The sequence below is a fragment of the Peromyscus maniculatus genome, chromosome 11 (assembly GCF_049852395.1).
Source record: "Peromyscus maniculatus bairdii isolate BWxNUB_F1_BW_parent chromosome 11, HU_Pman_BW_mat_3.1, whole genome shotgun sequence".
NCBI classification, from domain to species: Eukaryota; Metazoa; Chordata; class Mammalia; order Rodentia; family Cricetidae; genus Peromyscus; species Peromyscus maniculatus.
In genome coordinates, this window is record NC_134862.1 from 60,296,110 (window position 1) to 60,367,243 (window position 71,134).

A 71,134-nucleotide genomic window follows, 5' to 3' on the forward strand; every position below is an offset into this window, starting at 1 on the left:
AGAAAGCTGGGGCCAGGCCACCGGGGAACATTTTTTTTTTTTTTTTATTACACTGGAGAGTTTGGACTTTATCCCAAGGGCAAGCAGGTGCTGGTGGAGGTGCTAGATGGTGATGGAATGTGCTAGAGATGGGAGCATTTTATAACGTGACCAGGTAAAAGTAGACACAGAACTATGGCCAGGTGTCGAAGTGCACACCTATAATCCCAGTACTCAAGAGACAGGAGAAGGATTCTGAGTCTAAAGTGAGACCTTCTCTCAAAATCTCTCCCCATAAAAGGCAAAAGGCATAGTTAAGGAGAATTGGAAGAAGAGAGTAGAGAAATGCTTACCTGTACTGATTTATTCGTTTTGCAAGACTTGGATTCTATGGGAACATGTAAGATCCAGTCAGAAAACACTGATATCACCCATAGCCTTAAAAGGGGTCCGAGAAGGATCAAATGTCAAAAGTAAAAAACAGCAGTAAGGTGGGGGTTTTTGTTAGAAAGCTTCCCATTCTACAGCAAGGAGTCTGTAGACTTTGCTCAGGGTTGACAAACCAGTAAGAAACCTATGTCCTTTTTTTTTTTTCTTTTCTTTTCTTTTTTTTATCAGCTTAATACAGTACAAATTCTTATCCTAATAGTGAAATGTTTCACTGAAGCTTGCCCAGTGGTTGAGTAAAACCAAAACTTATTCTAAGCCACAGTCATCCCAGGGTCCCCCCTGCTATGTAGCCTCCCTGGTTCTGTGGGTTGCAGTCTGATTGTCCTTTGCTTTACATCTAGTATCCACTTATGAGTGAGTACATACCGTGTTTGTCCTTCTGGGTTTGGGTTACCTCACTCAGGATGATATTAAGAAGTCTATTTCTATGTTATCCCAAAGCTTAAAGTACTTTAATGAGGAAAAAACAATGGCTAGAAGGATGATTTAGTCTGTAAAGTTTACAAAAGGAACTTGAGGACCTAAGTTTAGATCTCCAGCTCCCATGCAAAAAACCAGGCATGGCAGCATGCACCTGCCTCTCAGTGCTGAGGATGCAGAGAGAGAAGTTCCCCAGGGGCTTTCTGGCCAGCTAGCCTAGGCAAATCAGCAAGTTCCTTATTCGGTGAAAGAGCCTGTCTTTGAAAAAACATGGTAGGACTGGACTCTGTCCAGTCTGCATTTTGATTTTTTTTTTTCTGTAATGGTCTCCTTCTGCTAAGAAGAGAAGTGTCTTTGATGAGGGCTGAGGACTGCATTTGCCTGTGGATATAAGGACAAATATTTAGAATGCAATAAGGTATTATTCTGCTGGTGTAATAAAATGGGTAGTCTGTAGGTTTTCCTCCAAGATCCATGGCTTCACCAGCCCTGGACAGTCGGCTAGATCTCCAGTACCAGGCATGAGTCCCCTCTTGTGGAGTGGATCTTAAGTCCAATCAGAGAGCGGCTGGTTACCGCCAAGGTGTACGGAACAACGCCAGTACCTGAAGTTCCGGGAACATTGCTGAGGAGGGGTGGAGAGCCTGTAAACGCCAGAGGATCCGGGAGTTTGCTGAGAGACTGTGTCTCCTAGGAATGTCAGAAGCGACACCCATAAAGTCTCCCCAACAGGAAGGACTGCCTAACCCTGAGCTGAGCTGGGACACTGATAAACATGCCCACGTGGACGGAGGAAGCCTCAATCCTATACAGAGAACGACAGGCAGCTAAACAATACTGAGAGTAGGGGAAGAGGCTTTCCCAGGCAAGCGCACCAATGAGTTACAAACTGGCAAGCCCTGAAAGCGTGCCTGCAGGTGGCGTTATATAGACTGAGCGGGCTGTATCTAGAAACACATAGACATACGTGCATGCAGCAATAATTAGTGAAAAAAGGCCAGGAATCTGAAAGAGACTAAGGAGCAGGAGTTAGGAGGGTGGGAGGGAGGGAAAGATGAAATGTAATTATATTATATTATAATCTCAAAATAAAATTTAAAAAATATTTTTAAAAAAATAGAGTGGAAAATGATTGTGGAAGACATCTGAAGTCAATCTCAGGCCTCCACTGCACTTACACACACATGCATGTGTACACACCCACCCTCCCACCCCCCCCACACACACCACCCACACACACACAGACACACACATATTCAAACATGCACAAAGGGTAAAGTAACAGAGTGGAAATACATGTAAACATTAACAGTCATTATCTGCAGATAATGGAATTGTGGGTAATAAGATAATTTTTTTTATATTTTCATAAATGCTCAGTTGCAAACCAATATTACTATTGCAGTTCTTGGAAATTTTATTTAAAACAAGATAGCTCTCTTATCACTTTGGCAGTAAATATGTGCCTAAGAGGGGGGAGGAGGAGAGAGAGAGAGAGAGAGAGAGAGAGAGAGAGAGAGAGAGAGAGAGAGAGAGAGAGAGAGAGAGAGGAGCTGAACTTGTGGTTGCCTGTGCAAACGGAGATGTAGTTAGGAAGGAGGGCTGAGGAAGCGTCCATGTTTTCACTGACGATGCTTTCATACTGTGTAAGATTTGTGTTTCTTCTATTCCTTTTTAAACTTGGTGCTTGAGGGAGGAAGGAAGGGAGACTGCGCTGGACACAAATCTATTTGGTAGTAGTCAGTCCAGGTAAGGCTGTGGATACTGATCACCCTCTTCCCGAAACAGTCCCATCAAGGACTTACAAAGACCTTTTATTTGCAGTAATTACCCATAATTTAATTAATTTTTAAAATAAAAGCAAATGGCCACTAGCCTGTGATGACTGTTCTCGTCAACTTGATCAGAGCTAGACTCGCCATGGAAACACACCTGTGGCTGTCTCTCACTCCAGGAGCCCGTACCATCACTTGGGTATGCCTTACTATCTTCTGGGTGCTTCTCTTTCTCCTAATCGTCTTGTTTGAGCCTATGTTAAAATATCTGTATAAAATCTTGAACGCTGCTCCATAAAAACAAAGTCCCGTGAACCTGCCTTAAGTCATTTTGGTGGGGGCTTTCTTGTAACACCAACAAGAAAGGCCATAAATACCTCACTAAGAGAGAATACATGTAGAAGGTGACCTGTATTTGAGATGTCAGAAATACTAAGTGGTAACAACCATTTCTTAGACTTACTCTTTAGTTCCTGGCTTCACAAACAGAATTCCCTAATGTGTCAGGGAAAGTACATAAGCACTGCATTTCACAACCAAAATGGAGATGTGACATAAGAAGTTACAGAATTTTCTGTTGGAGAGCTAGATCCACGTGATGGAAAGTATCTTTTTAAAGTATGTTTTTTTCAAAAAAAAAAAAAAAAAGCCAACTGTTAAAAAAAAAATTAGTTCTTGATTGGAAAGAAACATTAAGAGGCCACCCCCAAATAGCCTACCAAAAATGCTGTTGGTTGGACACCCGAAATGCCCGAACTGGTGCGGAGGAGCGCTGTGGCTCTTTCTCCGGCTTGCGTCAGTTTCTCCACCTGGGTACTTGTTACTGTGTATACTTTCCACTGCAGCCTCTGCCCGGCTCTCAGGAGCGAGTCTCCAAAGGGATGTTTATTACTGTTCCACGTTCAGTTAGCCTTTGCTGCTATAATGAGAAAAATAGTCTTTAAGGCAAACACTAATGACACAATACCCACTCCCGGGGACTTCTAAGGGCTTAAGATAATTAATACACATGTCGCTTCTCTACTTTAGATACAGAAAAGCCGAGGAATAAGAAATTGAAATGCTTTAATCACAAGCTAATTGAGAAGAAGTGATGAGCCGTGCTCTAAGTGCTAAATTAACAGCCTAATTGTTTTTCCCCCTCTGTTGTTTTTTTAATGTATATTAAGGAAGGTATAAACCCTATTAAATCTGTCTTAATATTTGGAATGGGAAAATGTCATGGGAGCTTTAAACTCCCTTGGACATAGCATCTTTGTGTTGTGATTTAAGGGGGAAAAAAAAGAATGACGTCAACAACACTAAATGCAAAACAAAAATGCAAAACAAGTTTTGAATATTTCTCGAGGTAGGGTCCATTACACCGAGCACCGGACCTTCATTTACAAGCCTTTCCTCTTCCCATGCAAATGCCCAAGAAGGGCTGGGCACGGAGCTTGGGCCCAGGCACTTGCCTACAGGCACTGGGTCTTAAACCTTAGGATTTCCCTTTGGCATTTCTTACTGTTTGTTTTGTTTGGCTTTTTTCTTTTGAAATAGTCTCACTCTGCAGCTCAAAGTCGACTCCAACTTGAGATGTCCCTGCCTCCTCGGTACTTAATACGGGATGACTGGGTATGCCACCGTGCATACCCTTCCTCTGACACGACTGTGTTAACATGTTCACAGTTCCCGCAGCGATCTTCTACGAGAGTGGTAGACTGAGGGTGGCTGAGTGGAAAAGATGGTGAAATTGCATACAGAGCACATACAGAGCGAATACATGGCCCACCAATCCTAAAATGCCACCTGCCATTCACTTAAAAAGCTGACTGATCCTGCTTTGGAGTACAGACTCTAATGTTAAGTGATCAGATCAAGTCGACATGACCAAGGTCTTCAGATAGTGCGTCCAGATGTTAAATAAACAGAAGAACATTTTGTTTGTTTCCCTTCTTTGTTTTTGTTGTTGTTGTTTGTTTGTCTTTTTGAGACAGATTTTCCTCTGTGTAGTTTTGGTGCCTGTCCTGGATCTCGCTCTGTAGCCAGGCTGGTCTCGAACTCACAGAGATCCGTCTGCCTCTGCCTCCCAAGTGCTGAGATTAAAGGTGTGCGCCGCCGCCACCGCCCAGCATTTTCCTACTGGAGCAGATTACTACAGGTGAAAATATTGGTTTGTGGCAGAATTCATTCACAACCAGGCGTTGTTAACTGAAGCAGAGGACTCGAACAGAGAGCAGGAACAGAACAAACGTTCCCAACACCATCAGGCCCCTGTCTCACACAGCTCAGAGCTCCGTCACCCTGAGACAACAGCCCAGCCCCAAAACAAAACAAAACAAAACCAAAAGACCTGAAACTGAGTTTACACCAAAGTTCCTTTTAAAGAGAGTTTTCGGTGACTTACATTTGTATTTACTTATTTTTCGTGCATGCCCACATGCCTATGTGTGCCACACTGTGCGTATGGAGAGCAGTGGACAACTTTCAGGAGTCAGTTCTCTCCTTCCAGGTGGTAGATCCTTGGGATGACCCCAGAGCTCCCCAAAGAAGTGCTTTTCAGGGGTGAAGAACCTGGTAATGATGTGGGGAATGAGCTCTAAGAGAAAAGGAGGAGTGTGCGTCAGATCAGGCCAGAGCAGACAGAGCACCAGCCGACAGAACCAAGAATGAGGATGGAGGGAGGCTTTGAAAGCCGCTGTCCACACTTGGACCTTACCTTCCGAGTGGAGTGAGGGGGATATCACCGGAGAACTTTAAGCAAGAGAATGGCATGATCTACTCACGCTTTTATAAAAACTACTCTTGCTCGCTTCTTGTTTTTTATTGGCATCCCCCCACCTATTTATGTGCGCACGCGCACACACACACACACACAAACACACACACACATACATGCGTATGTGTGGCCAGGTGTGTGCTACAGCGCAACATGGGGGTCAAAGGTTCTCTTTGCTCACTGTGTGGATTTTGCAGATCTAACTTAGCTCGTCACCTTTGCCTGCTAAGCCATCTCCCCAGGCCTTTGGGTTGTTTCTGTGAGGGGTTTTCTGTGTAGCCTTGGCTGACCTGGAACTCGCTGTGTAAATAAGCTAGCCTCCAACTCAGGCAACATCGCCAAGCGCTGGGCTTCTAAGATGTGAGGCACCACACTCAGCTTCATTTTTCACTTTTATTTGTTTCTGACACGAGTCTCTCTATTTCCCAGACTGGCTGGTCTCACAATCACGGGCTCACGTGATCCTCCAGAGTGCCGAGGACTGTCACCAAGATGAAGGTCTCTCCTCTGTTCTGGGATTCTCAGAGGAAAGATTCTGGTGAAGAGACAGAGACAGCCCGTGCCCAGGTTTAGATAGGAAAGCAAAGCATACACTCTAGAGAGACAATGGAGCAGGCTGACCCAAAGTGAGAAGAGCAGCCCATTGAATTCTGCTTCGTGGATTTTTAATATTGTATTTGTGTGAGTGTTCGCCGGAATGTATGTCTGGGCATCACCTGCATGCATGGTGCCATCAGAGGCTAGAGGAGTGCGTGGGATCCCCTGGAACCGGAGCCACCATGTGGGTGCTGGGAACCTAACCTGGGTCCTCTGAAAGGACAGCAAATGTTCTCAACTGCTGAGCCATCTCTCCAATCCCTACTTTGTCTATTTTTAAAAGTCTTATGGATATTTATGAATGGGTGGAATATTCATAGGTAATGTGACCCTTTTCCCCACCTGAATCACAGTGAACCCGTTTTCCCACTTAGGGCGCTCCTCCCAACCCCCACCCCATGATCCTCTTGAATAGCTCAAGGAGGAGGGTTAAAGCCACAAGGTAAATGATAATACACTGAAAGCAGAATTTCTGAGGAAACAGACATTTTGTTAGTGTACGTGTATGTTGTTGCAAAGGTTCCAGGGAAACCTATTTTCCAATTTAGAATTTAGCAAGAAGAGCACAATTGAAGCTCCCAGGGAAGATAAACCATACAGGGGCACACTAACCATCAGGAGACATGGCTACCAAGATCAGCAGCAATTTCCTTGCTACATATTGAGACTCTGTCTACACACACACACACACACACACACACACACACACCAGCAACAAAACAACAGCACAGAATAATGTCACTTATTTGAAATTCATTCCTCTTTCCTTTTGAGACAGCCTTACTAAGGAAACTAAGACTGTTCCTGAACTCAGTTTACACAGCTCAGACTGTCCTCGGACTCACAATCGTCCTGCGGAGGGACATGTATGTGCCGCCGGTGTCTGTGAGGTTCGAGGGACGTCCAAGGACAAGGAGAAGGAGTTGGTCTGTCCTTTCACCCTGTGGATTCCAGGGACTGGACTCAGGTAGCCAGACTTGGTGGCAAGAGCTTTTACCCACAGAGCCATCTCCATGGCTCTTATGTGGCAATCTTAATTAGAGTTCAAGTCACTTGAGAACGGAGACAGACATGCCAGTTATGACATAATGATAATAATCCAGGCGAGAGGGAAGAAAACGCTAAAAGTAGCAATTTCATGAGGATCTTTAAAAACCTCAAATGTAAATTTGAATCATCAACCCTTGAATTAATTATAAGCATGATGGCATCCTGCAGAGTACTCCTTCATCTGGACCAGGCTTGTACCTGGAGTCCTGGAGTGTGTGGCTGACCCTTCTTCTTTGTGACTCATACAGTGATGGCCACCATCTACCAGTGCTAGAGGGTTGACTGAAGTATCTCCCAGAACACACAGCCTGGTGAGGGAATTGAGTGGTAACACCTAGTTGGGCAGCCCTAAAGGGACTTTTCTGAAAAGAAGAGTTTCTTTCCTCCTTCTTCTCCTTCTTCTTCTCCTCCTCCTCCTCTTCCTTCTTCTCCTCCTTCTTCTTCTTTCTTTTTAACTCCAATACAACTTGCTCTCAGCATTGAACTTGACATGAAAACAAGTACTGAGTGGTTCTATTATTGATATAACTTCTGGAAAAGCTTAAGTCACACACCCAAACCACACACATTTTCAGTATATAGATCCATGATCTGAGTAATGTGTGTAGGGCCCGCCCCCACCTTTCTCCCCAGGGTACTCTTGAAGAGTGAGGAATAAGAGATTTATATAGAAATGTAGAGGGGAAAGAAACAGATAGAAACACAGGAGAGCCTCAGGAGGGCCTGGATCCTTATCCATAGGCCCCTTCTGTCTCTTCTAAGGGGCTTTTTAAAGGAATGCCAAGGGGTGGAGCAAAAGACCTCCTCCTAGCACAGCCAAGTGCAGACCCTTCCAAACACCTGGTAACCACACACATGGTTAATTCATCCCCTTATGCAGCCCTGCTGGGTGAAGCAAGCTCAGATCTCACTAGGAAACCTCTGTGGACTCCCACAGTAATGTGGCTTTAAAAAAAAAAAAGGCACTGAAAAACTAAAATAAACGTAACACATCAACAGTATTTCAAAACACATAATATTTTCTTCTTTCAGGGCAGCTGTGTCCCCACTGTCCTGAAGTCTCATCGAATACACACTGTAAACAGAATTCCTTGTCCTTGGCCTTGCAGTAAACACGGATAAGATCTTTGTCCCTGGGCTCTGATTCCAGAGGGCTCCTGGGAAAAGAAAGAACATGCAATTATATACACTTCCACTGAGAATGGATCATCAGGTCTGAAATGATGGTTTCTTGGATTTTTGTACGCCCCAGTTCCATGAGCAGAAATGATTTAAAACCTATCAAGAGATGTAGGACAGAAACATAAGGAAGACATGTGAGCGGCACCTGCCTTTTGATCGCCTGACATCTTTCACACTCAGATGGAGGAGACCTTCAGCGGGGTCAGTGGTACTCCTCTGTACTGTCTGCCAAGGCAGCCAGTCAGGATGTTGGAAGACAAGTTGAAAATATTCAATGCTTTTCATTCTCGAATTTATCAAGAGCAACCCAGTGGCCAAAGACAACCATGACCTTCATTTAGTGGATATCTGTGAGCCAATAAAGCATCAGGCATTGTACTGGGCTCAACAGAAAAGGACACACACACACACACACACACACCTAGAATTGTCCCATTTTTAAAAAGCCAAGAGGCTGGAAATGCAACACAGTGGGAGGATATGTAAGTGTACACAAAGCCCTGGGTTTAATCCCAAGCACCCAAAAGAAACAAAAATGGTAACCCTATAGATATAATTGAAATACATTATATATTTATGAAGATGTACAATGAAACCCATTATTATGTAAAATTAATGTATGCTAATAAAAACATTTTTAGAAAGTAACCCTAGCTATTATTAAACAAAAGTTATGAGAGTCTGTCATTGTGGACTGATCTCTTTCACTATGGCCCAAGTGATGGTAGCATATGGAAATGCTGAACTAAAGCCCACAACTACAAAACTGTGTGGCTTATCTGAGCCTGACCTTCAGAGAAATCAGGAGAGGGAGGGAGTGGAGGAAAAGAGTTGATGAGTGATTGTCTTTGTACTTTGTTATTTCCTTGTTGTTCAAGCCACTGTTTAAAGCTCACTGTTCATCTCACTCAGCACCTCCATTTTTTAGATGATGCCGACGGGTGAATTCCAAGTTAACCTAATTCAATCACTGAGCTGAATGTGTTGGATTGTTGTCTTCTGCCGATGCCTTTACGCAAAACCACTGAATTGTGCCTGGCTTTTAAATTTGATTGTTAACATTTTTAAGTAGGTGTGGGGTGGGTACGTGCACATGAGCGCAGATGCCTCCAGAGGCCAGAGGATTCAGATCATCCTGGAGCTGGGGATGCAGGGGATTGTGAGCCTCCTGATGCGGGTGCTGGGAGTCAAACCCAGGTCCTCTGCTAGGGCAGTATGCACTCTTAACTGCCGAGCCATCTTTCCAGCCCTGTTCCTGGTTTGTTCGTTTGCTTGTTTGCTTGCTTGGTTTGTGTTAAGGTGTGAGAAAAGTCCCATAAAAGATCGCCAGACACATATGCAATCAACAAGAGCATTTAATTAAAAAAAAAAAAATTCCAGCATGCAGAGGTCAACCATTTGACACGGTGGCAAATGGTGACTCCAAGAGAAGCGTGCAGGCTCCTTTTAAGCAAGATTAGGGGAATTCCAGCTGTGATTAAGTGGACTTTGAAGTGATCGGGTAGAGACCCTTATTGGTGCAGCAATCATTGATTGGCTCATGACATCTGGTCAGTAACTGTGGTTGCAGTGTCCAGGGTCTGTCTGCTGTGTCCGGGGTCTGTCTGCTGTGTCCAGGATCTGTCTGCTGTGTCAGGGGTCTGTCTGCAGTGTCCGGGGTCTGTCTGCACTGTCCGGGGTCTGTCTGCTGTGTCAGGGGTCTGTCTGCTGTGTCCAGGGTCTGTCTGCTGTGTCAGGGGTCTGTCTGCTGTGTCAGGGGTCTGTCTGCAGTGTCCGGGGTCTGTCTGCAGTGTCCGGGGTCTGTCTGCTGTGTCAGGGATCTGTCTGCTGTGTCTGGGGTCTGTCTGCAGTGTCCAGGGTCTGTCTGCTGTGTCTGGGGTCTGTCTGCAGTGTCCGGGGTCTGTCTGCTGTGTCCGGGGTCTGTCTGCAGTGTCCGGGGTCTGTCTGCAGTGTCCGGGGTCTGTCTGCTGTGTCCGGGATCTGTCTGCTGTGTCCGGGGTCTGTCTGCTGTGTCAGGGATCTGTCTGCTGTGTCCGGGATCTGTCTGCTGTGTCCGGGGTCTGTCTGCTGTGTCAGGGATCTGTCTGCTGTGACCGGGGTCTGTGTGCAGTGTCCGGGGTCTGTCTGCTGTGTCCGGGATCTGTCTGCAGTGTCCGGGGTCTGTCTGCTGTATCAGGGGTCTGTCTGCTGTGTCAGGGGTCTGTCTGCTGTGTCCGGAATCTGTCTGCTGTGTCCGGGGTCTGTCTGCTGGGTCTGGGGTCTGTCTGCTGTGTCAGGGGTCTGTCTGCTGTGTCTGGGGTCTGTCTGCTGTGTCTGGGGTCTGTCTGCTGTGTCAGGGGTCTGTCTGCTGTGTCCGGGGTCTGTCTGCTCTGTCTGGGGTCTGTCTGCTGTGTCCAGGGTCTGTCTGCTGTGTCAGGGTCTGTCTGCTGTGTCAGGGGTCTGTCTGCTGTGTCAGGGGTCTGTCTGCTGTGTCCAGGGTCTGTCTGCTGTGTCAGGGGTCTGTCTGCTGTGTCCGGGGTCTGTCTGCAGTGTCCAGGGTCTATCTGCTGTGTCTGGGGTCTGTCTGCTGTGTCAGGGGTCTGTCTGCTGGGTCCAGGGTCTGTCTGCTGGGTCCGGGGTCTGTCTGCTATTTCAGGGGTCTGTTTGACTAAAAATAGCAAGAACAGTTCCTGTTTGTGGCCAGGTAGGACCCTGATGGGCCACCAGACTGGATACTTCCTGAGTGTCTGACTGAAGCCAAATGTGAGTCAACATAGGATGGTGAGGAATTTGGGGCAGAGGTCTTCACAAACTGGCCCCTGGGGGAAAAAAACTGGCCTGTTAGGTCCAGTCCTGTTATAAGAGGGGACGGCCGTTTCAGTTTGGTTAGTTGGTTGGTTTTGTATTGTTTTTTTTTTGAGTCATGGTCTCCTGTAACTAAAATTAAGACCAGCCTTAAATGTATTACATAGCCAAGAATGACCTTGAACTTCTGACCTCGCTGCTTCTCCCTCCCAAGGGTGGGGATTACAGGCCTGGGCCACCACTGGGTTTTATGGGGTGCTGTGGAGAGAAGCCAGGGCTTTGTGCATTCGAGGCAAGCACTCAGTGGAAATGCGTCCCCAGCCCTGGACTGTATGTTTTAAAAGTGACAGCAGAATCTCACTCTAGCTTGCCTTGACTTCCGAGTTCTGTAGAAAGGACTCTGGCAAAACATCCAGAGTGTAGAGTAAAAGACAGTTTATGACAAAGTAAAAAAAAAACGAGGCACTCTCAAGGGAGAGAGACCACTGTCCCAGTGAGTCACGGCTTAGCCAAATTTTACCCATTTCCTAGCTTTCCTGAAATAGAGAGCTCCCCTGGGGGGCAGTTTACAGTCCAGGTTATTGACAGGCCCGTACGGACTGACTCTCGCAGGATAGGGAAATGGTATGTTCCTGTTGTCAGGAAGCCTCCGGTTGGTAACAATCTTATAAGTTCAGGGCTGTTGGAACCGGCTTGAGATAGCATCATTTAATGACCCGACAGGGTATGACTCAGGTCTGCAGCAGTAATTAAAGTCCTGAAGTGACGGGCCCAAGCAGTTGCCTGTGAGGCAGGAGCCCAGCCCTGATGGCCTCCCTCACGCCTGCTGATAGCCACCCAGGCACCTAACCCAAGTATTAATCCAATCGAGTTATTTAGCAATGTTTTTTCAGGGTTTATTTGTTGGTTCCTTTTAAAATCTCTGATTTTTGACTGGACTCAGAAATATAAGTTCTTAGTAAGAAAAGAAAACTGTACCCCAACAATCTGCTCTCAACATTTCTCTTTAGCGTCACCATTTCCTTGGGCAAAACGAGAGTCTTCTGCAGACTCCTTTAATTTCCTCTCAGCTCCTCTTCTTCAGAGCAGTAGCTGCCATTCAGGTACAGTACACATACCTGGGAACAGGTTGCTGGGTCTCAGGTGCTTTTGTTCCTAGCTTCTGGCTCTATTCGAGAGCTTTCTGACAACATATGGGTGGGTATCATCTTCTTTAGAGAGACTGGAAATGTTGCAGAATCTGCTAGTTCTTCTGGGCCCCGGATGACACGTCATAATAGTACCCATCAGCCCAGCGACATCTTACAATAACAAGTTGAGAACCCTCAGACTGACTACAACAGTGGTTCTCAACCTGTGGGTCACGGCCCCTTGAGTGGCCGACCCTTTCACAGGGGTGGCATATCAGATATTTATATTACAATTCATAGTAGTAGCAAAGTCACAGCGTTTGGGTGGGCACTCCACCTCAAGCCCCGGCACCCTGGCATCCATATACTCAAAGAGTCTGGAATGTTCTGGTGGAAGATCTACCTCAACTCCCCTCCCCCATCTCTTTCCCCAAACCCGCCCCTTCAAAACTCGCCAAACACAGCTCCTCCCACAGAGAGGCTCAAGACCACTCCCATAGAGTATATAAAAGCTGCATCCCAGAAAACAGACATGTGGTTTTCCAGTCCTTCATCCCTGTCTCCTCTCTGGTGAGGCTGGGGAATCACCCGGGAATGCTTTACCCATTAAACCTGGGCCTTTCCAAATTTGGTCTAATTTGGTTTGCTGCATCGGTGGAGAGGTCTTCAGGGTGTAAAAAACTTATCATACATTTATGAAGTAGCAACGAAATAATTCTATGGTTGGGGGTCACCACAGCATGAAGATCTGTATTGAAGGGTCACAGCATTAGGAAGGTTGAGAACCACTGGACTAAAACAATACATCCTCAAATAGACACATGCTTTCTCTCTCCAGGTCTCCTTGAAGGCCCCTGACTCAATAGCAGGTACACTCAAGCTAGGGTCAGGACTTCCTGCTTCATGGGAAAATCTTGTTTGTTGTTCTCACCACTGATTGAGACCATATAGAGCTCCCTGTTCTTTACCCAGAACTGCAGCAGCCTCCATGGTCAGGGCTTCCCGTACGAAGTCTAGAGTTGATGGTCACTGTCCAGGGAGTTTCTAACAGCCGGTGTCTGGGAAGATATCCGCTGCTATCTTGATGGGGTAGGGTACGGAGAAGCGTTTGCTTGCTTGCTTGCTTACTTGCTTGCTTGGTTTTGTTCTGATGGTTTTGTTTTTGTTTTGAGACAGATTCTCGCTCTGTACCCCAGGCTGGCCTCCAATTCATGGCAGTCCCCTGCCTCAGTCTCTTAAGTGCTGGAATTACAGGTTATAAGCATGAGTCACCGAGCCTAACAGATATAACAAAAATGCATTGTTGGAAACATAATGAATGCTTTACTCTAGGTGGGAGTAGTACAGTAAAATACTATTCCCTTTTGACTCAAGAGGATGCAGGAGAATACATTCAGTAAAACTACACACATATACACTGTGTCTGTGGGGTGTGTGTGTGTGTGTGTGTGTGTGTGTGCATTTGAGGCAGAATTTTTTGTTTTTGTTTTTGTTTTTCAAGGCAGGGTTTCTCTGTGTAGCTTTGGAGCCTGTTCTGGAACTCACTCAGGCTGGCCTCGAACTCACAGAGATCCGCCTGCCTCTGCCTCCCGAGTGCTGGGATTAAAGGTGTGCGCCACCACTGCCCGGCGAGGCAGAATCTTGATATGAAACCCTGCCTGGCCTTGAATTTGAACTCAAAATCTTTCTGCCTCACTTCCCTAGTACTGAGACTCCTGGTTATAACTAACACTTTTTTTTAAAATGCAAGATCTCATTATGTAGCCCAGGGGCTAGGCCTTCCTCTCAAATATTGGGATTAGAAGCGTGAACCACCCTCATCTAGGTTGGCCAGCTATTTCTTTTAAAAAAAGAAATAGTTTTTGTTTTTTAACTATTTATGAGTAATTTGAAAACAAATTATCTCTTCGTTTGAGACAAGGTCTGATGTTGCCCAAGCTGGCCTTGAACTCCTGATCCTTCCCACAAGTGCTGGGATTATATGTATGTAGCACCACACAGAGCTCAAATGATTTCTTTTTCAAAATAAATTCTGCTTAAGAGTGTTAAGCGCTGGGTGGTGGTGGCACATGCTTTTAATCCCAGCACTCGGGAGGCAGAGGCAGGCAGATCTCTGTGAGTTCGAGGCCAGCCTGGACTACAGAGCAAGTTCCAGGACAGGCTCCAAAGCTACACAGAAAAACCCTGTCTCAAAAAAAAAAAAAAAAGAAAAAAGAAAAACAACAAAAAACGTTGAGCAAAATGGCTCATCAGGCAAAGGTGCTCACTGCTAAGCCTGAGGACCTGAGATCAACCGCTGGACCCCACACGGCATAAGGAGAGAACCAATTCCTACAAGTTGTCCTCTGACCTCCTCATACGCACCGTGGCATGCATATATATACAAACAAAATAAATTTTTATACATTTTTTAAATAATTGATGAATTTTTAGTTCTACAACACAGTGAATTTCAAGCAAAAACTAGAAAAACTGCCCTCTGAATTCTAAGTCATTGTTTTATGAAGCATTACATCTAAGTAATCTAACATTTTACATATAAGCATTTACATATGTGCACGTAATGAAGGCCTTTCTAAGCGAGCCAAAGCTCTTCACAAGTTAACCAGAGTCCCACTAAAATATTAAGGAAGAAAGTGACTCACAGCACTTGTTAGTGGAGGCAAAAGCAGACCATTCAGGAAGGAACACGGCAGTGGAGATTCTCAGGAGAAAGGAGAGATTAACTCTGAATGAAAAGAAAAATGGGACTCTCCAGTCAACATGAGAGTCTTGGAGCAGGCGAGGGGGATGGATGGCTTAGAGAAAGCATCAAGGAACGGGAGTGTTCTGGATAAACCAGCCGAGCCAGAGCCAGACTCTTGCAGAAGGAACAGGAAGGCGGTGAGATGAGAGTATCTAGATAGTAGATGAGATGGATTTAGAAGGATTCCTACTAAAACTAGGCTGTGAGGCACACCCAAGGAAGGGGTCTACCAGGCTCGGTAGAGGTGGATGGAAGTTGGGCTAATAGAGACAGGGTCAGTAGCACAGACAAGGATCTGCAGTGTTTCCCTCAAAGAAGCTGGAAATCACAAATAGGAAATGATCCAGAAAGGCTATAGTTTCCTTTGAAATCCCCCCTTTTATTCACAACTAAGCCTGTTTTATGTAATTAAGGGAAGCCTTTTAGTCGTTGGGGGGAAGTTGACTTAAGCACTATGAATATTCCAGTTTGCCACATGACTTTGGATGAGGCAGGCATAAAGGATGGCTTAGCAACCAGGACTCCGCTTGGTTTGGGCTGTACATATACCCCTCTTCTAACAATACAGCTAGCAACCTAGGACCCCCACCCACATCAAGCTGCATACACATCCCTCTCTGAACCAGGGAACACGTTTCTTTGTCTGTAACGATCATCAGTGACTTTCCTTTTATAGATAGTTTCTATGCATATATAATTCAGGATATATATGGCACAGGAATAAGGGCATCAGTCCAGCCCAGATCCAAGCAAACTTGGTCCTCTGAATGAATGTTTAGAGATAATCTTCTGTTTGTCATCTTATGACTATGCGTAATTGAGAATACATATGATTATGTATTCAGATGCACCATGGGAAGAAACACACACAGTAGAAAAAAGGTCCTGTTACCCAAACCCATCAGTCAAAAATATAGAATCACCCAAACTGCACCCCTTCCCAAACAGCCCCTCCTTTCCCTAGAGCTCCATAAAGAAGACAGGTGGCCTCTGTCACTCTGACGGTGCACTGATCCGTATTATCACTTTGCTCCTGAATGAACCTTCTCATTACTTTGCAATCTGTATGCACTTATATTTCAATTCTTTGATTAAGATGTCAAGAACCTGCAACACCTGCTTCAGACAACAACCCCCAGTGGGGGGGGGGCTTCAGGAAGAAAAATGTCTACAGTGTATGTGGCCTGCTCCACTGTACCCAGTCAACAACCTTGCAGCAGGCCTAACTAAGCTCAAGACAACAGTCTCTCTTGTCTGGCCGTGTCTCAGGCTCAGCTAGGGTCAATGAAGGGGTGAAGACAGTAGTCTTCAAACTGCAGTACTTGTCATCTAAGGTATTCTTGGGGTTCAGGGGCATGGACAACTGAGAGATCAATGCTCAAGTCGTCAACTCCCCTGTCTTCATGTAACAACCTTTTCCCGAAGAGAATGCTGTAGCCACCTGAACTGAACCTCTCTGACCTGCATCTCCTTTCTCAGCTGAAGGCCATGAACACACACACGCATGCACACACCACACACACACACACACACACACACACACACGCACACAAACCACACACACACACACACACACACACACACACACACACACACGCACACAAACCACACACACACACACACACACACACACACACACACCCCACACACACAGAGTAAAAGCTATACCTCACTGGGCCCTAAGTTTTTGAGGTGCTTGCTCCGGGGGTAAACAACTCTGGGGCACAGAGCACAGAAAGAGGGAAATGCAGATCTGCCAAGACAGGTCAGGAGAGAAAGAGAGCAAGGTAAATAAAGGCAGAGCATTGCCAGTGTCTTCTCTCTGACACTCCATCTAGTTCTGCCTGTCTCTCTCACAGTCAGAAGGGAGGTAGCAAAGACATGACTATATGCTCTTCCTGATGGGAAAGGTGGGTCTCCTCGGACCTAGGATTTAACCCCTTTCTTTGCCAGCAATGACTGATCTGAACGCCACAAGCTGACAGCCCCGAGCTTTGGAGGATATGGTATTTAAAGCCTGAAGATAGAGCAGAATAGACCCTTTGTACAGTGTGGTCAACAGTTGACTTGCAAATACACAAACAGTTACACGTTGAACAAAAGTCCTTCAAGTTCCTGAGAATAAGAAGTGGGGTGATGGATGGTCTGAGGAACCCAGCCCGAAGAAAGGTCTGTGTTGGTTTAGGCACAGATTAGTTATACACACAGGCTTTATCAAGAATAAAGGTGAAACTCAAAGCGATACCACTAAATTCAGGAACAAGACAAGGCTGTCCACTCTCCCCATATTTATTCAATATAGTACTAGAAGTTCTAGCTAGAGCAATAAGACAACAAAAGGAGATCAAAGGGATACAAATTGGCAAGGAAGAAGTCAAACTTTCACTATTTGCAGATGATATGATAGTATACATAAGTGACCCCAAAAACTCTACCAGGGAACTTCTACAGCTGATAAACTCCTTCAGTAAAGTGGCAGGATACAAGATCAACTCAAAAAAATCAGTAGCCCTCCTATACACAAATGATAAAAGGGCTGAGAAAGAAGTCAGAGAAACATCACCCTTTACAATAGCCACAAATAATATAAAATACCTTGGGATAACACTAACTAAACAAGTGAAAGACCTTTTTGATAAGAACTTTAAATCTCTAAAGAAAGAAATTGAAGAAGATATCAGAAAATGGAAGGATCTCCCATGCTCATGGATAGGTAGGATTAACATAGTAAAAATGGCAATCTTACCAAAAGCAATCTACAGATTCAATGCAATCCCCATCAAAATCCCAACACAATTCTTCACAGACTTGGAAAGAAAAATACTCAACTTTATATGGAAAAACAAAAGACCCAGGATAGCTAAAAGAATCCTATACGATAAAGCAACCCTTGGAGGCATCACCATCCCGGACCTCAAACTCTACTATAGAGCTATAGTAATAAAAACAGCTTGGTACTGGTATAAAAACCGACATACGGACCAATGGAATCGAATTGAAGACCCTGACATTAATCCATGCACATATGAACACCTGGTTTTTGACAAAGGAGCCAAAACTATACAATGGAACAAAGAAAGTATCTTCAACAAATGGTGCTGGCATAACTGGATGTCAATATGTAAAAGATTACAAATAGATCCATATCTGTCACCATGCACAAAACTCAAGTCCAAGTGGATCAAAGACCTAAACATAAATCCAGTTACACTAAACTTAATAGAAAAGAAGATAGGAAGCACTCTTGAACGCATTGGCACTGGAGACCATTTCCTAAATAAAACACTGACAGCACAGACCCTGAGCACAACCATTAATAAATGGGACCTCTCAAAACTGAGAAGCTTTTGCAGGGCAAAAGACACAGTCAATAAGACAAAAAGACAGCCAACAGATTGGGAAAAGATCTTCACCAACCCCACATCTGACAGAGGATTGATCTCCACAATATATAAAGAACTCAAGAAACTAGACATCAAAGCACTGAACAGTCCAATTAAAAAATGGGCTAAAGAGCTAAACAAAGAATTCACAAAACAAGAACTACAAATGGCTGAAAGACATTTAAAGAAATGCTCAACATCCTTAATCATCAGAGAAATGCAAATCAAAACGACTCTGAGATACCACCTTACACCTGTTAGAATGGCTAAGATCAAAAACACCAATGACAACCAATGTTGGAGAGGATGTGGAGCAAAGGGAACACTCCTCCACTGTTGGTGGGAATGTAAACTTGTACAACCACTATGGAAATCAGTATGGCGGTTTCTCAGAAAATTAGGAATCAAACTACCTCAAGACCCAGCCATCCCACTCTTGGGCATATACCCAAAGAATGCTGATACATACCATAAAGATACATGCTCAGCTATGTTCATAGCAGCACTATTTGTAATAGCCAGAACCTGGAAACAACCTAGATGCCCATCAACGGAAGAATGGATGAAAAAAATGTGGTACATATACACAATGGAGTACTACTCAGCAGAGAAAAACAATGAAAGCATGAAATTTGCAGGCAAATGGATGGAACTAGAAAAAATCATCCTGAGTGAGGTAACCCAAACCCAGAAAGACAGTTATGGTATGTACTCACTCATTGGTGGATTCTAGATATAAAATGAACAATCAGACCACAACCCATAGAACCATAGAGGCTATATATATAGCATGGAGGTCCCTAGGACGACTGTGGCATATAATAAATTTCAGTTTTACTCAATTATTGAAAAAAAAAAAAAAAAAGAATAAAGGTGATTTTTAATTCAACTGGATTGTCCACAGCCTGTTCTCAGGAACTTGTCTATTCCTAGGAAAAGAGGCCTAAGATCATGAGATGGCGAATGCCACATCAGTCACCTGTGGACTCCAGGAAGATTGTAATTTAAAGATCTTAGTTGGCCTCACTCTCGGTTCTAGAGTCAAGCATTCCATCCCATAAAACAGGGTAAATATTTACCTCCACAAGCAAACAGAAGAGGCGGGGTTTAAAGGGTTCCGAGGCGGCAGACACGATCATCAATGCAGATTGCCCATTTTGATCACGTTCCCTGAAGGCAGAGACAAGGAGACAAAATAAACTTTCCCAACCAGTTCACTTCTGATTACTTCAAGTTACTTTTCTGTGTGTAAGAATTAATGCAAATGCAATTTATTACCATGTCCGGTGGAACTGACCTCTTTGGGAGATTTAGCTGCTGTCTCTACAACCCTATTTTCTCAGCGTTCAGATAAATTAGTTTTGGTTTTGTGGTGTAAAAACTCCAGTGCAGGAGGCCAGCAAGTTAGCTCAGGGGTAAAGGAGCCAGGCAGCAAAGAAGACAACCTGGGTTTGGTCCCTGGGACCCACATGATGAAGGAGAGAAGTGAGGTTTTTGTCTTTCGAGACAGGGTTTCTCTGTGTAGCTTTGTGCCTTTCTTGGAACTCACTTGGTAGCCCAGGCTGGCCTCAAACTCACAGAGATCCGCCTGTCTCTGCCTCCCGCGTGCTGGGATTAAAGGCGTGCGCCACCACCGCCCGGTGAGAACTGAGTCCTGAAGATGACCTCTGACCTCCACATGTGTGTGATGGCATGTACACACACACACATAAATGTGTTAACTCTTTCAAAACTTTGCTACAGGCCGCTGGTACAGCTCATTTGGTAAAGTGCTTGCCCCCCACAAACAAAACCTTGGGTTTGATCCCCACCATCACACCATATTTGGCTTGGTGACCTAAATCTATATAGAATCCCAGTACTGAGGGGGTAGAAGCAAGAGAATCAGGAAATCAAAGTGATCCTTGGCCAGATAGTGGTGAGTTCAAGGCCAGCCTGGACCACATGAGACTGTCTCAAAATCCAACAAGGTGACTTAGTGTGGGTGACTCCCTTTTGATTTTTAGCCTCATCTGTAGGCGGGAAAGTTTAATCCAAAACAATGGCCTCCAAGAACTTTTACCTAACAGTGGAAAATAGCTCAAAGCAGCTCAGCATTTTAATGTGGAGTGAGTTGCTACATTCATTATAACGCCCGTCTCAAGAGCTAAACCTCAGGACAAAGGAAAGACCAGGCTGGAAGAGATAACTCAGCAGGTAATAGCACTTGCCTCTAAGCCAGATGATGACTTGACTTTAATCCTTGGGACTCACATAATGAAGGGAGGGACCCAACTCCCACAAAATGTCCCCTGGCCTCCACATGCCCACCATAACATGTGCACATGCACACGAACACACACTAAAATTAATAAACGTTTTGGGCTGGAGAGAGAGATCGATGGACGAACTCATTCCCTACCATGACCTGAGTTCAATCCCCCGACTCATATACTGAGAGGAGAGACTCGACTCTCACAGATTGTGCTCTGGCCTCCATGTGTGTATTGTGGTATGTGTGTGCCCCCACAGGTACACACACACAAGTAAATAAACACATTTAAAATAAATTTTTACACTGACCGCAGAAAGTCCAAATCACTTCTGTGACACCCCGTGGGAAGCTGCAGGTGTCACTCAGAGGAGTAGAGTGGGAGGGACTTCATCCTACCTGTGGATCAGCATCTCTCTGTTTTTCTTCTCAGCTCACCATGCGTCATCCGGAGGACACAAAGTATCTAATTCAGTTAAAATATCTAGAGCACATTGAATAGAAAACCCCTTTCACCTGGCGGTGGTGGCGCACGCCTTTAATCCCAGCACTCGGGAGACAGAGGCAGGCAGATCTCTGTGAGTTCGAGGCCAGCCTGGGCTACAGAGTGAGTTCCAGGACAGGCACAAAGTTACACAGAGAAACCCTGTCTCGAACAATAAAAAAAGAAAGAAAGGAAGGAAGGAAAGAAGGAAAAGAAAAACCTCTTTCACTGTCATTCCGGCCCTTCTCCCTTGCCAATCAAACATATTTCTCAGGAAACCGAGGCCCGAGAAAGTTGGATCGTCAAGGTTCTGAAGTGAGTCTGCTCCAGGTGAGAAAGGAGCACAGGGCGGGGCGGTCTGGTGCCCTGTCAGCTCTCCTGCGAGGCCGAGTCAGAACTGTAACCACAGGCTAGACACTACGGCAGGCACGCTCTCCGAGGGCGTTGCTTTGTATTGTTTGTTTTTGTTTTTTTAGTTCTCAAGTTGCTTATGATGCTGTTAAGCTGGGAAACAGGATTGGCACGGATTTGGGGGAAGCGTGGTTTGTGAAGCTGGGTACCAAGTGTTCCTGACTCACCAGGCAAATCCCACTGTTGAGTGGCAGCTCATCTCTAACAGGATGAGCCTTGCCAAGGGAGTGGTGGTGTGTGCCTTGAATTCCAGCCTTCCTTTAATTCAAAAGGCAGATCTCTGTGAGTTCAAGGCCAGCCTGGTCTACATAGAGAGTTCTAGGTCGGCAAGGGCTGCACAGTGAGACTCTGTATAAAAAAAAAAAAAAAAAAAGAAATCTATGTTCTGTACAGCCCAGAGAATGATCTATAATAGCCATACTCATACTTTTAGTTTTGCATGAGTTTATTAAGTGTATAGCAAGCCAAAGTAAAGAATAAATAGCAAATGATAGAGGAAAACATCACCTCTGAGGCTCAAACATCCCTGCATTGAGACAAACAGCTGGAGTTCTCAATAGACTCTCAGATACCGCAGAGTGCCCCTTGGGACAAGGTTTCTAAATAACAGGACAAGTAATGCAGAAAGGCAGAATTCTCAAATCCAGGGCTTGCAAACATCCACTAGAAACTGACTGAGGAAGCCGGATTAAGGCAGCCAGCTGGACTTCCACAAGGAGAGTCCTAGGCCCAGCAGAGTGGGTGAGGCTTCCAGGCAAAATAAAACAACAGGTAAGAGACGACCCATTAGCCGGGCGGTGGCGATGCATGCCTGTAATCCCAGCACACGGGAGGCAGAGCCAGGCAGATCTCTGTGAGTTCAAGGCCAGCCTGGTCTACAGAGTGAGATCCAGGACAGCCAGGACTGTTTCACAGAGAAACCCTGTCTCGAGAAGAACAAACAAACAAACAAACAAAGAGACGACCCTTTAACTAAGCATTCACAACACCCGGCAGAAAACAACTAGGGAAAAGGTGGAATGGGAAGCTAAACCTATGACCGGGCTTTCTCTCCCTGGGTGAAGATCCCATGGCCGCACCTCCAGCTTCTCTCTCCCATGGGTACTTTAATACCATGGGAGAGACAATAACAACACCTCTGGGAATGTTCTACCTTCTGTGTGCTTGCTTTTTAAAAATAGTTTAAATTGGCAATTGGGTTTGTGGGGAGCACACACCTTTAATCCCAGCTCTAGGGAAGCAGAGGCAGGTGGATCGCTGTGACTTTGAGAGAGACCAGACTGGTTTACAGAGTGAGATCCAGGACAGTCAGGGCTACAACAGAGAAACCCTGTCTCAAAAAACCAAAACCAACCAAACAAAAAAGGGAGTTAAATTATGTGTCTATTGGGGGTGTTGTATACATGTGTGAGTGCAAGGTACCCTTGGAATCCAAAAGAGGGTGTCAGATCCCCCGGAGTTGCAGATATAGACGGTTGTGAGCTGTCCATCGAGGGTGTGGGACTCTGACTTGAGTGCTCTGCAGGAGCGGTACAGAAGTACAGTTAAGGTAATGGTCTCCAACCTTCCTAAGGCCTCCACCCTTTACTGCAGTTCCTCATGTGGGGAGCCCCAACCATCAAATGATTTCGTTGCTACTTCATAACTGCAATTTTTCTACTGTTATGAATCAGTCAGTTATGTACATGTCTGATATGCAGGATATCTGATATGTGACCCCTCTGAAAGGGTCGTTCAAGCGCCAAAGGGTCACGACCCACAGGTTGAGAACCACTGAGGTAAGCCATAGCTTTCTCCTCTAGGTGTTTTTTGTTTGGTTGGTTTTTGGTTTTTGGTTTTTCAAGACAGGGTTTCTCTGTGTAGCTTTGTGCCTTTCCTGGAACTCACTCTGTAGACCAGGCTGGCCTCAAACTCACAGAGATCCGCCTGCTTCTGCCTCCCAAGTGCTGGGATTAAAGGTGTGCGCCACCACTGCCCGGCTGTTGTTGTTTGTTTTTTTTTTTTTTTTTTTTTTTAAAGACAATGCTTTTACTGCCTAACACAGGACCAGCCCATTCCCAGGCACAGTGCCTTGGAGGACACTTGGAGACAAACATGATTGTGTCTGGAATGGCATGGGGGGCAATCCTGTTTCCAGAGCCAGCTTCCCAATGACCTCCAACAACACATGACTGCCAACATAATGTTCTTTATTGCCTGTGTTGTGTGACGAACAAGGACACACGACAGTCTTCACCCCTTTGTTTCCCTCTCTGATGCTGTGGCCCATTCAGTGGACTCCAGAGATCCCATACGACTGAAAAGTACCATTTTCCAGCTCAAAAAAGAAATTTCATTTTAAATATATTTTATTGTTAATACGTGTGTGTTGGAGCGGGGTGAGTGTGCGCTCTGGCACACATACGGAAATCAGCCCACAACTTAGGAGAGTCATGTGAGGATGAAAGAACAACTTTTGAGAGCTGGCTCTCTCTTTCCACGGTGGACTCCAGGGACAGAGTTCCAGGTCGCCAGGCCTGCTCAACAAGCGCTTTTACACACTGAGCCATCTCACCAGCTCAACGACAGCAACAAAAACTCCTTAGCTCTTTACATTGGGAACTTGGTTAAGAATTTACAGTCATGCCGGGCGGCGGTGGTGCACGCCTGTAATCCCATCGCTCAGAAGGCAGAGCCAGGCAGATCTCTGTGAGTTCGTGGCCAGCCTGGGCTACAGAGTAAGATTCAGGACAGGCACCAAAACTACACAGAGGAACCCTGTCTCGAAAAACCAAGATAATAATAATAATAATAATAATAATAATAATAATAATAATAATAATTTACAGTCCTGCTTGGCCCAAATATCAGCAGGAATTCAATGTAAACATAGCAAAAATGACTGAGTTCTCCAGGAGAAATTATTACATCTGGGCTGCACAAAATCGGCAAGTTTACAAATTTTGTGTATGTTTAGACTTCTTTGCAAAGGATTGTTTTCTATGTGGCCCAACATACCTCTACAAAGCCAGAATTTTCAGTCAGTCTGATTGACACACCGTGGCTCTGTTACACTCCATTTTCTTCTAGACCGACAGGATCACATGCACTCTGGGTAATTTGGTGAATACTTCTAATCATTTTTGTAATAACATTTTTATGCCCTAGTCCAGATGATCAAGATTCTTTGTGACCTCACATACATCCAAGTAGAATGTAGAAAGGGCGTGGACATTATAAACGGGAACTTTGCTGTCACTTCCCCTCATGAGGCTAATAAGCTCATTAATGACAAAATTCGGGTACCACATCAGCACCCAGCTTCACCACCTTCTCACCCTAACACTCCAAGGCGGCAGTTCTCAACCCGTGGGTCGCAACCCCTCGGGGGTTGAATATCAGATATCATGCATATTAGATATTTACATTATGATTCATAACAGTAGGAAAATTGCAGTTGTGAAGTAGCCACATAATCATTTTATGGTTGGGGGTCACTACAACATGAGGGACTGTATTAAAGGGTCACAGCGTTAGGAAGGTTGAGAACCACGGCTCTAGAGCAACCTTGCCAACCAATTGGAATCAGTGTCTGCACTGAGATCTTTTTGCTGTTCAAGGGTTAAATTAAATCACTAAAAAGAAAATTCTAGCTCTTATTTTCTTACTGTTTGTGGAGTGTGTGTGTGTGTGTGTGTGTGTGTGTGTGTGTGTGCATGTACATGTTTGCACACAGGAGAAGGGAGGCACACGTGTGCGTGTGTTTGTACGTGGAGGCCAGAGGTCAACATTAGGTGACTTCATCAGTTGTTCTCCACCTTAATTGTTGACAGTGGGTCTCTCACTGAACCCAGAGCTCATTTAATTGTTGACAGTGGGTCTCTCATGGATGTAGCTAGACTGGCTGGTCAGCGGCAGCCTCAGGGATCCTCCTGCCTGAGAATCACCAGATGAGATCACAGGCATGCTTTGCTGCACCTAGCTTCCTATGTGGGTGCTAGGATGCAAACGCAGGCCCTCACGCTGCCCAGGAAGTACTTTACCGAGACATCTCTCTAGCCCCTTTGTTCTATTTTTCTTTTGATGGTGCTGGGAATTGAAGCCAGAACCTCAAGAAGGCAAAATCTAGTCTGGGGGAAGTTTTCTAGCTGTTCATTTGGTAATTTTGAGTCGGGGGCCCAAGCTGGCCTCACACTTGATGGCTTTGGATTTCTTTCTGCTCCTCCTGTTTCTGCCTCCCAAGTGCTGGGATTGTGGGCCTTTGCCATTATACCCGGTTTATAGTGCTGGAGATTGAACCAAGACCTAACGTATACCAAGCAAGCACTTAACCAATTGAGCTACATCCCTAGCCCTGGGGAAGGTTTTTGAGCATTCTGAATATTATTTCTGGTACCCAATGTCACATTTGCAATGGTAACATCCTTTAGATGGCTCCAAAATGTCATCTCCCTTTGTTTAAACCACATACCATAATTCTAACCCCATTTATAATATTTTGACTTAAATCACGAAATACCTTCAGATGGAAAGTAAGGAGCAGATTATTATTATTATTATTATTATTACTATTTTGTAAATTCTTTGAGATGAAAAGACCAGTGGTTCCCAAAGTTTTCTGTCAAGGTGGCCTTTTAAGATTTTAGTTTCCAAGCTGGGAGGTAGTGGCGCACGCCTTTAATCCCAGCACTCGGGAGGCAGAGGCAGGTGGATCTCTGTGAGTTCGAGGCCAGCCTGGGCTACCAAGTGAGTCCCAGGAAAGGCGCAAAGCTACACAGAGAAACCCTGTCTCGAAAAAACAAAAAAAAAAAAAAAAGATTTTAGTTTCCAGAACTAGGTGGTGGTGGCACACGTCTTTAACCCCGGCACTCAGGAGGCAGAGGCAGGTGGATCTCTGTGAGTTCGAGGCCAGCCTGGTCTACAGAGTGAGTTACAGGACAGCCAGGGTTACACAGAGAAACTCTGTCTCAAAAAGGAAAAAAAAAAAAAAAAAAGCAAGCAAACAAACAAAAAAACAACAATAGCAAAAAAAGATTATACTTTCCTTTGTGGTTAAGGCAAGTGCTAAATGTTTTCATTATTTATTGGAGTTGTCTAACCTTGAGAGCTATAAAAAGCATCATTACCTCGGTGTTATTAAATATTGACAGGTGTGCTTAAGAACTATAGCATTACTCATTTGTAATGGATAAGCACTATGAGAAAGTAATTCCAAATCCTGCTTATCATATTTCAGAACCTGACCAAAGAATTTTAAGACCTGGTAATGATCAAATATACCTAGTCTAGCATTTTACAAAAAACATAAAAACAAAAAACCTCATGACTTCTGCCTATAAAAGAAAGTCTATCATCAGTTAAATTTGAAACCATGACACCAATATCTCACTCAAATATTTAGGAGGCATTACATGTATACATGCTTTCAGTTTGCTGGTACTTTCTATGTTCTTTTCTGTAGTGATATTGTGCTCCCCAATATATTGTGCACCCTAATAAACTTATCTGGGGTCAGAGAACAGAATGGCCACTAGATATAGAGGCCAGAAAATTGTGGCACACACACCTTTAATCTTAGCATTCCAAAGGCAGAAATCCCTCTGGATCTCTGTGAATTCAAAGCCACACTGGAAACAGCCAGGCATGGTGACTCACGCCTTTAATCCCAGAAAGTGATGGCAGGAAGCAGAAAGGTATATAAGGTGGGAAAACCAGGAACTAGAGTCGGTTAAGCTTTTAGGCTTTTGAGCAGCAGTTCAGCTGAGATTCATTCCGGATGAGGATTCAGAGGCTTCCAGTCTGAGGAAATAAGATCGGCTGAGAAGTTGGCGAGGTGAGGTTAGCTGTGGCCTGTTCTGTCTCTCTGATCTTTCAGCATTAACCCCAATACCTGGCTCTTGGTTTGCTTTTATTAATAAGACCTTTTAAGATTCGTGCGACACTTTTCAGTACGAGGCATTGAACCTAGAGCCTCACGCATGTGGGACAAGTGCTCTACCACAGAGCGACAGGTAGTTGACCATATTCCGAGGGATCACACATGCTCAGTAGTCCACGAGCATCACAGATTAGAATAAGTGGGTTGTGAGAGGATAGAGAGAGAAGAGAGAACAAAGTTGGAGGGGTGAAGGATGGGGATGTACCTCGTAGGGAGGAATATGGGTGAGTACAGTCAAAATAAATTGTATTGCACGTGTGTATGAGATTCTCAAAAAAGAAAGTATTAGTTTAAACTACATCAACAAGGATTGGACCTGAAGGCTTCCCTTCTCTCCCCTTCCCATTAGAACCCCACCTTGCTGCCTGTGGTGTGATGATACCATAACTGCTCTAAGAAAGCTCTCATCTGAAGGGCAATTCTAGCTCACCTTCCCCTTTACTGAACCTGTAACATCTTTTATTCATAAATACTTGCTGCCGATACCTGGAATCGCAGCAGGTTTTGTTTCCCGTCAGTGCCCCTTCATGGCTGCCTGTAGCCCGATGACAATAACTTCACTAATTAAAAATTCTAATGAAGTTCTAAAAGGGAAAGCAACTATTTTTCAAGTTTAAAGTAAACCAGTGGGCCTACTACCTTCTTGGGGTAATGTTTTTTTTTTGGGGGGGGGCATGGAGATCCACAGAGTGTAGCTGTCACTGTAGACTGTACATGAAGCAGGTCACAAATTACCCTGGAATATTTACATATGCAAGGGACACCAGGATCTACTAGTGCAAATATTTACCAAGATGTCGAGTGGAAAAGCTATATTATATGTTTTTTTTTTTTTTTTTTTTTTTGGTTTTTCAAGACAAGGTTTCTCTGTGTAGCTTTGCACCTTTTCTGGATCTTGCTCTGTAGACCAGGCTGGCCTCGAACTCACAAGAGATCTGCCTGAATCTGCCTCCCGAGTGCTGGGATTAAAGGCGTGCGCCGCCGCCGCCGCCGCCGCCGCCGCCGCCGCCGCCGCCGCCGCCGCCGCCGCCGCCGCCGCCGCCCGATTATATGTATTTTGATACTGTGTAAATTTAAATTCTTTGCCTGCTATGTCTTGTTTACCTATGTCATTGTACGTGAAATTCTCTCTCTCTCTCTTTCTTTTTCTGGTTTTTCAAGACAGGGTTTCTCTGTGTAGTTTTGGTGCCTGTCCTGGAACTCACTCTGTAGACCAGGCTGGCTTTGAACTCACAGAGATCTGACTCCCAAGTTTTTACTGATAAAAGAACAATTAGATAAATGCCTCATCTGGCACCCTTTTATTTTGACTCTTTAAAACTTGTCTTAAGGTACAAATATTATCTTTAAATGTATAAGATTGTTGTGTACATGTGTGTGTGCATGCTTGCCATGATATGCCTATGGATATCAAAGGACCACTTGCTAGATTGAGAAATGATTCTCTGTTTCCACCATGTGGGTTCTCTGGGTCAAACTAGGGTTTTAGGCTTAGTGGTGAGTGCCTTTACCCACAAGCCATCATACCAATCCAACTAATTATTTTTAAAGCTTTTGTATTTTATTATATAGTGTATGTATAGTATATAGATGCATATATATCTAGGGTATGTATGTATATAATAATAATAATTATTATTATTATTTGTCTTGGTTTCTGAATCATGGTTTCTTCATGTAGCTTCTGCCCTTTTATAACTTTCCAAGTGCTGGGATTTAGAGGTGTACCACCATGCCTGGGTGGGACTGTGGCTTTAAATGAAGAGGCGAGACCTGAGACGTGAGCTAAAAACATTGTTTCACCACATGGTGCCCTATGCCGACTTGGGAGTCTGTAAGGTCCCCACCGACAAGAAGGACCTTAGCAGGTGTGGCCATCCAGTCTTTACCTGTGGTGGTAGTTTGAATGTAATTGCCCCCCCCCCCCACAGTCTCATAGGGAGTGGCACTATTAGGAGGTGTAGCCTTGTTGAAGTAGGTGTGGTCTTGTTGAAGGAAGTGTGTCACTGTGGGAGTGGGCTCTGAGGTCTCTTTTGCTCAAGCTTTGCTCAGTGTGACACACAGACCATCTCCTGTTGCTTTCTGATCAAGATGTAGCCAGCACCACACCTGCCTACATGCAACCATGCCCCCCACCTCCATGATGATAATGGACTGAACCTCTGAAACTGTAAGCCAGCCACCACAATTAAATGTGTTCCTTTATAAGAGTTGCCATGGTCATGGTGTCTCATCACAGCAATAGAAACCCTAAGACACCTGTCCTGCTTTAAACTATGAATAAGCACACTTTCATTCTTTGTACCAGTCTTCATTCATTCTTTTTTCCCCCAGTCTTCATTCAAATATAAGGTTGCTCAATTTGTCCAAATTATGAACAATATTTCCTCAAAACTGATTTAAAATGTTTGAGTTTCATATGTGTATGAATTTGTTGTTTACATCCCTCTCTCCCCCCTCCTTCTTCCACTGGAGCCTTTCCTGACAAGTTCCCCTCTCGCCTTCACATCTGCTTTCTGGGTATGCCAGCATGAACCATTACGCCTTTTCTATTATAAGCACTTACTGAACAAAGGCTACCTGGAGAAAACATGCCCGGAACATCGCTTCTTTATGACAATATCCAGACAGGGAACTGGTTCAGTGGAGAAAGGGCCCTTTATTCTTTGTACCTAGTCTTCATTCAAATATAAGGTTGCTCAATTTGTCAAAATTATGAACAATATTTCCTCAGAACTGATTTAAAATGTTTGAGTTTCATACATACATGAATTTGTTGTTTACATCCCTCTCTTGCCCCCCTCCTTCTTCCACTGGAGCCCTTGTTACTTGTCCCTTAATACTTGAAAGTGATGCTTAAATACCCTAGAGGAGGAGAAAGCCATGAGATTTCGGAGAGGTATTTTATATATGCGTGGAGGGGGATGGACAGAGAAAGTTAACAGCCAGTCCATGTTAGATAAAAATCAATCGACTTCCCATTTGTACAGCAGAGAGTTTATCCATTTGGCAACTGGTGACTTTCTAAAAGGAGACCCCCCACACACACACACAAAGACTACCTACCTGTAAATCTTAATTTAGCTAAATTTTTATTTTTCTTTATTTTTTGGAAATTATGATATAATTTATATAATTTTCCCTTCCCCCCCCAAACCCTTCTATCTATCCCTCCTTGCTCTCTTTCAAATCCATGGCTGCTTTTTTTTTAATTGTTATATATGTGAGAATGTGTATTCCTAAATCCATAAATGCAACCTGCTCAGTCTGTATAATGTTACTTGGATGTGGATGTGGATGTTTCCAGGTAGTGGAGAACCAGGTGTGCTCTTCCCTGGAGAAGACCCTTTCTCCCACTCTCAGTTGTCTATCGTTTTCTAATGTAGTGTGTAGGCCTCGTGTGCTTTCCCTTCTACATCAAGGAATTACTCGGTAGACACCTGCTGTGAAGCATCCAGTAGGGCTAATACGATGCGGTTTGGGAGAATAAGAATGGTGTGGTCTACATCATTGATCAGTAGGAGGGACAGACACAGCGAGGCAGGACTTGGCTATTTAAACTGTCTGCTTCAAAACCTGAGACTCTAGCCTTCACTTGTAGCCCCTGGAACTTCATCAGAACCACCTACAAGCAGCTTAGTGTGTGTTTGTTAGACGGAATCAAAAACTAAACCACCCCTTGCACAGAGTAACAAGAGTTACTTCTTGCTAGTTTCCCACGGGTGGTGTGGGCTCCAGGAGGAACAGACAGCTGTGGTATTACAAAGGGAAATAAATGGAACAGAAACCCAAGAGCACGCAGAAGGTCCGCTTAACAGTCTGTTCCTGCAACATTTTGGTTTATACAAGATGAAAGTTTGTTTCCTTTCTCATAGAAGAAGTCTACAGCCCACCAGTCCAGAGAAGGCTCAGCAGCCCCAAGGTCACTGGCAACTGGGCCATTCCTATGGCACTGGCTTGCTCATTCTTGTGTGTGAACTCATGGTCAAATAACAGTGACTTGGTACCCTGGGGTGGCGGGCGTTCATGCCTGTAATTCCAACACTCCAGAGCCTGAGGCACCAGGATTACTGTGAATTTGAGAGGGCTGCAGAGTGAGACTTTGTTTCAAAAGGAGAAAAAAAATGAGTTGAATTGATCCATCACTTTTAACCTTAACCAGCAGGAAAAAGTAGGCATTCTGAAGGACACTTGTGTTAAGTCCTCACACAGTGCTCCAGGGACCAAGTGCAAAGGAGGATGGGACAGACAGACAGACAGACAGACAGACAGACACACACACACACACACACACACACACACACACACACAGCCACCATTTTTTCCTTGAACTCCTGACGCTCCCATTACCACCTCTTGAATACCTGAATTACAGTATATGGCACCTTGCCCAGCATCCCACCGCTTTCCTGTCTAGTAAGATGTGAGACGTGATTAGGAAAGAATGCATTTCACTTCATAATTCTGTTCCTAAGGGCATCAATTTTAGAGGCATATGGCGGAGAGGAAGAGAAACAGAACAAGTCATTGTGACATCATGACTTTGTCTTCAGTAGTTGGAAAAGTTGGCTCTCGCTATAACATAAAGGTTTTGTGTTGTTTTGTTCAGATGAGGTTCACGGATGTAGTCCTGGCTAGCCTGGAAATCAAGGAGCTGCTCCTGCCTCTATCTCCTGAGTGCTGGGTTTACAGGTGTGTACCACCGTGCCCAGATTTCGAGCTGCACATTTGTACTTCCTGGTTGTCTTCATGAAACCGGAAACAGTACGGAAGAAGGAAGAAGAGCATTACAGTGTAACTGCTGTGCTCTTTCTACTGTTTCCTGTCGCCAAACTTCTTGGCTTTCTTTGCCGAGTGGTCAGTTTCCACTGGCAACAGCTGGTTGGCTGCCGTAATTGAACTATAGTGTGTAACTTCCATTCATTAAGTTTTAAATGAGATTACAGCAGAATAACTCTCTGGACTGAACTGTGACGACCATGCTACGTGTTAACATACTTTTGTTTCTACACTTGAGTCTCGACGTGACAATAAAACTCAGTATGAAGGCTATTTCTTTGCGTGATTTTCAAGAATCAGACTGAGTAAACAAAGACTTTTTTCATGCCGTGTATGGGGACACATACCTATAATCCCAGCTCATGGAGGGTGGAGGCAGAAAGATACAGGCTCCAGGGTCATCCTCAGCTACACAGCAAGTTTGAGGCCAGCCTGGACCACATGAGACCCTTTCTCAAACAAAAAAGGAAGCTTTGGGAGTTTGTGTGGTTTTTTGCTATAGAAAGCCTAGAGTTCCAGAGCTGAACATAACATCTGTGGCTACATGTCAAAAAAAGCACATGAAAAATTCTATTTCGTGTTATTTTTAGAGACAGGGTCTTATGTATCTTAGGGATAGCCTGGAACTTACTCTGTAGCAGAATGACCTTGGCTTCATAATCCTCTCTCCTCCTAAACCCAGAGCTTTGTGTGAGCAAGGAGGGCATTGTGTCAACTGAGCTACATCCCAGTCCTAACAGGAAATGTTTTAATTCCTTAGAAACAGTTGAAAAGGAAAGACACTATCAGGGAATCCTTATAGTTAAGAGTGGGAGACTTGAGTGGTAGAGCAGGAGACTTGAGTGGATTTCAGATCTTTACCTGTAATGACTTCAGGGAACTAACACAAGGCCATTGGAGAGATTGTCTCCTGTAGTAACCAGAAAAGAGAAGTCAGCCTTAACATATTGATACATATTTAAAGAATTTTCTAGTCATCAGGTTCACAAATAAATGAAATAGGTTGCTTCATTCTGGCGGAAAAAAAAAATCTGTTGAGGACTTACCAGAAAAAACGAAATCTTGATAGCAGGGAATGCATATTAGAGGAATAATATTTTAGAATGACACCAAGCTCTCAATTTTTATGCATTACAAAACATAACAATTTCCAGTGACCTACTTTAATGGGAGCATGGAAGTTGGAGGATTTTCCCCTAGGCTTCCTGTGCCTTTTTTTTTTTTTTCTTTTCTGATACCACTATTTATTTTGTAGTTCTTGCTCTTAAGATTTCACTAATGTGCCCTGAAAATACCTTCAAGGGCTGAAGAGGAAGAAGAAAAAGAAACCGAGGAGAATTAACTGCAAGGAATGAGACATAAGAAACAGACAGGCCAGTCACTCTGAATACAGGAGAAAGCCCGAGGGGAGGACACAAGCCGTGCTCTGCCAAGCTGGCCTGGCGACAGCTTTCATTAGGCACAGGACATCCAGAAAATGTCAGCAATTGATCAAAATAATGTCACGTGGCATGGCGGTCTTCAGATGTAAACAAAAGCCCGACTTAAGGTTAATGTTAAGGCTGATTTATTGAGCATCAGAATTGCTAAGTGGGTAATGTTTAACTAAATCAATCTGCCATAATTAGCATGGCTACTAGGGAAGAGAGGTGACCGAAATGAAGACCGAAGTGAAGCCTGCTCGTGTGTGGTCGGATCTGCAGTGGTTTTCAAACCTTTTAGTTGCGGGGGAGGGGGGGGAGTTGCTGGGAGGCTTGTCAACTGTTTGGGGGCCTTTTCCAGAGACTGACACTCAGCAGCTGTGGGGAGGGCCTTCTAATCTCGGAACTATTGTTATCTGCAGGCTGAGAGGATCGTTTTGTTCGGAGGGCACTGGGCACCGACACGCGCTGTGTGCACCGAGGTGTTCGGTAGCATTCCAGGCCCTTGATTAACTGGAGGAAGGTCTTACCTCTTAGTTGTTTCCAGACATTGGTCCCTAGGGACAAAGTAAGCCCCCCACTTTGAAGACACTACCCCCAGAAAAAGCCTAGCGACTTGTCTGTCTAGTAAGTACAATCGGGTGATTCTTACCCATGTGATCAGTGACTCCATTTGAGAGACATTGAACTAGTATTAAGGGTTGAGCCATGTCCTCTCTCCTCAAATTCATGTTGACGTTTCAACTTTCAGAGTCGCCAAACAAGACCTCATTCGGGAACAAAGTAGTCGCAGACTTAGCTAAAATAGGGTCATACTGGAGGAATACAGTGGCTCTTACTCCAACATGATTGATAACTTCTTAAAAGGGGGAAATTTGGATTACAGGCATGCAAATGGAGAAAATATCAAGTAAATGTTAGATTTGGGTGTTGGCAGTGTGTTCCTGTATTTCCAGTACTTGGAAGGCTGAGGCAGAAGGATCATAAGTCCAAACCCAGACTGGACTATGTAAGACCTACAAACACACACACACACACACACACACACACACACACACACACAGGATTGGAATTATGCTGCTGAAGTCAGGGAGCAACCACTGAATGGCTCAGAGCAGATCCTTCCCTAGGCTCAGAGGAAGAAATCTGAGTAGCCCTTTGATCTCAGACTTAACCTCCTATAACCGGATACAAACATTCATCCTTTAAAAGAGTGTAGTAATTTGTTGCAGTAGCCCTAGGGACTAGGCACATTGAGAATTAACAAATCATTGGCCGGAGTTCAGTATGTGACAATATTTGAAGCATGATCAAAGAGAGAAATGAAGATGATTGTCACCAATTCCTAACTTATCTGACACAAAAGATGCACTCATAAATTAATAACGAGCACTCTTACACAATCTGTATGTATGTTTGTGTGTTTGCAATGTTAGAGATGAAACCCAAGACTATTTAGGGAAGCACTCTACCGCTGTCCTCACCCCCCCCTCCCGCCTCCAGAGCAACATTATATCATTTGTTACCATTAAAGATATAATGTAAATAATCATTTATGGCTCAATTTCAAGTGTCAGTGGTTACTATATAGACTGCGATGCCTGAAAGACAGATCAGGTATGTATATTATGCCATTATTCATAGAGAAGGAAATACATAAAGGCAAAACCACATGGACTCTGATCACACTGTAGCTTTAAGAGAAGTGTTGACTGTTTCAGATTACAAAGGCGCTATTTAGTGTACAGCAAGTAGGGCCATGTGGCCAGCAGACCAGTCATGTGCCTGTCCCAAGTGGGCAGTTCATATTCTCTCACTGCTAGGAAGAGCTCAACAGTTGTGTACCCTAACAGTCTCATCTGCAGTCCAAGTAATGTTCTATCAGAAAGAGAAACGGAGGGTGGCAAAGGCCCGTCTTTTTCTTTTTAAGGCACAAAATACCATACCAGTAGACATCTTTGTTCCTACTTCCTCCTTTCGTTGAAACAAACAACAAAAAAGGAAACAAGTCTCCTGGCCTCGAGATCCCCTTTTTAAAAAGTAGTGGAGCCCCCCCCCCCATTCTTATTTTCTGCCCCATAAGCATAAACGAAAGAATGGAAGAAAGCATTGTCAAAGGGCTCTGAGAAACGTCTAGAAATTAAGCAGATTTGGGACGACCAAATACAAAGTTAGGTATAGACTGAGTAAGTGCCCTCCACGACCCAGCTTGAGCAGGCCATTCACCTAGAAGCCTTTCCCTAACTCTAATATGTGTATAATTCACACACGTTTGGATATAATCTCACCAAGTCCCCTCATCTTCGATCAAGGAAACTTTCACAGTGTGCCTTTCCGAGTCCTATGAAGCGGTGGTGGCGGAGCCCAGCTTAAATCACATTTGACCTAACAGATTGCCTCCCAGGAACAAGGTGGTGGGCGGATATTTGTGCTCGGCTCCTGGGTTAAAAAGGCCCCAGGAGGTAGCGATAGGGACTAACAATTCTCCAAGCTACTTTTTCTTTGCCCAAAGAAGGCAAGACTAGCGAGGAACTGACTACCGGGGAACAAAAAGTAGAAGCGAACACTTTTTTTTTTTTTTTAATGGCAGACTGATACTATCTCAACTGTTTTCACCGGCTCACTGAACCCCCACCCAAAGCTGGCCAATGGAGGAGTTGTCGAGGCCCTCCTTTCAGACTTATCCCTTCTTCCTCCATTCCTCACCCCTCCACCCTCCGGGGTCAAAATCTAACGCCCAACTGCGGCCGGGGTCCCGGTCTAGGGTGGTTGCCTAGAAGTCAGTGTGACGCTGAGAACTCGAATCGCCACGTCGGATCTCTCGAGGAGCAGGCAGGGCAAGGGAAGGAGGCGGCAGGGAAACCGGTTCCTGGTCAGTGGAGAAGGGCGAAGCGAGGGTGTGAGGCACGGGAGGGAGCGGCGCGCGCGATAAGTAACACGAGGAGCGGCCACCGCCGCCGCCGCCGCCGCCGCCCAGCTCCCCGGGATCACCTTGCGCTGACCTAGTTGAGCGGCGGAGGCCGGAGGGGGCGGCCAAGGAGGAGGGCGGGGAGACGGAGCGGGGCTTCGCCCCCGGGGGCGGAGCTTCAGAGCGCGATCTTCCCGGGAGCTCGCCGGTGATTCGCCCAGGCAGCCGAGCCGGAAGCGGCCGGGGAGGCGTTGGCGGCCGCGCACGTGGTGACGTGCGAGGGAGTGCGGCGCGAGAGCGCGCGGCGGCAGCGGCGGCGGCGGCAGTGTGTCCGGGACGCGCGTGGAGGTCGGTCGCTCGCTCCGAGCTGCTCAGGGCGCGTCGTGGCGGCCAGCGAGTGCCTGCGAGTCCTCCGTGGCCTTCCCGTGCCCGCACGCAGCCTCCCGCCCGGTTGCCCCGCGCCCCTCCCCGCGCCTTCCGCCTGCTGCAGCCCGTCGAAGCTCCGGAGATGAATTTCGCCATCTCTTCAGAGATGACCCAGGTAACGCGGTGTGCGCGGGCGCCGCGGGAGGAAGAGGGCGGGGTGGGAAGATGGTGGTTGTGCGGGGCGCCCGGGTTCTCCCGGGAGAAGCGGGCGCCGCGGGGACCCTCCCGCCCGCACGGTTGCCGGCTCGCGTGGGCCGAGCGCGGTGGTCCGGGACCTTCCCCCGCCGGGGCGGGGACCGTCGGGCTTCTGCGCACCGTGACGGAGGTCCCCGGGACCTGGCCCGGCGGACCGCTAGGAAGGATGCCCTGCCGGAAGAGAGCGGCGGCCGCCGCGGACCGCGGGCATCGTCTCCCCGCTGTCAGGAGCGGGTCCCGGCTGGGGATCCGGGGCTCTCCGTGCTAAGACTTCCCGCGGCCCGCGCGGGTGGGGACGCGGAGCCGACCTCGGAGCACATCGGCTCCCGGGGCTTGGCGTGGGGTGGCACGGAGTCCCCGGTCGCCGTGGACCGCGGGGTCCTTTGTTCCAGCTCCACGTTGCCCGCTTTTCTTGCCAAGCGCGGGGAGAAGGAGGCGGGAGGAGCGAGGGAGCGGCTGCCCTGACGTGTCAGCTCTGAGTGACTGCGCCGCCGGCCAATCGCGGCCGGGGGTGTGCGGGCGCGGGCGCCTCTCGCTGCCCGCCGAGCGCGCGCCCCGGGCCTTTGGCGCCGGGTCCCTGTGCACCCGGGCACCGGCCCCACGCTCTCTGGAAGAAATCGGTGCAGAGCGTGCTTTTTGTGCGATCACCCTTTGTGTGTGTGTGTGTGTGTGTGTGTGTGTGTGATGTGTGGAGGACCTCGTTGTAGGTTCCTGATAGATAGGAAGACGTCGCGGAATGTCAAAGTGGAGATTAAACGTAGGGAAAGCTACCCCACCCCACCCCCAACTTGAGAAATAGTTTTGCCTTTTTCCCTCAGTATGTAGTAGACAAATGATTTCGGGCAGCAGACATTTCAATCAAAAAAGAAATCGGACGTCCTAAAAGGGAACGTTTCGTTTAATGTCTGTTGTCAGTAGTGGAGGGTAGGGCACCCACCCTGACATCAGGTTCTTAGGAGTTTGTGTTGTGTTTCCTGCTTTGCCAATACACCATAGTTCTGGAAGTCTAGTACACAAGTGCATCATGGCCATATTCTCTATATTCATATTCACGCTAGTGGTGGATTTAGGGAAAATACTGATGAGGAAATAGTTTCAGGTTGAATGCTGCTAAAAACTTAACGTCTTAAAAATGTTAAAAGGTGGGTCAGGCGGCGGTGGCGCACGCCTTTAATCCCAGCACTCGTGAGGAAGAGCTCCGCAGATCTCTGTGAGTGCGAGGCCAACTGACTGGGTAGAACTGGATTGAAACCGGTGTGTTCTAATGCCACCAACAGGCATTATGTTAAACCTCAGTACTTTGTTTACTTTGTTATGGAGAGGTCTGGAGTAGCTTTCCTCTGTACGTGAAATCTCAGATTAATAGATACTCATTTCTGTAGCCTGTCTTTAATTTACAGTTGTCTTCCAACTTTGTCCTTTCCAGAGACCAAGCATTTCTAGTTTTACATTAGGGTTAAATTAGTGGGGATTTGGCCTCTTGCTTTTTTTTTTTTTTTTTTTTTTTTTTTTTTTTTTTTTTTTGGTTTTTCAAGACAGGGTTTCTCTCTGTAGCTTTGCGCCTTTCCTGGAACTCGCTTTGGAGACCAGGCTGGCCTCGAACTCACAGAGATCCGCCTGGCTCTGCCTCCCGAGTGCTGGGATTAAAGGCGTGCGCCACCACCTTCCGGCCTTTTTTGTTTGTTTTTCAAGGAAGGGTTTTTCTGTGTAGCTTTGCGCCTTTCCTGGAACTCACTTGGTAGCCCAGGCTGGCCTGGAACTCACAGAGATCCGCCTGGCTCTGCCTCCGAGTGCTGCGATTAAAGGCATGTGCTACCACCACCCGGCACCTCTTGCTTTTAAATGGTGGAATTTTGCTTTTCTTGAGTGAATGTTTTAGGTGGCCTATAAATGTGGTTTTTCAAATAAGTTTCTTTGAATATCTTGGCCAGTGAATCTGATGTGACTCACCCAAAAGAATTCTTAGCTCTTTTTAGCAGTGTGATGGTATATTGCAGATAGGAATTCTTTTGTTTGCATGCTTTTCTTTTCTTCTTTTTTGTCTGAGACAGGGTTTCTCTGTGTAGTCTTGGCTGGAACTCACTCTGTAGACCCGGGCTGGCCTTGAACTATCAGAGATCCGCCTACCTCTGCCTCCTGAGGGCTGGGATTAAACAGCTGGGCTTCAGATAGGAATTCTCACAGGTTGAATATCTTCCTACCTTCTGTTGGTGTTAAAGCATTATTGGAGTGATGTCTGGAATTTTACTTCACCTGAAAATGTCAGTTAAACCTTGTCAACGTTTCTAATCCTGCAATGGTATTCTTTACACTTGGATGTCAGCCTGGATAACAGATATTGATAATAGAAATTGTCCTTATTTTCCATCTATACAATATCTAAAAATGACTTGTGTTGATAGTAGAGCATCCATGCTAAAATACCTTAAGTACTCACTAGTTAAGGACCAAGCCCGCATGGGTGTGCAGAATCTTCACTTAAATGTCTTGTGTCCCTGTTTTTCCCAGGTATGCCCCCACCACACCCCTTCTCAAATACCCTTTCTTAAACCCTTCATCTGGTGTCCATACTTAGCATTGTTTAAACCCTAAAATAAGTTGGTTACTTCCTCTCCCACCATCTACCATGTGCGTCTTGCAATCTACCACCTATTGAAACCAAAATAGTTGCAGTTTCTGGGATATGTGAGCTGTCATACCTTTCCTTCTCCTTGCTTGAGCTGTTCTCTCTGCTTTATCTGCCTCCCTGCTTTATTTGGCCTCCGGAACCTGTGAGGCTGCGGAATCGAGCTAACTCCATTTTGTTCTAAGCATTTCTTTCCCGTTGGTGTCTGCCATGTTCAGTGTCACAGTTTTGTAGCTCAGTGGTTAAGTGCTTGCCTGATACGTATGAGGCCCTGGGTTTAATCCAGCACTGGGGAGGGAGCTCTTTAATTACTTCATAATTGACTGCCTTGAAAAAATTGCCTTTAAACCTAAAATATGTGTGGTTTACCTTGAGCTCTTCAGAGTGCTTTGGAAATGGGATGTTTCCTTTTCCTTAGTGGAGGGTGGGAATGCTCTGCCTGCTGTTTTCACAGCTCTGTAAAAACCTGCTGGATTATACTTCACTTAAGCTAATCTTCAGGCTGTAGTAATAACTCTTAAATTCTGAATAGTAAAAGCAAATCCCCTGTCTTCCTTTTCTTGTACTGGCCACACGAAGGAACTGGAATGTGTTAGCAGTATATATTCCTTTTGACCACAGTTTCAGTCTTAAAAACGGACTGGTTCAAACTGTATTTCACACAACAAAAAAAGTTTTATATTACATGACTTTGGGATGCTTGAGCCTTGGTTTGGCTTTTGAAAGACAATTTCTCTCCATTTTTAAATGTGATTAGGTATTGTGCATAACTTTTATATGCAAAATAAGAAATGTGAAATTTGAGAATGCTTTAGGTTTTTAAAAAATAAACTTGTATGTGTGGATGTTTTGCCTGCATATATGTATGCCTGATGCCTACAGAATCCAGAAGGCACCTGATACACCCCAGCTTACCTTAATGAAAGTGAACATGAACTTTCAAAAACAAGTTTGCATTAACTTAAATATCATTAGGACTTGGGCTGGCTTTTAAATCAAATGGAGTTGTAATGATGATGATTAAGGTGAAGTTCAGATTATGATTTTTATCCTTGAGTCTCATGTAGCCCTAGGCCAGCCTTGAAACTATGTAACTCAAGTTGACTTTGAACTCTTAATCCTCTCATCTCACTCCCAAGTGCTAGGAATATTGGCTTGTGTGCTATCGTGCCCATCTCATGTTAAGATCTTAATAGGCAGAAAGTTAGGTACTAAATAAAGACCTTATTCTTTCACAAAATTCAAAACCATAGTATACCAGTGCATATGGCAGAATTATTCCAAAAATTCTCTACAAAATTTTCTCTTTAAAGACTATAGTAATTTTAGCTACATCCCCCCCACACATACACACCCAATAAACCTAAGCTAGAACATCCAAGCTGTCGAAATAATAAACATTTGTGTGGAAGTTGACTCTTGTAGAGGACCCAAGATCAATCCCCAGCATCAGTGTGGTTGATCACACTGTAGCTCCAGCTCCAGTGTATTCACTGCCCCCTTCTGGCCTCTCAGGGCACTAGACACATGGCGCATAGACACACAGGCAAAACACCCATACACATACAATAAGAACAGACAAAACATTACAATTAGGTGTGGTGTTTTTTTTTTTTTTTTTTGGTTTTTTGAGACAGGGTTTCTCTGTGTAACTTTGCGCTTTTCCTGGATCTCGCTCTCTAGACCAGGCAGGCCTTGAACTCACAAAGATCTGCCTGGCTCTGCCTCCCGAGTGCTGGGATTAAAGGCGTGCGCCACCACCGCCTGGCTACAATTAAATTTTAAAATGCTGTTTTTATTCCTGATTAGGTCAAAACAAGTTTTCAGACATATACTGAGTAAAATTAATTCAAATTTAAAATGTTTATAAGTTTTCAGTGCGTTCTCTGTGTACATGGGGGTGGGGTTACCTGTTTTCAGAGAACATTTGTTTTGTTAAAACTAGTTTCATAAGAAAAGGTAGAAATTGTAAAGAAGAAATCAACATTATATGATGGTGTGATAGAGTTGATAATAGTTTTTGTTTTTAAGACAGTCTCATGAAACATGGGCATGGTCCAAAATGAACAAGGCAAGCTGGGCGGTGGTGGTGCACGCCTTTAGTCCCAGCAGTGGGAGGCAGAGGTAGGTGGATCTCTGAACTCAAGGCCAGCCTGGTCTACAGAGTGAGTTCCAGGACAGCCAGGGCTACATAGAGAAACCCTGTCTCAACAAAACAAACAACAACAGCAAAACGAACAAAACAGGATTGCCTGGAAGCAGAGCACAGAAGAGATAATTCTGGACAATCATGCATACATACCTCCAGAGAAGGTTCTGAGTGTGAAGAATAAGGAACACTGCTTCCTAGCTCTAGGGAATCGGCAAAGGCTCCTGGCTAGAAGAGTTCATCTGTCGGATTGGTTGGCTTGAGGGTTTTCCAGGTAGAGAGGCAACTTGAAACTAAGGCAGGGCTGAAATGCCAAGCACTTTGGGGAATGGGGTATCTGGCTTGTAGCAGTGTGTGTGTGTGTGTGTGTGTGTGTGTGTGTGTGTGTGTGTATGTGTGTGTGTGTATGGGGGCGGGGGAATAGTGCCCAAAGATGGTTTTCTGACTCCTAAAGCAGACATCTCCTATCTGAATATTAGCAGGAATCTAATAGTAAAGACTTTTATTTAGAGTTAATATTTATATTTGTCCTTTACTTTTCAGTCTAGCATATCTGTCTTGAACAAGGAGGAAGGATTTTTTTTAAAGTCACTTTTGGAGTTGCATGTTAGATAAAAAGGAATTGTTTGTGGTTTGTGATTTTTTTTTAATATAGTGTGAATATTTTGCCATTTACCTCAAAGGTTGAATTACTTTGTATGACCTATTGTTCTACCTAGATGAATGGCAGACTGATTCTTGTGAATATCTAACTTAGATATGCTATTGTTACAGATTAAGATGCATGATTATCACAGAAGAAATTCATGTCTATAGCTTTTAAGGACTTGATTACATCATTTTCAAGCCTGATAGTTTTGGAACCACCATTAAAGCCTAAGACATCTACCTTCACACAACCACCTCTCTTCATACCTTAACGAAGTGCTTTGTTTCAACACTCCTTTGTCTTTGGATCGTCTGCATTCCCAGTGACACATTTCTCATCAGTAATAGTTGGTAAGTGAATATTCAGAATGTCTAGCATTAACAGTGTTTGGAGATGCTCATGAGCTGGTTCTGTGGGAAAAGGCACTTTCTGCACAAGCCTGGCCACCCGGGTTAGATCCCTGGAAACTCAGGTAAAGGTGGAAGGAAAGAATGGATTAAACAAAATTACTGCTGATTTCCATACACAAGGGAGTGGGGGCGTGCTTCCCCCGCATAATAATATTAAATACATGTTTGGTTTTTTTGTTTGTTTGTTTGTTTTTGTGGTTTTTTTTGAGACAGGGTTTCTTTGGAGCCTGTCCTGGATCTCACTCTAGACCAGCCTGGCCCTGAACTCACAGAGATCCACCTAGCTCTGCCTCCAAGTGCTGGGATTAAAGGTGTGCACCACTGCCACCTGGTTTAAATATGTGCTTTTAAAGACATGGGTTTTCCCAAATCCATACTGAGTATAGAATCAATCTCCCTTAATGTTTAAAAGGGTGGAGAGGTCCCTAACCATCTGACTGAGAAAATACTAACAACATTTCTTTATTGTAGTGTGTGCATGCATGTGAGTGACTGAGAGAGAAAGTGTCTGTGTGAAGAGTGCTGAGGTCAGAAGACAAGTTAAGGGAGTCCTTTTCCTTTTTCCATATGGGCTCTGGGGGTGGACTCCAGTCATCAGGCTGGGGGGTGGGTAAGCACCTTTACCTTTTTAGCCATCTTGTAGGTACCTGAAAAGGATGGTTTTTTAATCATTTCTTTTTAAAATTTCTGTGAAATTAAAATAAACTATTTTTCCTTTCTCTTCTTCCATTAGTTTTCCTTTCTGTAAGCTCTTTTGACTTTGACTTTGACTTAACCTGAACCCTCAAGACATACTATTACTTTTGATGGTGTGTCTTATGTAGTCACTGGTTTTATAAGTTAAGTTGAAAACCATTTTTGAGAACATGAGGCTGGAGGCGTAGCTCAGTGGAAGCACCTGCTTAGCATATTTGAAGCCCTGGGTTCTGTTTCCATTGTTCTATATGGGAAATGGTGTCTTTACAAAGAACATTAGTTTTGCCAGGGGTAGGGGCACATGCCTACAATCCCATCCTTTGGTAAAGGAAGGGGGATTTGAGGAGTTCAGGGCCAGTCCCAATTGCCTTCTGAATTTAAGGCCAGACTGGACTGTATGAGACCTGTCAAACAAAATGAATGTTGATTTATTTTTATCTGAGAGTAAAGGAAGGGCAGCAGCCAAGTCCAGAAAAATCTATATGCACTCCTAAGTCACTTGTTATATAATATAGGTTTGGGCAGGGCAGCATTTCATTTTCCTCCTTAAGAAGGGATGTGTGTCAGGCATGATTGTTGAGATGGTCACTGCTGTATAGACCGTTTCAGACACTGGGTCAGAGTCTGGGGAAAACATGAGCATCCTGAACCAGTGTGGTTTCAGCCAGGTTTTTCTGTGGTGTTTTTTGGTGTGTTGGTGAGACAGAATTTTGGTATAAAGATAGTGTTTTATGTTTGAAATTCTCTCTCTCTCTCTCTCTCTCTCTCTCTCTCTCTCTCTCTCTCTCTCTCTCTCTCTCTTCTCTTTGAAACAGTGTCTCACTGTGTAACCTGGCTGGCCTTGAACTCCGTGTGTAGACCAGACAGGCCTCAAAGTCTCCTGCCCCCTTGCCTCTGTGATTGAAAATAAAAATTTAAAAACTATTTACATGTAAAATAATTAGCTTTCTTTTTTCTGTTTAGCCAAATTTATAAGGAAAAATGATTCCCAATGGATATTTGATGTTTGAAGATGAAAACTTTATTGAATCTTCTGTTGCCAAATTAAATGCCCTAAGGAAAAGTGGGCAATTCTGTGATGTTCGACTTCAGGTATTTAAACTCTATTTATTACCTTTTGTTACTAAAAACATAGACTTCATAAAAGCCATAAGTTGGATTTTCCTCTCCAAGCAGGCATTTAATGAGATGACTGGGTTGTTGTGGTTTTTTTTTTTTTTTTTTTTTTTTTTTGGAGACTTTCTTTTATGTGTGTGGGTGTTTTGCCTGAATGTGTGCATGTGTGTCTGTACCACATGTGTACAGTGCCTAGAAGTGTGAGGAGAGGAGAGAGGACATAGGATTCCCAGGAACTGCACTTACAGATGGTTGGGAGCCACTCACTGTGTGGGTGCCGGCCCTCAGGAAGAGCAAGTGCCCTGAACTGTTGAGACATTGTTCTAGCTGTGAGATGACTTTTTTCCCTAAAGAATGTTTTAACTAGAAATGGGAGACAAAGGAAGCTCTGTTAACTAGCTAGAGGAGTACAAGTCCACAAGACTTCTCATTTTAGTTGTCATTATTTCAGGTCTGTGGCCATGAGATGCTAGCACACAGGGCGGTCCTGGCTTGCTGTAGCCCATACCTGTTTGAAATCTTTAATAGTGACAGTGACCCTCATGGAGTTTCTCACGTGAAGTTGGATGATCTCAATCCAGAAGCTGTTGAAGTCTTGCTGAATTATGCATACACTGCTCAGTGAGTACCTTCAAGTGAACCAGAAAATCAGAATACCAAGTAACTGAATTTTCAAGCTTCGGTATTATAACTAATTTTTTTTTTAATAGATTGAAAGCTGATAAGGAGTTAGTAAAGGATGTTTATTCTGCAGCAAAGAAGTTGAAGATGGACCGAGTAAAGCAGGTAGAGTATTATAAGTTGTGAGAGCGGTAGATTGGGAGGTTGTCCTGTGGGGTTAGAATGTAGAAGAAATTGTCGTGAAACATTTTATTAGGCCGTGTACTTAAGGATTTGGAACTTCTGTCCCTTCCCCTCTCAACCAAGTGTGGTGTTTTGATCCTTAGGCTTTAGTAATGTAGAAGGGACAGCCTGCCTCTTGACTGGTAGTTTTCTCTGAATCTTCCATTCAGTTTTTTGTATTTAAACTTGTGTGTTTTTCTGTGATGATGACATAGTATTGGGAAATCAAGTTATTTATTCAGAATGCTTTATCTCTTCTACAATGGATGTTTATTTTTGACAGTGTGTTTAATAGCATTACTTGTACTGTAAGGTTACTACACGGAACTGACGCTTGGCCTTGCTTGACATGAACCTTTCTGGTTTGAGCATAGGCTGAGATCAGTTTCAAGATTGCATGTTCACCCTAGAGCAATGCAAAAGAAATCTGTCATAGATGGAATTAAAGGGATATATTGACAGTATCTGATGGCATGAGCTAATATGTATGTGTGTGTTCTACACACATGTGAGAAGGTGCCTCCAGAGACCAGAAGACATTGAGTTCCCAGGAGCTAGTTACTCGTGGTTGTGAGCTGTCTGCCTGATGTGGGTGCTGGAAACCAAATGCAGGTCTTCTGGAAAGAGGACTGAGCTCTTGTAAAAGCAACAAGTGCTTTGCCCATCGAGCCATCTTGCCAGCACCCCAGTCACTGGAATTTTAAGCAAAGAAGGCAGCATTGAATAAGGGCCAGCAAAGGAAATATTTTTTTAAAGAGCCAGACTTTTTTTCCTTAATAAAGTCTTATGAAGAACAGCCGTGGAGATTCGATATATGATCTGTGCTTTGTTGTCACACTGACAAGCGTTACAGTTGTGACAGACTAAATGGCCCACAAGCCTAAAAGCACTTGCTGCTTTTGCAGAGGACTCGTGTTGAGTTGGTTTTAAGCACCCACAAGATGGCTCATCAACAACCACCTGGAAATCTGTTCCAAATGTTCTAATGCCCTCTTCTGGCAGGCAAACATACATGCAGGCAAAACATCCATACACATAGAATGAACATAAATTTTCTCTTTTTAAAAAAAAATCCTGCCGGGCGGTGGTGGCACACGCCTTTAATCCCAGCACTCAGGAGGCAGAGGCAGGCGGATCTCTGTGAGTTCGAGGCCAGCCTGGGCTACCAAGTGAGTTCCAGGAAAAAGGCGCAAAGCTACACAGAGAAACCCTGTCTCAAAAAAAAAAAAATCCTATGATTAGGCCAGCAAGATGGCTCAGCAGATAAAGGTGCTGGCTGTGTCAAGCACTGGTGACCTGATTTCTAAGCCATGCAGAAGGTGGAAGCAGAGCACCCACTCTACAAAGTTGGCTCCTGATCTTCATGCATGCACCCCACTCCACAAACACACACATGTACACCCGCAGAGTCAATTCTAACAAAACTCCGATGGTACACATGTAGTTTCACATTGCAGCGTCTTCCTAATACAGATGCTCTTTTTCCACAATTATTTTCTAATTCTCTTCCCCTTTGCTCCATTCCGTGTGCGCTGCACACTGGGCTTCTCTACTGCAGAGCCCACTTATGTCTAACCTTCCAGAGAGCCTTACCTGGCTGCTACTGTTGAAAACACCCAGAATCTGCACTGCATTTCCATTTGTCACATCTGCTGTTAAACAAGTTACATTTTTATGTGGCATCTTTGATGTTCCTCATTAGCTTTTTGTTGTTTGGTTTCATTTTCAGACATCTTGTTACTGTCGGCCAGGCTGGGTTTGAATTTAGATTTCTCCTGTCTCAGCCTTGCAGGTGCCCCAGATTCTAGGCATCTGAGTACCACCATACCCAGCTGATATCATTTGTACACATGCTGTCCCATTGTTAAGTTCAGTGCTGTCCCATTGTTTAGTTTGATTTCTGGCTTGTCTTTGTATTTCATGTGGCGTTTACATATTGACATTAAATACTCAATAAACTGTATACAAATGACACATCTGTATTTCTTTTCCAAGGTCTGTGGAGATTATTTACTATCCAGAATGGATGTCACTAGCTGCATCTCTTACCGAAATTTTGCAAGTTGTATGGGAGACTCCCGTTTGTTGAATAAGGTTGATGCTTATATACAGGAGCATTTGTTACACATTTCAGAAGAGGAGGAATTTCTTAAGCTTCCGAGACTAAAGGTAAGGAGCAGGCCAGATAGGTCCTGTAGCTAGATTGACCTTCTGTAGCTGCAGGCCCAGTCTTTGTCAGGTGAAGAAGGGTTACAATAATGCTGATTCATTGAAGTGGTTGTTCCTCTTAGTGTAATGGGTTTCTGCTTCCCACTTTGTTTGCTTCCTTTATGTAGGCTTACTGATTTCCTTGCAAATCAAAGAAAATTTATGGAATGCAGCTTTTGTAATACAATATTTTTGAGAATTTTAAAAAAGCGTACAATGTTTTGACCATATTCACTCCCAGATCCACACTTCTTATCCTCTCAGATATTTTTCGGCCCTATTTGTGCTGTTAGTGATGGGTGTGGGGCAATCCACTGGATCATGATGGGCCTACCAGGAGCTTAAAGAAACCTTAAACCCTTAAAGAAACCTCCCTCCCCAGAAACCACCAACTGTTTGGTAGCTCCTTACCTAGTGGTGGGGCTCATGAACCCCTGATTGACTCCCTACCCCAGGAGTAATAAAACATTTATTATGAAACTGAGTGCTAAACTGCCAACTAGAATTTCAAAGCTGATGTGCCTGTCACTGGTTTTTGTTTTACTTCTAATTCTAGTTGGAGGTGATGCTTGAAGATAATGTTTGCTTGCCCAGCAATGGCAAATTATACACAAAGGTAATCAACTGGGTGCAGCGTAGCATCTGGGAGAATGGAGACAGCCTGGAAGAGCTCATGGAAGAGGTTAGTTTTAAAGTAAATGGGATCCAACAGTTCTTACAAATTATTTTCGCTATAACATGAAGGATTCCCTTTCACTTTTTATTTTATAACCATGACCCTAAAGAATTTAAATTTTGCTATAGGTACCCCTAAGCTGAGAAACAGGGGGGGTGTCCAGGTGAGCTGAATGAACCGTTCAGTTTGGTTTTCTGCTTTTCTTTTTTTTTTTTTTTCCTTTTTTCTTTGCTTATTATGTGCTGTTAACTTTCTTTAAAGTAGCATGTAACTTGCTTTAGAAATGGGAGGTGGTACTGACATTTTCTGTAGATTCTTAATTTTTCTTCACAGGTTTTTGCTTTAAGTTTGACAAGTAGGTAAAGCTTCTAATGGTTGTTCCTCCCCGTTGGTTTATCTCCCCATAGGTTTATTAACAAAACTAGGATCCCCAAGACTGAAGAGCCGAGAAGAAACCTCAAGTGTATTGACACGTAAAGAAGCAGCAGCCCTGCCCCATTTCTCCTAAGAAAAGTCTGCTGTGGGCAGAGGACGATGATGATTTAATGGTGTTTACTCCTTTACAGGAATCTTACTCTAAAGCTTTGTGGTGTTGTTTCAATGGTGGTGTTCATACAGAGAATTAACTTGGGGCTGTTTTTTTTAAAAATACACAAAATTTGATGGAAAAGTTGGGGCTAGTCCATGTGTCAGTTAGCATTGGAGTGACTCAAAGCCCTCCACGCTCACTAAAGTTTACCTGCTCTGTTAGGCCACAGTCACTCCCATTACTGCCTTCTGAAAAGGCCAGCAGGTGCTCTTTAAATTCTGTGACTTCCCACATGGGGATCAGGTGCATTGGTCATGTATTTGCATCTGTGGAAGAAGATTGCAACTTGCATTTGTTTCTTCTTTATGTGCTTTTGTTTTTTTTTTTAATATTACCTACAGGAGAGAAGTACATTTATTCAAACCATGCCATTTGTCTTCAAAAGTGTAAACTATTTAGTATTTTATTGTAAATATGTATATTTAAGAATATATGTGTTGTACTATGCCTTTTTTTCTTAATGTCATATAATAATAGAAGCTATGAAAACAACGAAGATTTCTTTCAAGCCAATCAAGCCAAAGGACTCTCCAGCCAGTATTAGAAGATTTTGTATTTGATTTTGATTTTTTTTGTTTCATTTTGGTTTTTTGTTTTTGTTTTGCTTTTTACATTTTTACCACCATGACGTGTTTTTCTTTACTTCGGGATCCTGCCAGAGTAAGATGTCAAGAAGCACACTGGAGGTTACCTTGAGGCGATTGTAATCTGCATTCTAGCGATTAGCCATGGTGACAGTAGCCACATGGGTGTTCTGTTGCTGTTTTGCAGGTTCAAACCTTGTACTACTCAGCTGATCACAAGCTGCTTGATGGGAACCCACTAGATGGACAGGCTGAGGTGTTTGGCAGTGATGATGACCACATTCAGTTTGTGCAGGTACACATTGCACAGTCTGAGGTAACCTCAGGTTCAAAGTTAACTGGAAAATTTGATAGCATACTTAAATTTTCCTTTAATAAAGGAAAGTGGACGAATTTCATTGTTATAACTGGACAGAGACCAGCATTTTTGGGGGAGAAAACAATTATATTTTAGAGCTTCCAGCATTTCTGCCACACCAGTAGACGCTTACTCAGCAAAGTAGACAAGTCCCGTTTACACCTTTTCTCTCAAAATACAGTTCACAACTAATAATAAGAACAGTAAAAATGAAGCACTCTGTTAGGTTTTTGTTATTTTGGTTAGATTTTTTTTAAAGTTATTTGTAACACGCATGACTAATAGGACCAGTTTTAAAAAGATATAGTAGTCTTAGATTGTTGATGGCTGTGAAAGAAACTTTGACTTTAATTACTGAACACTCATGAAATAGAAATGGTATCATGATTTATAATGTTAAGTTTATACAATGTTGATCAAGTGTTAACAATGTGATCTGGATGTTTCTTGGGCAAAATGTATTAAAGCAGTTTAGTTACATTGTGCTGATTGAGTTACCTTTGTAACCTCTTATTAAACACATACTTAATTTGGATATCTTTTTAACAATAGAGACCAAACATCAGAGGAGTATAAACAATTTTAACTTAAGGATACCAACAGTATACACAAAAGTAACACCTTTTATTGTTTTTGTGTGTTGGAGATTAAATCCAGTACGCAGCCTATACTCCATGCTTTCCAACACTGAGCAGCACACATTGTGACTGTCACCGTGATCAGTCACTAGACTATGCTCTCTAGAGATCAGAACCCTAGTGCCCCAGAGCTTTTCTCCTACCCCTTGTCAGTCCAAGAAAGCTACTGTCCTAACTTGGGACACACACAGATTTGGCCTGTTTGGAATTGTATAAAGTAGTCATGCAATGTGTACTCTTTATTTGGCTTTTGCTCAGCACTGTGAAGGGATATGCTGGAGAGTAAACTCAGATCACGGAGTGTTTCCTTTAAAAGATGAGTCAGTGGTAGTGTACTGACTTGTGTGCTGATGTTGTCAGATGGTAGCTGTCGGTGGTATTCAGTGGTGGTGGTGGTGGTGGTGGTGTTTCTAAAGACTTTGGGAACTTGAGTTGACCAAAAGCCATGTTTGCCTTTGTGCTTGGAGCATCTGGGGTTGTTCTCTCTGTTAACTGTAAACACTAAGATAAGACTTGTAAAGTAGACTTTTAATGGCAGAAGAGTGAATGTCAGTCAGTGGCAGGTTATGATTCTTGATGTGAGGACACAGCCTATGCAGCTTCTGTTGCAGGACCTTACCAAGGTGGTAAACAATACAGTCTGAAGAGCAGCTACCAGAAGGCCTGAGGGAGCCTGTGGTGAACGAGAGGTGGAGGGCGACGTGTAGAGCAGGCTTGGGATTAGAGGCTTTGTCTTAAAGGAAGCTTTAGAAGATTATCTGCCCAAGGGTACTGCTCTTGGGATTGGCAGTCTATACTGGAAAAGTAAGCCTGTACAACCGGTGCTTTTTCCTAGAGGTGGCAAGAAGAGCTTTGGTTTTTTACTTTTCCTTCTTTTGTGTGGAGCTGGGAGTCAGACAAAGCTAGGACCTATACATATGACAGGGAGATGCTCTACCACTGAGCTACCTGCACAGCCAGAAGAATTTAGACAGGAATACCGAGTGGTAAACATACACACATTAAAATGAATTCGGAAAGTTTAGAGATGTGCTCAGTTCTATTTCCAGTTGGGATTCGTTAATCATAGCAAAGGCTAATTGGTAGGTGTGTGTCTCTGGGCTATATGATCCCAACAGATTTGCATTTTTTAACTTTTCCAAAACTGTTGGCTTGGACTTTGGTTAGACATAGAGGGTAGATTAAAGCTTGTAAGAGCAGTTTGGAGACAATTGCAGGTAATAGTTTAAGTTTTCAAGAATGATGAGGGGCTTTTAATAATGTAAAGACAAAAGGGAGCCTATACATAGATATCCAAAGGTGGAGGGTGGGTATAAAAAGTGGTTTAGGAAGATTTGAGAAGGTTATGGGATGTGTGGGATTCTTACTTTTCTGTTTTGTTAAAATGTCTTAAATAGAGATCATAAAGCAGAAAAGGTGAGAGGTTATACCATAGATTTCAGAATAAGAAAAGCATGTTGAGAAGAAGCCTGGAAAGTAGGAATGTAATTAGAATCTACTCAAGCTGTAAAAGCTACATAAGGAAAAAGAAACTGTGGAAGCCAAAAAAAAAAAAAAAAATAGTGACTCTCAAATCTTCTGGGAAGATTTGATAATAAAATAGGGATGGATTCTGTGTGTAAGAGGTCGTGAAGACTTGTGTATTAGGCACATTTGTCAAATAATGCAGTAGTCTCTAGTGGTATGTTCACATTCATGTTCATTTTCTCCTAGTTATAGTTCTTATGTTAGAGCAATTTTATTGCTTGTAAAGCCTCTTTAGTATAAGTACTGTCTGTTATTTTGTGATACTTAGGACTCCTTTTCCACAGATTGAGGTAGAGATTTTAATGTATCTTGCAATAATCTTTAAAAATTACAATATTTTTTTTTTTTTTTTTTACTGTTTCTCTGTTGCTTTTTGTTTCCACCAACAATATAAGTTTCCATTAGAAACTATAGGTGTTTGTGCAGTCTGTCCCTGGAGACCAGGGTGAGTGGGTGAACAGAGTTTACCAGGTACTGAAGTGTGGTGCCGATTCTTTTCATGGTAGACATTTTAAGGTTCAGCATCACTGTGTGGTCCAGGCTGGGATTACAGGTGTGCACCACCACCATACCCAGCACTCATGATTCTATATGATCCTTTCTCTTGGAAGTGGGCAGGAGCTAAGGTAGTTGAAAGCAATGTACAAAAGAAGCTCATACACAAAGTATGAATTATCTGAGAATCATTTGTTACTGTTCCTATATTACAATTTTGCGAATGATTCTTTTTGTATTACTTCATTTCTGATTACTCAGTGTGTTTGTTTGGTTTTTATAGTATCAATAAGCAGCCCCAAAATGTACACTTCCCTGCTTCTAATGATTGACACTTCTTTCCTGTAAAATGCTTTCAAAGAGATTGGCAGGATCTGTGTGTGCTCATTCTTTGCTGGCATTGTATGAAGGATGCTATTATAGGCAGTTTGGTTAGGTTGATAGTTTCATGCATAGGGCAGATGAGATGTATTTTTTTTCTCCTTCCTGCCCCCTCATTGAGATATCATTCTGGTGGTTGATCTGTAGCATGTTTTTTGAATTGTTTAAATTTGATCTTTTCTGAGCAGCCAGTTGTGTGGATACAGCGGTTTCATTTTTAAGTGGTGGTGTAAGTGTGGCAGGAATTTGTCGGATGGACAGTGTTGGTTGGTGTTCGCTGTACTGCACTGAGTGTGTGCTGTGTAGGTGGAAGGCGCTCAGTGTATTGGCAGTGTTGCACAATAGCTCAGGAACAAAGGTACAGCAGGGATGCTCTCTGGTAGGTTTCTGTAGCTGCCTTTTGATTTTGCAGAAAAAGCCACCCCGTGAGAATGGCCATAAGCAGATAAGTGGCAGTTCCACTGGATGTCTCTCTTCTCCAAATGCTTCAATGCAAAGTCCTAAGCATGAGTGGAAAATCGTTGCTTCTGAAAAGACTTCAAGTAAGTTTGTCTTCAGTTTATCTATTTGTAAGGATAGTTGTCAGTTTACTACCTTGAGATTGACTAAGGAAAAACTCAGAGCAATGATATTTGGAAAACCATACCAGAATGTTATGATCTGGAGACTGGAATACAATTCAGAATCCTCTAACCTCCCCCAAGTATTAATAGTTCCACGGTAAACACGGACCTCTTGTGTTCACAGATAACACCTACTTGTGCCTGGCTGTGCTGGATGGTACATTCTGTGTCATTTTCCTTCATGGGCGGAACAGTCCACAGAGCTCGCCAACAAGTACTCCAAAACTGAGCAAGAGTTTAAGCTTTGAGATGCAGCCCGATGAGCTCCTAGAAAAGCCTATGTCTCCCATGCAGTATGCACGCTCTGGGCTAGGGACAGCAGAGATGAATGGCAAACTCATAGCTGCAGGTAAGAACAGAATGAAGAGTGTGACAGACGGGTCTGGAGATGAGCATTTATATTGACTTGGGATGTGCAGATTTGGGGTGAGAGGACTCAATATGCTTTATTTCAAGGCGGAAACAACTGCTATTGAATATGCCTAGTTTGGGTTAGAGGAGGTCAGTGTCTGTTTAAATTAAATGGGGGTGGTATGCTAGGGCTTGAACACAGGCCTCAGTGCTTGCTAGGCCAAGTGCTGTATGTAGTACACCCATATGTTAAACTACAGAATAGATCAACTTCCTAATTTTCAAGCCAGAGTAAGCAGTTTGCTCACCTAGATAATGTTACTCCTTAACTATTACGAACATTTAGTTACCTTCCTCAGTGGGCGCTTTACTTAAAGACATCCTGGTGGGGCCTAGTGACACATAGTTTTTAATCTTAGCACTTGGGAGATGAAATAAGAGGATAACAACTGTTAAGATTAGCCTGGGAGACACAGTAAGAAGTCCACTGCCTCTAGTGGGGAAATCTAGCCCTTCTGATCCCATTTCACATTTTAAGCAAGTTTTTATGATTCTTTTACCAGGTGGTTATAACAGAGAAGAATGTCTTCGAACAGTTGAATGCTATGATCCACATACAGATCATTGGTCCTTCCTTGCTCCCATGAGAACACCAAGAGCCCGCTTTCAAATGGCTGTGCTAATGGTAAGCACAGTGTGCTGTAAAAACAACCCTTGTAGCTTTTTTTTTCCTTAGAACTTCCCAGGGGAAATTCTCACTTATTACTACTTTTGATATAGGGTCAGCTCTATGTGGTAGGTGGATCAAATGGACACTCAGATGACCTGAGTTGTGGAGAGATGTATGATCCAAGCATTGATGACTGGACTCCTGTTCCAGAGTTGAGAACTAACCGTTGTAATGCAGGTAATAACACTTCTCTTCTGAGACAACCAGTGCTTAGTCCTTGTGATTAGGTTATTAACACATCTTTCACTGTCCTAGGAGTGTGTGCTCTGGATGGGAAATTGTACATTGTTGGTGGCTCCGATCCATATGGTCAAAAAGGCCTGAAAAATTGTGATGTGTTTGATCCTGTAACGAAGTCATGGACAAGCTGTGCTCCTCTTAACATTCGTAAGTTGGTCGTCTTGTCTTGTTTTGGGGAATAGGGTTTTGCTAGTATCCCTGACTAGCTTGGGACTTCCTGTGTAGATCAAGCTGGCTAGCCTTGAACTTGTAGTTCTTTAAAGACCTGTGAATTAATAGATTATAGTACATATTTACAGTTTTGATAACTAGTAATAATCCTGGTTTGCCTTGATTTTTATAGGTAGACACCAGTCTGCAGTTTGTGAACTTGGTGGTTATTTGTATATAATTGGAGGGGCAGAATCTTGGAATTGTCTGAACACAGTAGAACGATACAATCCTGAAAATAACACCTGGACTTTAATTGCACCCATGAATGTGGCTAGGCGAGGAGCTGGAGTCGCTGTTCTTGATGGTGAGTATCCAGATTCGGAGAGAGGTAAATAGTATGAAGTGGCAAGCGTTAGTTCCAGAATTCCAAGAAGGGTCCCTTACACACTTGTACAGATTGCAGGGACTGGTGAAATGGTTTAGCAGATAGAAAGCCTGCTTTACTGGCAAAAACCCTGAGTTGGCTTCCCCGCAACCCGTGTTGCAACCACATAGCTGTCCTCTGACCTCCACGTGTTCTGTAGCATGTAACTAAACACGTCATACACACAATAATTACGATTCAAATGCACTGTCTCTTGTGACACAAAGGGAGTAGGGATGTTTCCCCTAAGTGTTTGCTATGTAACTTAAATATACTCATCTACTCATCGCTTGGTGGGTATTCTTAACCAAGTTCCAGATTTCCCTCTGTGACCTGTATCCATAATGCAGCTCTGGATTTTGAGTGTCCTTTCACAGAGTCTTATTGATTGCTTTACTGTCTTTTTCTATAATTAGTTAACATGATTTGGAACAAAGCTGAATCTTAGCAGGATTGTGGCTCAGCTAGTGAGCATTAAGTATGCTGACATCGTAGTTAGCAACTCCTGACCCAGACCCTCAACTTTTTGTGAGCCCTGTCAGTGTCCTTACAGCTGCACACATGCAAGCTGGCTAAGTAATAGAAAAGAAAGAATCTGAGAATTAGTGAAGGTTGTTTCCCGAGTTTTACTGAATTTTTGTTACAGTATATAACTATTGAATATCTATCTTGTATATACTTGAAAGTAGTCATAAGTGCTTCTGGAAGCGACATCCATACCAAAAATTGTATGCAGATGAAAGCTTTAGAAGTTTAGTCATCTGGTCTGTTTTCTGTAACTTTTTTTGTGGTGTTAGTTTGAACCAGGGCCTTACTTTTTTCTGGGCAAGTGTTCTAACATTAACCTCCATATACCTCCGGCCTTCTTTATCTCTTAATTCTTCATCTGTGAAATAATCACAGTAGTCATTGCCAGAGAATTGTGGGAGATGTACTTAAGAAGGTTCCGTTTCTGCCCTTTTCTCTCTAATTGCCTAAGTTTCTGTAGGAATGGACTATTTATTGTCCATTTAACTCATCTTATATCCATGGTTTCCAGTATCCTTGCCACAATTACACAGTAAGACAAAAATCTCACTATGTAGCCCAGGCTGACCTCAGACTGGTAGTCCCCAGTCTTGGCCTCCTAAATGGTAACATTAGAAGTCAAATAAGTTAAATACCTACATAAGTATTTAATTGAAACCTTTTTTTATTTTTATTTTATTTTTAACAGAATGGATAGGCATTTCTACCTAAAACCTACTGAGGGTTTTTTTTTTTTTTTTTTTTTTTTTTTTTTTTTTTTTTTCTTTCTGAGCCTCTCTAGAATGACTGTTATTTCTTTTTTAGGAAAACTGTTTGTAGGTGGTGGCTTTGATGGCTCTCATGCCATCAGTTGTGTGGAGATGTATGATCCAACTAGAAATGAATGGAAGATGATGGGAAATATGACATCACCGAGAAGCAATGCTGGGATCACAACTGTAGGGAACACCATTTATGCAGTGGGAGGATTTGATGGCAATGAATTTCTGAATACGGTGGAAGTCTATAGCCTTGAATCAAATGAGTGGAGTCCTTACACAAAGATTTTCCAGTTTTAACAAATTTAAGACCCCCAAACTAACAGGCTTAGTGATGTAATTGTGTTTAGTAGAGGTACACTTGTGAATAAGGAGGGTGGGTGGGGTAGATGTTGCTAATAGCAACACAAAGCTTTTGCATATTGCATATTATTAAACATGCTGTACATACTTTTTGTGTTTGGAAAGGAATGCAAAGATGAAGGTCTGTTTGTGTATTCTTAAGGTGTCTTTGGTTATTTTACTTTTTGAAGGTTGATACTGTAAAAGAATAAACCACAAATTGATTGGGAACATCATTTCAAGTCCCTGCTCCTCCACATTTGTTTTGCCGATTTGCACATTAAATGACTCTTCCCTCGGGTCTGTCTTAAAGGGCAAGAGGGGTAGGGTTTAAACGTAGGCAGTTGGGTTTTTTAAGGGCCCTTTTTCAATAACTGGAACACTCTATAACAAGATACTTATTTAAATAGATAACAATGACTATTTTTGTTTTTATTAAAAGAAAGTTGACATGCCTACCAATATTTAGTCTTTTATGATTACATTTTTATAACTTTTTATATTCTCAGCAGAGTGCTTTATCTGTTGAAGTAAAATGTGACAGATTCGAGTTATCAAAGCAGAGTGGCAGTGGATGGGATGCAGAGCGGGGTGTTTCTTTTAAATGCTCAGAATGCCAACTCAAGCATTTGCCGCAGCTGTACCTTTTTCTTTTCTATTTGAGAATGCAGTATCAATGTTTATTTGGATGGAGCTGCTGAACAGTAACATGGTAATAATTCAAACCTGGGTTTGATGAATTACTTGACTGACTCAGTAGGATGTTTAGCCTGTCTTTATTTATCATTAACGAAACAATTGTAAGTGGAAGCCTTTGATTGAAAAAAAATTAAACTATTGGGTTTGTGAATGCACCCTTTTCCAGAACTGTTTTGTTCAGTTTTCTCTTCACCTGGATTAATACTGGTTGGGATGACTCAGTGTCTGATGGGTAGTGCTACACACCTAACTTATGGTGCCCAAATGAGCCAATCCTAATGCTTGCTGTAGGTGCAAACACATTAAAGGTACTTTGCAGTAAATTCTTGCACTGTGGGATTAATGTCCAGATGTTGTTTGTTACTCAATTCATTACTTACAGTGTGGGTGTTGTCCCTGTGTCCCCTTCCCCCCACCCCAGGAAGGATGAGCTTACAGTATTAGTGGAAAATACTCACTTGCCATATCTGAAGTAAGGGATGATGTAAGTGGCTGACTTGGGATGCGGGTCTATTTTCTTCAGCTGTTTGGGTGGTCCTTTGCCACCTCATTTCTCTGGCGTACAGCCACCAGAAGAGCAGTCAGTTCACCTGCTGTGCAGTTCTTGGTTTTGTTCTAAACTGAACTACTTTGGCAGGTTGGCAGATTCGATGTGGACTAATGACTGTTCCTTGTACAGATCTCTGTGTACTCTGTTCAACCATGGAATGAAGTTTTGAGTTGAGGATCTTAAAAATCAACTTTTCATTGCATAAGTCATGTGCTTCATGCAGATAGTGAGAGATTACTTGATACGAAAGTTTGCCTAGCTGGGCAGTGGTGGTGCACACCTTTAATCCCAGCACTCAGGAGGTAGAGGGAGGCAAATCTCAGTGAGTTCAAGGCCAGCCTGGTCTACAAAAGAGTTCCAAAATAAGCCAGGGCTGTTATACAGAGAAACCCTGTCTCAAAAAAAAAAAAAGCTTGCCCAAGTTTACTGTTGGTGACAAAATGGAATTTGTTGCCTAGAAGCATGCTTTCAAAGAAGGAGAAATAACCCATTTCAACACCAAAAAACTCTACACATGGTACTCAGCAACCAATTAGTGTTGATTGACATCTAAAAGTTGTAGCTTCTTCAGGGAAGGAAACAATGGCTTACCTGCATACTTTTTTTGAGACAGGGTTTCTCTGTGTAGCTTTGAGCCTTTCCTAGATGTCGCTCTGTAGACCAGGCTGGCCTCGAACTCACAGAGATCCACCTGCCTCTGCCTCCCGAGTGCTGGGATTAAAGGCGTGTGACACCACTGCCCGGCTGCCTTCATACTTTTCTAATTTTTAAAATTTACTTTATAATTATGTGGTTTGGGATAATTTTAAAATACTATTGGCAATACAATATTTTTCTTAAAAAAAAAAAGGTATCTCACCGGGTGGTGGTGGCACACTCCTTTAATCCCAGCAGAGGCGGCAGATCTCTGAGTTCAAGGCCAGCATGGTCTACAGAGCAGAGTTCCAGGACAGGCACCAAAAAGCTACACAGAGACACCGTTTCAAAAAAACAAACAACAACAACAACAAAAAAAAATGTACCTCTGGCCAGCCTAGAGCTTACTATATAGAGTCCAGGCTGGGCTTGAACTCACTAAGATCTGCCTGCTTCTGCCTCCTGGGTGCTGGGATTAAATGCATATGTCACCATGCCTAGTGACACCATACCTTTTTAAATTTTATTTTCTATATTTTTTTATGTATATAAGTATGCATGTGCAGTGCATGTGTGCAGTGCCCACAGAGGTCAAAAGGGTATCATATTACTGGGCGGTGGTGTCGCACACCTTTAATCCCACTACTCGGGAGGCAGAGGCAGGCCCAGGCGGATCTCTGTGAGTTGGAGGCCAGCCTGGACTACAGTGAGTTCCGGGAAAGGCTCAAAGCTACACAGAGAAACCCTGTCTCGAAAAACAACAACAACAACAAAAAAAGTATCAATCACCTGGAGTTAGAATGGATACATATGGATGGTTGTAGGCTACCATGTGGGTGCTGAGAGCCAAACTTGGGTCTTCTACAAGAGCCAACAACTGCTGGCCCAGTCTCCAATCCCATTCTACACTTTTTGACCAATTGTAATAATACACAAAATGTATTAAGAAAACTTAAAACTTCAAAATATTTTTGCTATACTCAAGCATGGGTTTTTTTTTTCCTTTTTTTTAATTTAAATTTTTATTTATTTTTTTGGAGCTGAGGACCGAACCCAGGGCCTTGCCCTTGCTAGGTAAGGGCTCTACCACTGAGCTAAATCTCCAACCCCGTTTTCTTTCTTTTTTAAAGACAGGATCTCATAGTGTAGCACTAGCTGGCCTGGAACTTGCTATGTAGACCATGCATGCTGGCCTCTATACATTCTCCTGCCTGCACCTCCCAAATGCTTGGATTAAGGGCATGCAGTCCCCACACCCAACTGAGTTTTTGTTTATTCTGACTTCTACTGTGTTCTGATGTTTACAGTAGCTTGCCATTGCTCATTGTTTTACAGTTCTCTTCAGAAAGGATGCAATAGAATGCAAGAATCCTTATTAACAAGCCAGTGTTTTGATCTAACCTTTAACATCTCCATAAGGAGGAAGAGGATAAAGGGTCCAGGTAGAGCAATCCTGTAGTTGCAGGGTCGTCTCAGGTGCCTGAATCACAGTAAAGTCTCTAGTATTCCTTTTTTCCTTTTTTGTTTCTCTTCAACAAAGGATTTGAAGGATCTAGGTGGGTTTTAACATACATTAACAAGAAGGCGAACAAGGGATAGAGTGAAGTGAGTCATAAAAGGGAAAATCAGAAGGAATGTCAAGTCTTCAGGGAGGCCAAACAACAAATCCACCATTACAAAGTCTGGTGGGTGGGGTACAAAGGAACAACTGCCACCAGTCAATTTTATCAGAAGTTAAAGTGATTCAGTGACAAGTATTTGCACAGTGGCCAGTGAAACACTGAAGTTACAGCGGCACACACCTGTAGTCCCAGCGCTGGAGAGGCAGAAGCAGCCTATCAAGTACATAGTTCCTGGCCATCCAAGGCCACATAGACTATCTAAGGAAAACAAACAAAACCCAAACTTTCTGCCAGGACTTGAGATTGTTAGGGGCTTCCCACAGGGCAGACAAATACTCTACCTGTGACCCTGAACTCCATTGCTAACAACTCTCCACCTTACTGACAATGATACAGATGTATTAAAATAACCAAAGTTGTTGGAACATACAGAAAGTCGAGTTCCTAGATGCAGGAGGAACTGTAAGATCATGTAGGTAGGCACTTTGAAAAGTGCAGTTTAGTAAAACCTGGGACAAAGCAATTACATTGGTGGTTAGTTATAAAAGTAAAATCAGATTCGTTCACTCAAACCTGTATGGGATTGGAGCTCACCAGACAGAAAGCCATAGTAGCCTACCAACTGGCTAATGGTGTACACTAGAATACTGCAAAATAGATTACAAGCATTGAGAAGTAAGAATCAGCCCCTGCTTTGACAACACATACTAAAGCTATACAGAAATGAGCATGGCCCTACACAAATTTGCCAAAGGGGCACTTTAATCTTAAAACTAGGGGGACACTAAGGATCGGACAATAAACTTAATGTCTATTCAGGAAGACTGTTGGTCAATGTGAGATTTGACTGATGCTCAATGTGAGAACTTACACAGACAGCAAAAGACTGAACTTTTGAGAGCATCTACCACAGACTGGCTGAGCTTCTGAACCTTGGCTTTTATAGACATATCAACATAATTTTCCCCCAATACAATCATTAAGCCCATCTTTGGCAGGACAGTCTTAACTCCAGTTTCAATGCTTGGCTTTGACTTGGGGAAGTTCTTGAGGGAGGTCTTCAACTAGATGCACTGGTCATTGTACAAGGTACTTCTCTCCATGGCGGACACTCACGATGGTGGAAAAAGCAAAAATGACTTGCTTAGGCGACCATTTTCAGCAAGTAAATTCATGAGGTTGGCAGTCAGGGAAACTTTTCCTTTGCTGTGGTGTCATTCAGGCTTTTTACTTTGATGGAACACTCAAAGGAGACAACGTATTAATCTCTATTGGCACAGCTTATTCTGTTTAGACACAGCAGGGCCTGACCACAGGTGTTCTAAAAGCCCCTCCCCTTCACCTATTGGAATATCCCGGATGTGATAGCCTGGCCATCTCCCAGGTAGCTTATAGGTCAAACAATTTTCATATTTTAAATAAGGTGGAGAAACAAATGAGGAAAATATCCCCTTATAAAACTAGCTTCCTCATGGGCAAGTACCTGCATACATAAGTAGAAAGCATAACACAAAAGCTCCAATTCTATAGCATTCTGGGAAAGGGGAAACAGAAGAAATAGCAAACATCGGGCATAAACCCAAAGATAGGGATGGGCGTTAACCACAAAAGGTCACAAGAATTTGTAGGGGTGATGTGACTTCTGACTTGAATGAATTAGTGATTACACGATTATGTATTCAATAAAGCTCACAGAATTCTACAAGGGGATTTTTTTTTTTCCCTAGCTTAACCCATAAAGTAGTTCAAGTAGGCTCAGAAGGAAGGTAGGGCAAGTTTATATTCTACCTCACTAGGGAACTAGTTATTCTTACCTTGGAGGCATCTGTATTGAGGTGATAGTTTAGCTTGTAACCATTAGTTTACAGTAGAGTTGTAGAGGTTGAAAAGAGATTAAAACTCAAAAAAACGATGTTAAAACTGAATCGTGGGGCTAAGGTACAGTTAAGTTGGTAGAATGCTTGCTTGCTTGCAGGACGACCTGCACTCCATCCTTCCCACGCTACAAAACCCAGTGTGGTGCCACAGCCTACTGTAATCCCAGCCAGGTGGAGAGGGTGTATTAAGGAAGGAGTAGTTGAGATCTGAGTGACTTTCACGCAGCCCAAGCTAGCCTTGAACTAATAGCAATCCTGCCTCAGCCTCCTGAGTGCTGGGATTAGTTGTGCCACACAGCTTCATGGACATTTTTGTTTTTCAATTTTATACATGGGAATGTTTTGTCTGCACATATACCTGTGTACCAGGTGCATGCCAGCCAGAAGCCAAAAGTGAGGTGCAGTTCCCTGGAACTGAAATTATAGATGGTTGTTAAGCCATCAGTCTTGCGTTATAGCTGTGGCTAGCCTCTGGACAAAACTATGTATACCAGGCTGGTCTCAAACTTGTGGTAATCTTCTTACCCTTTCCTTCTGAGGGTCTGGACTATAGGTGTGAGCCACCATGCCTGACCTCCATGGATGTGTGTGTGTGTGTGTGTGTGTGTGTGTGTGTGTGTGTGTGTGTGTGTGTGTGTGTGTGTGTGTAGAACAGGGGTCAACATGGACTACATTCCTCCCACTTCCTGAGACAAAGTTCCTTCAGTGAACCTTTTTTTTTTTTTAAAGATTTATTTATTTATTGTGTATATAGCATGTATGACTACAGGCCAGAAGAGGGCACCAGATCCCATTACAGATGGTTGTGAGCCATCATGTGGGTGCTGGGAATTGAACTCAGGACCTCTGGAAGAGCAGTCAGTGCTCTTAACCTCTGAGCCATCTCTCCAGCTCATCCTTCAGTGAACCTTAAGCTCACTGATTCAGCTGGACTGTCCAGCAAGCCTCAGGGATTCTCCTGTCTGCTTCCCCAGTACTGGGATTCCAGGTTTGCACCATTACTGGCTTTCTCACCTTGGGTATTATATGTGAGCATAGCCAGCCTTTACCAAATACCTAACCCTGCCTCAAATAAAAATTCTATACTGGAGAGATGGCTCAGAGATTAAGAGCACCTACAGCTTTTACAAAGAGCCCAGGTTTGATTCCCAGTACCCACATATTGGCTCACAACTGTCTTTAAGTACAGTTCCAAGGTATACACTGCCCTCTTCTGACTTCTGTGTGCACCAGACATATACCTGTCATACACACACATATGCAGGCAAAATAGTTATTATACAATCAAAATATATTTTTTGAAAACTCCATGCATAGGCATTTGGTTCCATTTTAGGCATTTATCCAACCTAATTTTACAAAAGCAGAAATTTCTACTTCCTTTCTAGGAGAGGATATTCTGGTTTGGTACCCAGCACTGTTTTTGGGGTCAAGGAAAACTGACTAAAGAACTGAAGTCTGTAACACTGGACTTGCACAGGGCTTGGACAATTGTGACTGCAGATTAGAACTTCATAGATAGTTATTTCACTTTGACATTGTAGGTCTTCGTTTGTCTCAGAGAAGACAGACCTGAGTGCTACTTTCTCAGCATTTTGAATGTCATTTTAATGGAGCAGTTTTACCAGTCAATCCATGTTTATCTAGTGTCTTGGTCAATTCTCAGAGCCCAGGTCAGTGTTCGAATCCTCCGACTTGACAACTTCCTGGCCCACCTGTTTGGTGGAGTGCTTTTCAGGCTGGAATCATCATGATAGGCTGGGATGAATGACCTTCTCTACCAAGTATTCAGACAAATTTGTACACTACAAAGTGCCACTCAAAGCACTTGCAATCCAGAGACTGGACAAGCCAGCCACCCTGTATTTTCATTGCTCATAGGATCCATTCATGAGGGAACCACACTATCCTGTGTTTAATTCAGCATGACCAGTTGTAGTCATACAATAGTCAGTGCTGACAAACTGACTACTTAGATGTGAAAACTACGTGGTATGCACTGGGTAACAAGCCACTTTATAAACTCAATTCATTGCCTAATAGATCTTGGTATGTGCCCCATAAACGACATTCTACTGGAGTCAAAAGCACCCTCAAATGTTGCCTTCCCTAAGGGATTCAACATTACTTGTACCACATTAAAAAAAAAAAAAGTGTGATACTCAGCACCAAGTTGAGAAAGCCAGTAATGGTGCATACTTGTAATGTTAGTGCAGGGAAAGTAGACAGGAGAATCCCTGAGGCTTGCTGGACAGTCCCGATGAATCGGTGAGATTAAGGGTCACTGAGGGAACCTTTCTTAGGAAGTGACTCAATCACTCTCCATCTTACTTTTGAGATAAGTGTCTGGCCTGTGAGCTCTGGGGATCTGCCTGTCTCTGCTTCCATAGCATGAGGATTATAGGCAGATGCTGCTGTGCCTGGCTTTTTATGTGGAAGCTGGGAATCTGCATTCAGGTCCTCATGCTTTCATGGCAAGCACGTTTACTGAAGTCAGCATGGTAGTGTGCATGCCTATAATGCTAGCCTTGTGGAGACAAAGCAGGAAAACTGCCACAAGTTCAAGGTCAGACTGACTTTTCCGGCCAGCCAGGGCTATGTATCAATACCCTAGTCTTAAAAACTAAGAAAAAAAACCTCCTTGCATGCTGAAGCTTCTAGCCATCTAGAGGCTCATGGTTCTGCTGGAACACTCACCTGTCCACAAACTTTAACATGTGGGTTTTCTAGCCTTGCAAACATACAGCTGAGTACCAACTACTACTGCATGTCCAGAGTCAAGTCTTTTTACTGGAAAGACTCACTTTTATAATCACACCATATACTCTTTTCAGAAAGTATTTGGAAGTAAAGTGAAAAACAAAATATTACTAAAAATAAGTTATTTATTGCTATTTAAAAATAAACATTTATTATAGAATATCAAATCTGATTTAATCTAATCTATTAACAAAAGCATAATACACTCCAGTAAACAAGGATTTCCAACTTAAGGTGTAACTAAGTCAATTTAAACACTTGAGTTTTAGGTAGGGGCAAACAGCAGCCCCTGCCCTCTAATTCCCCAAATCCATACTGCTTCATGTTTAAGGGGAAACCTCAGAGGGGCTCTCCCCCACTGGAAATGCAAAGAAAAATAACGCAAGCCCCCAAAGCAGCCACAGAGAAGGTGCTAGATCAAAATTCTACTTCATATCCCTGAAGGAGGTGGTGGGTTTCCCCACCAGTTTTAAATAAATGACAGTTTGTTCACGAAAGCAGCCCATTCATGGAATGTGGTAGCATGGTCATGTCTTAAGTCTTAGGGCGTGGCAGTGTCTGCTCATATGCCCACATTCAGTCAGGGTTAGGAGAGATAATGAGGCTGTGGGCTGCCATCATGTCACAGTGATTCCTGCCCAGGAACACTAAGAAGATGGCTCTCCTGTCTTTAGAGGTAGGAAGTATTGTCAACTCTGAAAGATTTTTTGTAATTATCCTAGGTTTGGTTAAAAAAAAAAGCAACCATTTTGAAAGTTACTGTGTTACTCATGATGATAGATATCATTCCTCAAGAACTTAGGTCCTGCTGTTGAACATGTCTTCACACCATCCTCTGTTTTTGGCCTCCATATAGACAGATGCATTGCACTGCTGCATGGTATACTCCATCTCAATCAGTTGGCGGCATCCAATGGCTAATTTTTCCCTACGGGAAAAAGAAGGGTAAATCACCAGAGGACAGTCAAAAATCCCAGGACTCCACAGGCAGAAGCAGGCAGGTATCTGAGTTCCAGGCAACCTGGTCTATGTAATGAGTTCCAGTCTAGCCAGAGCTATATACTGCATCTCAAGAAATATTTATTTATGACTGTATGTATACATGTATGTCTATGTGTGGACTTATGCATGTGAATGTAGTACCCACAGAAGCCAGAAGAGTGTGTCAGATTCCCTGGGAGCGGAGTTAACAGGTGGTTGTTGGCTGACCAAGTTGAGTACTGGCAACTGAACTCTAGGCCTTTCCAAAGCAATATGACCTCTTAACCCTGCACCATCTCTCCAGCCTACCCCCACACATTTGACCCCTGGAACCACATAGAAGGAAAGAAGTGATTCTCCAAATTGTCCTCTACCTTCACATGTGTGCTATGGTACACACACACACACACACACACACACACACACACACACACACACACAGACACTATTCTTAAATTGGGTGTGGTGGTTCATGAGAGGCTAAAGCCGGAAAATCCTCAAATTCAAGGCCAGTCTGCCATACTTAATGAGTTCCTATCTCAAAACAAACACACAACAAAAATAACAATTGTAGATATTTACTGTATATGGTATGTTTTGAAATATGTATACATCATGGAATTGAAGTATTTAACTACTCATAACTAAAATTTTGTGTCCTTAATTAACATCCACCCACCCATCAACCACTACTTGTCCAGGCCCTGTGCCCACCACTTTCCTGCCTCTTTCTGGATCCCACTATTTTGGCTCTGCAAAAAAGCAAACCATACAGTATCTGTTTTCCTGTTATCATAAGACACTCAACATATGGGTGCCCAGGTCCATCCATGTGGCTGCAACAACAGGACTTCCTTCTTTTCAAAGGCTACACAGTATTCCACAGAGCATTTCCCTTATCTATTCATTAGCTGGTAGGCATTTAGACTGATTCATATCTTGGCTACTCCAACTAAATATGAAAGTACAGAAATCTTTTAAATGTATTGTGTCCATTTCCCTAGGATATATTAAGAATTCTTTTTGACAGTACTGATGATTAAATCTAGACTTTGCATGTGAGACAAGTGTTCCACCAGCCAATATTCTTAATATGATGTGACAATTTGAGAGAAAATGCTCTCCTTAGCAAAGAGCACAGATCCCCCTCCCCCCCCCCCCAGGGTTTCTCTGTATAGCTTTGGTATCTGTCCTGGAGCTCATTCTGTAGACCAGGCTGGCCTCAAACTCACAGAGATCCGCCTGCTCTGCCTCCTGAGTGCTAGGATTAAAGGCCTGTGCCACAGCCTCCCAGTGAGTACAGATTAAGTACCCAACTGAGAAGACTTCTAGCTGTAATTCCTAGAATTTAAAAATGAGAGTTCCCATGACAGACCTCTATAAATAAGCAGTCAAATGTTTAAGTAGAATACTGTGTGTTAAACAGCCTAATTTCCTACCTTATTCTCTGAAAGACCTCTCCTAGCTTATGTTTAGAGGTCATCAGGGGGTGACACTGTAGGACAGATGGCTATACTGTATCTACTTCTGTTGGAGAGTTAGCTAAAGGTGAACTATGGAGTTCACTTCCTGAAAGAACAGATGTAGATGTAACCATCCTATTAAATAAGAAACAGAACCAAATACACTGAATTAAAAGCCCAAGAGGTCAGAGCTGAGAGCTGAGACTTCAAACCGCCTTTCTTACCCTTCCTGCCACTTTTGTCCTTCTCCTCAGAAAGAGAGCTACTTCCTGTGTGTCTGTATTTTTACTGACTTTCTGTTCTGCCTTCTCATTGGTTGTAAACCCAACCACATGACCTCCTTGTCACTGCCTGTCTATACAGACCTCCAGGTCTTCTATGGTTGGTATTGAGATTAAAGGCCCGTGTCTCCATGCTGGCTGTATCCCTGAACACTCAGAGATCCGCCTAGCTCTGCCTCCCAAGTGCTGGGATTAAGTGCTTCTGCTATGGCTTGCTATTAGCTCTGACCCCCAGGCAACTTTATTTATTAACATACAAATAAAATCAATTTCAGTACAAATAAAATATCACCATAAACGGACACTTGAGAAAAGACAAGTTGCTATGCTGCCACTCTTAAAAAGGCTGTGGGTGGGCCAGCACGATGGCTCCAGTGGGTAAGCTTGCTGCTAAGCCTGATGACCTGAGTGGTCTCCAGAATCCACACGGTATTAAGAGAGAACTGTCCTCTGACCTATGCACTTCCTCATCCCAAATTACTGGTGTAAGCCAACTAGCAATTAAATGAATATTCATAAATCTAAACCAAAGGTGGATATGCTGGAAGTAGTGATACACACCTTTTAATCTCAGCACTTGAGAGACAGAGGCAGAGACAAGTGGGTCTATTTGACTTTGATGCCAGTCTGGTCTAATAGTGAGTTCTAGGCCAGCCAAGGCTACACAGTGAGACCCTGTCTCAAAATAAACAAAAAATGTGGAAAGGAGAAAGTCATGCCTAATATACTCCATGCAAACATCACAATTTTTAAAATTACTTTTAAAAAGGATTATTTTTACTTATGTGTGTTATAGAGTATTTCTTTTACTAGGCAAAAATGTGTTACATTTGTTTAAGTTGCAGAATATTACTTTAACTATATGTTATAGTTATAATATGTATAATATATATATTAAAAATATGTTATAATTGTATACTTCTATTTGATGATTTCTGTGTCAAATATTATATGGAAATGTTTCCAAGTATTTTCTGTATTAACTGTGAATGAATAGAACAAAATAAATTGCCTGTGATGGAAAAAAAAAGTATGCTATACTTGCTTAATTATGTAAAGATGTGTTGCTGTTTCACCTTGCCTGTCTAAGGCACCTGACTGGTCTAATGAAGAGCTGAATGGCCAATAGCTAGGATAGCAGGGGCAAGTGGGCAGAGAGAATATGTAGGAGGAGAAATCTAGGCTCGAAAGAGAAGCAGGAGAGAACAAGGGAGAAAGAGAGGGACATGCACTGGTCCAGAAGCCAGGCAGTCACCAGCCAGCTAGACACAAAAGGCAGTGAAATAGGACATACAGAAGGAAAGAAAGATAAAAAAAGCCCTAAGACAAAACGTAGATGAAGAGAAAGAGGTTAAGTTCTAAGAGCTAGTGGGACAAGCATAAGATAAGGCCGAGCATTCATAACTATTAAGTCTCTGTGTCATGATTTGGGAGCTGGTTGGTGGCCCTAAAGAAAAAACCTGCTACATATGTGTATATGTTTATTTGTGTGGGAGCCCAAAAGCCAGAGGAGGATACTGATGGAGTTAACAGGGGGTTGTAAGCCACCCAACTTATGTTCTGAAAACAAAAATCAGGTCCTCTAAAAGAGAAATGAGTATTCTTAACTGCTGAACCATCTTTCCAGCTCTAATTTATTTTTCATATGAGGGGGCTAAAGAGATGGCTCAGAGGTGAAGAGTACTAACTGCTCTTCCAAAGGTGCTGAGCTCAATTCCCAGCAACCACATGGCAGCTCACAACCATCTGTAATGAGATCTGATGCCCCCTTCTGGCATGCAGGCATACATGCAGACAGAACACTGTATACATAATATATAAATCTTTAAAAGGAAAATTTGAGAGATGAATCCAGTTGACTTGTCAGAAGCTAACAGAGGGCTACAAATTACAAGACCCCTAGTTTTAGAGCACCAAAGCATTGTATTTAACATATCTCCAACTAAGAGATGGTCTCTCTAAGTTCAGGAAGAACACTCAGTTATCTAATATAATCTCTGGCATGTTAGGTATTCAAGAAAGGGTAGTTATCTTCAATATACTAAGAATGTCATTACAAGCCAAGTGTGGTAGCTCATGCCTTTAATCCCAGCACTCAGAAGGTAGAGGCCAGCCTGATCTACAAAGTGAGCTCCAAGACAGCCAGGGCTATTACACAGAAAAATCCTGTCTTGAAAGATTAAAAAAAAAAAAAAAAAAAATGTAATTACTTCCTTGGCTTCTGGAATGGCTCAGAGCCATGTCCACAGTGTTGGAGAGGACTATAGCTACCTCTCCTCCCACAGATGGATCCCTTGATGTAGGATAGATACTAAGGGAAAAAGAACTAGTCAGAACTCAGGATTCCATGAGAGGAAGGAGAGACAACAAAAAGTAAATACACTGTATAAGAACAAGCCCCACTTCCTGAGGATGTATGGCTTCTTAGAGACTGACTAAAATCCAGTTGTGGGTAGAGGATGGGAGGGATGGTCGGAGGAGAGAATATGGAGAGGATTAACTAATACTAACCACCTTTTTAAAAAGCCGTATGAAAACCTACTACATTGGAAGCTTCCTAAGATTATACACACACACACATACATATATATACACACACATACATACATACATATACGCGTAAAAGGAATTTAAATGGAGTTATCCTAATAATGAGAGTACAACACCTGAACTAGATACCATGTGCTACCAAATAAAAACCCACTGCCAGGGATGAGTTACTTCTTTTTAAGTTGTTAGCCAATGGGATCCAATAGACCCCTAAACATTATAGACTACTGGCACTGTTCTTGGTTACCCTCCAGAATTTGACAGTAAGATCCTATTGCTGGAAACATCATATAACTGAGTCATAAACATCAAGAAGTCAAGTGGGTACTGACCTGGAAGTTTCATCCAACTGGTTGGCTTTTACATGGCTGGAAGGTGCTAGGCATGCTACCAGAGGAGAAAAGTATCGTCAATCTCACTCAGCCATGAGCCCTTTGAGCTACAATAATGACTTGCCTGGCAAAATACGCCCATTGGCATGAATGTTATGTGGTAACAAACCAAATTCTGGATGGATATAAGGCCTGTTCCAGAAGATGGACCCACACCTGGCACTGTTAATTGTAGAAAACCTG

The 71,134-nt window shown here is 43.4% G+C and overlaps 2 protein-coding genes and 1 long non-coding RNA gene across 24 annotated transcripts in view; 1 reads left to right on the plus strand and 2 right to left on the minus strand.

The window, feature by feature from the left end:
* Window positions 1–8,025: 8,025 nt before the first annotated feature.
* On the minus strand, window positions 8,026–35,907 carry LOC121821294 (uncharacterized). 2 transcript variants are annotated; one of them, XR_006062024.2, is made up of 4 exons: window positions 35,806–35,907; window positions 32,958–33,006; window positions 19,334–19,424; window positions 8,026–8,186 (listed from the first exon to the last, which is right to left on the minus strand). It is a non-coding gene; the product is annotated as an uncharacterized LOC121821294 (long non-coding RNA). The 2 variants fall into 2 exon arrangements; XR_013043331.1 differs by lacking the exons at window positions 19,334–19,424; window positions 32,958–33,006; window positions 35,806–35,907 and adding an exon at window positions 13,094–13,225.
* A 915-nt stretch (window positions 35,908–36,822) lies between these two features.
* Window positions 36,823–57,994, plus strand: Ivns1abp (influenza virus NS1A binding protein). 3 transcript variants are annotated; one of them, XM_006979941.4, is made up of 15 exons: window positions 36,823–36,966; window positions 42,596–42,820; window positions 44,540–44,668; window positions 45,144–45,313; window positions 45,403–45,478; window positions 47,531–47,704; window positions 48,300–48,425; window positions 49,780–49,887; window positions 53,404–53,533; window positions 53,739–53,963; window positions 54,529–54,650; window positions 54,746–54,872; window positions 54,951–55,082; window positions 55,279–55,452; window positions 56,845–57,994. In XM_006979941.4, exons 3-15 carry the CDS (start codon window positions 44,558–44,560, stop codon window positions 57,096–57,098), a joined length of 1,929 nt encoding a protein of 642 aa, XP_006980003.1. In that variant the 5' UTR covers window positions 36,823–36,966; window positions 42,596–42,820; window positions 44,540–44,557; the 3' UTR covers window positions 57,099–57,994. The 3 variants fall into 3 exon arrangements, with proteins under 3 accessions (XP_006980003.1, XP_006980004.1, XP_042114225.1); XM_042258291.2 differs by lacking the exons at window positions 36,823–36,966; window positions 42,596–42,820; window positions 44,540–44,668; ... (2 more) ...; window positions 47,531–47,704; window positions 48,300–48,425 and adding an exon at window positions 48,829–48,967; XM_006979942.4 differs by lacking the exons at window positions 49,780–49,887; window positions 53,404–53,533; window positions 53,739–53,963; ... (3 more) ...; window positions 55,279–55,452; window positions 56,845–57,994 and adding an exon at window positions 48,827–48,960.
* Window positions 57,995–65,391: 7,397 nt separating this feature from the next.
* The window catches only part of Swt1 (SWT1 RNA endoribonuclease homolog), a 67,724-nt gene continuing 61,981 nt past the window's right edge, over window positions 65,392–71,134 (minus strand). For 11 of the 19 annotated variants that reach the window (XM_042258294.2, XM_076547602.1, XM_076547597.1 and 8 more), the window contains one exon: window positions 65,392–66,212. In XM_042258294.2, the coding sequence (XP_042114228.1) occupies window positions 66,083–66,212 (130 nt within the window). In that variant the 3' untranslated portion in view covers window positions 65,392–66,082. Of the gene's footprint in view, window positions 66,213–70,891; window positions 70,947–71,134 lie in introns of those variants that run through there. The other 8 variants (XR_013043329.1, XR_013043328.1, XR_013043327.1 and 5 more) reach the window with 3 other exon arrangements.

Bases quoted from the DNA above. Each gene is read 5' to 3' on its own strand.
- Ivns1abp (XM_006979941.4), top strand. From the start codon at position 44,558: ATGATTCCCAATGGATATTTGATGTTTGAAGATGAAAACTTTATTGAA. The intron at 49,888-53,403 runs GTACACATTGCA...TTGATTTTGCAG, and splicing joins ACCACATTCAGTTTGTGCAG to AAAAAGCCACCCCGTGAGAA. The intron at 53,534-53,738 runs GTAAGTTTGTCT...TTGTGTTCACAG, and splicing joins TGCTTCTGAAAAGACTTCAA to ATAACACCTACTTGTGCCTG.